We start from the raw sequence: 62,584 nt of genomic DNA, 5'->3' as shown, positions 1-62,584 counted from the left end.
CAACACGAGACACATCTACACCTTGGAGCAGGACAAAAATACTGAAAAGACTTGCTCGTTTGAATCCGGGCCTAGACACTAGTGGCTGAAGGGCAAGAGTAGTTGGTGACGACTCTGTCAGGTGGATCTTTGAGGTCGACTCTGGTTCAGCCGAGTTCATCAAGAAGTCCAACCTTGAATTGCTTGTTGGTGGCTTTGGCAAGTGTCTATGTAAGATCCTACTTGATCCCAACAAGCTAAAATCGCCTAGCACGGAAACTGCCCCATCCAAGGACTCCGATGTTTCATTGGAGCCCAAGGATAATGAGGAGTCAACTGAAACTACTGCCAGCGCTGTTGAACCCTTGCAGCGATAGAAGGGGAATACCATACGGATCCACTCCTCTGGTAAGTACTGATTGCAAACAGAACTTTTCTTACTCTCCTAAATCCACAAGTTGGATTTCGAACTTCTTGGAAAACGTTTCAGATGTGGATTTTGACGCCCGTATTCCAAGACCTAATGTGACACCATTCAAGAGAAATTTGCATATTTTGACTGATACTTAACGTCCGAATCCGGCTTCTTTCAAATTCCTGTATAAAGTTATAATTTAAAAAAAAAAAAACACGAAAACAGAAGGATGTTTTTGTAAAAAGTAAGAAAAGTTTTAGGGGAAGAAACTCCTTAAATTCTGTTTATATCTTTGAAGTAATGGATTTTACAAGTTACTTGTCGTAAAAACGCATTTTAGCCTGCCTACAGTGACATCAGAGAAAAGACGAAGGCGTAAAACGGAGGGGAGGGGGACTCCCCCGTAAAATTTTTGAAATTGGCGTAAGAAAAATAGTTTTATTTATATTGGTTGTGTTTGGTAGCAAGGACAAGAGTCGGGGATATTCAAGATATCAGGGAAAAACTTTCGAAATTGACGTCAAAATCCGCAATTTTATTAGCATTTTCGTGACTTTAAGGGAAAGTAATGTTAGGGTTTCTACAGAAATTCTTCCAAAATTAAAGTCAATTTGAAACTATTTTTTGTGAACTTAGCTTAGGAAGGATCGCGACTCTTCCCGAAATTTCTTCGAAACTGAAATTTTAACGATGCAATTTTGGGTTATCTTCGTTGACGTTACTGGGGGGAGGAAAATTTGGTCGTCTCCTACCGAAAGTTTTCGAAATTGAAGTCTCAAACACGAATTCAAACTGTCTTTGGCGGGTAGCTTTCCTCTGCAATTGCTCGGCACTGTAGCTTCAAAAACACATCATTTTTGGCTATTTGATAGCAATAGAAGAAATGTGAAAAAATTTATAACCGAAACATTTTTCGAATCTTAAGTCAATTTTAGGCTAATTTTAGGTAGGAAGCGCCCATTAGCGGATGCTTCTAAAAGCGTACTTTTATTCTATCCTTGGGGACGTTAAGGAAAATTTGAAGCTTCGGTGGATCTTTCTGGATATTTTTCGACATTAATTACTGAAAAGTACAATCAAAGAGTATCTCTGGTGACGTTAGGAGGAAGTCCTAGCGTCATGAAAAGTTACATAAGCATGGTTTTTTCTCTTCTGAAAATTTTTAGAAATTGAAGTTCCCAAATCGTACTTCAGACATTGTTTGATAACAACAAGACAAACAGCAGGTGGGTGTTCAGTGTCTGTGCGTTCACGAACTGTTTTTTTGAAACTGAAGTCAAATTCAGGTTAGTTTAAGGAAGGTAGGGTTTGGTGGCTCTGCGGAACCGTCTAGAAACGAAATTTTAAGATGTCCGTGATCATGTTTTGAGATTCGGGGGTCCTTCCTCGAAAGTTCTTCGATACTGATGTTTGAAAAACACAATTTCTGTTTTTGAAGACGCCAGGTGAGAGGGGGTGGGATTACTGGCATCTCTAAAGATTTTACATTCAGACTATCTTTGTCAGTAATGGGTTCGGGGCTCCCTAAAAATGTCTTCAAGCAATTTTTGATGACGTTAGGAAAACAGTCAGAGTTTGGGGGCTGTCCCCAGAAAACACATTTTAGATTTTGAAGCCACGGACTTCAGAAATAGGGGACAGTATATTGTTAGAATTTGACGTCCGAACGAAAAAAAAAAGGCTATGTTTGATCAAGTTGAGGAAGAAAGGGTGAATAAGAGACTAAAATCAGGTCCTGAAGACCAGAGGTTCAACCAGCCTTCAGAAATTTCCCGAAATTAGCGTCCTAAAAAGAGAATTTTAAGCCTTCTTCAGTACTGATTTTTTCTATTCCTGATTTTAATTATCTCCAGAAAAAAATGCTGTAAAGGGAGAATTTTGTCAAATTTTACTTCGTTTTTCTCATATATTTGACCCTCAGGGGAGTCGCAATTTCTACGTCACGCTAAAGGATGAGATCCCCTCACATGGAACTCATCCAAACAAAGAAGCTGTCCCTTAGCGGGTCCAAGCAGGCCCGCGGCTAGGCATAAGAGCCCCCCTCCCCATGCAAAAACTAATATGTTGCACCCTTCGCACAGGCGGCTGGCGCACAGAAGTGGGGGGGGGGGGGGCAATTTTTTGTAAGGTGAAGTCCTGAAAATGCAATTACAGCTATCGTTGACAATAGGGAAAGAATGGGATTCAAAACTATCGTCCTTTTCGTACTTTTAAGTTCTGAAAATGAAAGTCAAGACGATCTATCGTGATCACAGGGAAAGGAGAAGTTCAGAGACTTTCCCTCGGATTTTTCTTACAAGTTTAAGTCTTTCTTTAAAACGCAGTTGTTTATATTAATTTTGGAAACAATAAAAGAAAAGATTGGATTTAGGGACTCTCCTTCCTCCTCCCGTGAAGTTTTTTGATATTGAAGCTTTCAAAAATGCGACTCTTAACTTCCAGATATTAGAGGGAAGAGTAGTTATAGTGTTCAGGGAGAGAGTACTCCCGGAAATGTTTCGCAAATGAAGTCCTAAAAACGTAATTTTAGACTAACTTTGATGACATTGGTAAAATGTATTTGGTTGAAGACTTTTCCTTTTCCTTTTTTTTTTTAAATAGTTGACCTAGACGCATTTCTTGGTGGTGTAAAGATCTTAGGGGGTTGAGAAAGAATTTTTACTAAGGCCAGAAAAATGGCCGAATGGTCTTCATACCATAGTACAATAAAGGTAATCAGAAGCAGTTCGTAGCCTTTTGGACTGCCGGGCAACAGCAATATTTTATGTTTTATTCTTTCAATGATAGGTTAGGAATAATTTTAATAACTCAGTCTTTTCAGAGCTATATATTCATCGCTCTGTAATAGTCTATATGCATAATTATTACTGTAAATTAAACTAGCATTTTACAAAAATACCGTTCGTGTTTTTGTATTATTTTTCTTTTCAAAGCCAAAAAATGTGTTAGGCTTGTCAAGTTTTCCGGGGTTTTAATTTTGATCACATGATTCTAAATTGCTAAAAAAAACTGTAAAACTCACTAATTTTCAACTATAATTTAGAAAATTTCCCGGAGAAAGCCTTTGGTAGGTTGTAACTTTTAGCCTTTGGATAGCATTTTTCATGATTTTAACACACTTAAGTCAGCTCCTAGTTTTTTATGTGTTTTTTTTTTTGTGATTCTATACAGTAATTGTAATCGAATCCTTCTTTTCAATGCATAAATCAATGTTGTTTCCATTTAGGAACAAAGGTATTATTACATGTTTCTGTAGAAAGACACTGAGTAAATCCATCGACATTGACTTTACAAAATGGATCATCAGGTAATCTAAATAAATCTTTTTTTGCAAGGTTCTTCGCACATGATATCCGTTAGGCGGATTTTCCAGGTTCCAATGCTTCTGCATCTGCCATTTAGTCAAACAAATTAAGCCTAAATTTAAGCATCAGCTATGTATCTTTGGAGTGTTAGTAGTGAAGATGTGATACCCTGATACATACACATTTTTCTCTCTCAAAGTGCTAGGGCTGTTGCTTACAACAAGACAGGTATGCCAAGCACTTAATAATTACTGTAGCAGGTGGGAGGCAGTATGTTTTCCAACTTATGCAGAAGCACATATCACAACATATTTTTCTCCAGTAATCCACGATTGTTTCTTTTCCTAACTTTACAACCACAATTTTCCCAACACATTTTACGGTTCTCATTCCGTGGTGTTTATTTTTCGGGAAATTATCGAGTGATTTGTGGTCTATTCCAACAAAATATTACCAGCGAAAGAATGATATAGTATAGGGGGTCTCAGAGAATGAATCTGAGCTGATGTGATATGTGTGACACCTCATTCGATAATGTGTCGTGTAATGTACCATACAATGAGTCACCAAACTGGGTGACTGTTCTGTAAAAAGCAATAAGCCGTAGCAATATTGCTGTAATAAATATGAGACAAATATTAACAAAATATCAGCATTAATAAAGAGCATCTATTTACAAGAATATTATTTACAAGTCAACATTATGTCAGAAAAATTGAAGCTGCAAGTGATACGCTACATACAAGGTGCGTCTTTTACGACTTCAGTCACCAGTGGCCACTATTCAGAAGCCTGGAGCTTTACCACGAGAATGACCACAAAAATGACCAGTGGCTGAGTAAAATAACAGGTCATAAGTCATCTAAGATCATGCGTAACACATTTCAAGCATCAACTATGTATCTTTGAAGTGTTAGTAGTGAAGATGTGATACCCTGATACATATACATTTTTCTCTGTTGAGGTGCTAGGGCTGTTGCTTACAAAAAGACAGGGGTGTCAAGCTCTTAATAATTACTCTAGCAGGTGGGAGGCAGCATGTTTCCCAACACGACTCGGCACCATCCACAACAACTCAAGAATGGATGGGCGAGAGTTTTCACATTCATGTCATGTGTTGTTATATTTGTCCCATGTCAACTTTTTAGACGCACCTTGTATATACACATACAACCTATCGAGTAAATACTTTTTTTTCAAAATGGCGACCGAAAGTTCAAAAGTGGCTACCATATTCTGCAACTTTGGTCCATCAGTGGCTACCATTCAGAATTCCTAGTCAGGGGCTTTATCAGGAGGTGAACCACAAAACTGACCAGAGGCTACTATTCTTAATTCCTAGTCTGAAGATGCCCAGTGGCTGCATAAAACCATGGTAAGGTACTAAAAGTCATGCATACCACATTTCAAGCATCAGCTATGTATCTTTGGAGTGTTAATAGTAAAGACGTGATACTCTGATACATACACATTTTTCTCTCTTGGGGTGCTAGGGCTATTACAAAAAGACAGGGCTGTCAAGCTCTTAATAATTACTGTAGCAGGTGGGAGGCAGCATGTTTCCCAACAAGACTCAGTCTGGAGCTTTATCAGCAAGAGAGCCACAAAATTGACCAGAGGCTACTATTCATAATTCCTAGTCTGGAGATGACCAGTGGCTGCATAAAACCATGGTAAGGTACTTAAGGTCATGTGTACCACATTTCAAGCATCAGCTATGTATCTTTGGAGTGTTAGTAGTGAAGATGTGATACCCTGATACATACACATTTTTCTCTCTCAAAGTGCTAGGGCTGTTGCTTACAACAAGACAGGGGTGCCAAGCATTTAATAATTACTGTAGCAGGTGGGAGGCAGTATGTTTTCCAACAAGACTCACTACCATCCACAACAACTCAAGAATGGATGGGCGGGAGTTTTCACAATCATGTCATGTGTTACCATGCTGCGTGCCATGGTAAAGTACCTGAGGTCATGTGTACCAAATTTCAAGCATCAGTGATGGCTCTTTGAAGTATTAGTAGTGAAGGAGATATGATACCCTGATACATGGATATTTTTCTCTCTCAAGATACCACATATATTTGTTTCATGTCGACTTTTTAGACGCACCTTGTATATACACATACAACCTATAGAGTAAATACTTTTTTTCAACTTGGCGACCAAAAGTGGCTACCATTTTCTGCGACTTTGGTCATTAGTGGCTACTTTTCAGAATTCTTAGTCTGAAGCTTTTAGGAGGTGAACCACAAAAATAACCAGTGACTGCGTAAAACCACTGTAAGGTACCTGAGGTCATGTGTACCAAATTTCAAGCATCAGTAATGGTTCTTTGGTGTATTAGCAGTGAAGGAGATGTGATACCCTAATACATAGATATGTTTTCTCTCCCAAGGTACCGGAGCCGTTGCTTACACTGAGACAGAGGTGCCAAGCTCTTAATAATTACTGTAGCAGGTGGGTGGCAGTATGTTTCCCAACAAGATGGGGCATCATCCACAACAACTCAAAGAGTGGATGGGCGAGAATTTTCACGATCATTTGGTTTCAAACCTCTCCTGTCCTCAATCCGATGGACTATTATGTGGGGGAATGCGGTTAAGAGGGACATCAATCGTCATTCGCACAACACTGTTGCTGCTATAATGAACACAATGGCTAACATTCCCCAGACTCATCTCTCTACTGCCTGCAGTTGGTTTCGACAGTTATTGCTGCTGATGGAGGACTTATTGAATGATACCGCCCTAATGTATCCCCGATCATTATTTTGAAAATCCTAAATTTCCCTCATTTTTTTATAGTTGTCTCGTAAAAGAAAACTTTTTTGATGCTTTTTGTCCAATGGCTCTTACGCACCGCTAAATCTGGCTAGCAATGACAATGCATTCCGAAACGATTATCGCAATCTGATATATATATGATATATTGACAGAAGTGCCAAGCTCTTAATAATTACTGTAGCAGGTGGGAGGCACCATCCACAACAACTCAAGAGAATGGATGGGCAAGAATTTTCACATTCCTGTCATACGTAACATTTGGCTTCAAACCTCTCCTATCCTCAATCCGATGTACTATTATGTGGGGGAAACATTCCCGAGACTCATCTCCCTACTGCCTGCAGTTGGTTTCGACAGTTATTTGTTGCTGACGGTGGGTTCATTGAATGAAGCGGCCCTAATGTATCCCTGATCATCATTATGAAAATCCTAAATTTTCTTAATTTGATTTCTAGTAATGCATTCTAAAATGATTATCGTGATCTGATATATATTAACGTGATCTGATGCACTTCTTTCAAAACAGGCTGCTCAGCAAGACATTTGCAGTTTTTCATTTTCTTTTTTGAAGCATGCAACATGATCAATATAAGCGATGTCTGTCTTTTTTTTACTTAGGTGTCTCAAACTCAAGCTTCAGATAAATGAGATTGATATTCTCTTATTAAGTCATGTTTTCATTATTAACTTTCATATATTTATAGATAAAAATTGGAAATGGAGTTTGGTATAATAATATTTGCTTTAATTTTCATGTTTTAGGAATATTTGATGAAGTTAAGATTGCTTTTAAACAGATAAATTTCTGTACATCAAGTTTTTTGCTCCACAATTATCTGCATGGATACTGGGAGTCAAACTGTATGTATATATATTCAATACTCAAGCTGAAAAAGTGCACAGGGTGTGAAAAAAACAACCACCACCCTTACTTGATACTTGATTTGCTTCAACAAGATGCAAAGGAATTTTGACCTACCAGCGAATGCAGTTGTAAGGAACACTCTAAAGCGGACACTGAGGGGGCTCGGTAGGTAGCAAAGGGACGAAGCAAGTGGACGCTAACACACATCTAGCAAAGTGCTGAAGTTTTTAAGCACCAGATATCAACGTAATTTAGGAGAAGAGATGAACTGAACACTATAAGGCTTGTGGCTTACGTGCAGCAGAACTCTCTCAATGAAATAAAAATTTAAGCAAACTTAACTAAGCATGAAAACTTACATAAAAGATCTACTTTAGGTGAAGCACTGTTGCTTTTTGTTTAAAATGCATTAAAGTCCGGGAAACACTAAAGGGTTCGATGCACAGCCAGACCTAACAAGAGGCCATGTCAGCCTAGTCGGAAACTAGGGGCTTAGGCCTTGGAGGGGGGGGGAAGCGATAGTGAGCAAAAAAAAAGGAAAGAAAAAAAAAGAAAAGAAGCAAGATTACATAAAATTTACTCTTTTGCTTTTTACTGCTGTGGCACTTAAATTATTTGTTTTCAGTTTAGATTTTTTTCTCTCCCACCCCCTTTTTATCTTCCCCCCTTTTTCTTCTTTCTCCCTCCCCCCTTTTCTTTTTTAGGGGGGCGGGAGGGACCCGGCGACATAAAAGCCATGGCTCTCTGCGGCCCTGCACACAGCATAGTTTGATTTATTCCTAAACCACAAAAACAAGGATTGCTATCATCGGGATGAAACGTGTTGTGACAAAAACCAACTCATTTGCAACTCTCCTGTAATTAACGAGGAATGTTGACAGGAATTCCACAAGGACCTAAGTGTATATGATTGTGATGCAATTTTGTCCGTCTCCCGAGTTATATTTTAAAAGTTTTATCATACTAATGATTTTGGGGGAAAAGTTTTACATTTTCAAAAGCAAGAAAAGGTAGGGGTTTATACTGTAAAATTATGAAAGCCATAACTTGGCTCTGACTTTTTTTTTCTGCATTTCCAATTGAAACATGGCAATAAGATCCAGTATAGTGGATTATAATAAGATAGTACGACTGCTTTCTTAATCCCATTCATGGTACAAATTAAGTTGAAATACATTATGAGAACTTATAGCACTTGACCTTTAAGGTTTCAGAGATACACAAATAAAAGAGTGAAGCAAAAATAAGGAGTTATATTTATTAAATACAGCGAGATACTGTTAAAAGATGCAGAAGGGTAGAAAAATGCTTGAAAATTCTTTGTTATGTTAATCTGTTTTGATTTGTTGTGTACTTGATATGACACAAATTTCACGTAACACTTACAAATACTCAAAATTTTTAAAGCTAATTAGCTGAAAAATTGCACAGCATTTTTTTTTTTTTTTTTTTTTGTATTATAATTAATCTTTGCAAAAACTAACGTTTTTACATTCTGTGAAATTTTAACGCGTGTTGATAATATATATATATTATATATACATATATGTTGACCTATTTTTGTTCAATTAAACATAAACTTAAAAAGAAATTAAATAACGCACTCATAAATACACAAAGATTAACAAAATGGAAAATTGCACAATTCAAATTGCTATATTATTATTATTATGTTTTGCGACACAAAATTCTATACTACAAAAAAAAAACTTATGTTGATAAGAAAAATAACTTTTTTGGACTCAAAATGGTAATAAAATGAAAAAGAAATTCAGCTATAATCAACACAAATTATGCATTGCTACCGTTATATAGTAACATCATAACACACAAAAATTTGCTATTAATTACCAGTTAAATGTTCTTATAATGTTTTCAGAATAGTTAAGTGCAAACAATGAAAGCTCACTAGAGTGCGATAAATATTCTTATAATGTTTTCAGAATAGTTAAGTGCAAACAATGAAAGCTCACTAGAGTGCAAACAAAATGAGCTACTATAAACAGTACTTGTGAGTGTAAGCACAATGGTACAAGAGTCGAACACACAAATGAGATGAACTCAAGACATTTTTGGTTTTTTTGTTCATCATATGAGTGTTTACAATAACAATAGCAATTGAATGAAAGTACATACATTTTTTTTAACATACTACACAAATAAATATTTTATTTCTATGTATTTTATTATTTTTCCCCCCATTTTTTTTTCTTTTCATTTTTTTTCATTTAATTTTTTTTTTTTTTTTTGCTTTTTTTTTGCAATTTTTTTTCCCATTTTTCTGGGGGGGGGTCTCTTTTTTCTTCTTTTTTTATTAACTGTTTTACATATATTTCTTTTTTACTTTTTTTTCCTTTTTTCATACACAATTTTAACAATACAATAAACACCAAACAACTTTGACAATCACAATACGTCAAAGGTACTACAACAGAGACACTGAAGCACAAGTGAGTTTGAGGATAATCGAGGAGAACTGTAGAAGGAAGCTTGACTGATTCGGTCGATACAGACACCATATCCAACACAATCACGGCACTGGCTTTCAAATGTGGAAACGAGAAGCTGGACTTCTGGAGGCTTTTCAGCTCAGTCTTTACATTCAGACCAGGATCTGGCTCACTATACTCTATATTGAGAATAGTACTGGTGGATCTTTCATTACCAGTGATTGTACTGGTGGATCTTCTATTGTCAACCGCAGGTCCAGTGACCTACTGGTGGCTATTTGACCGTCAGGCAATGAACTTGCAACTCTCCAGCTACAGGTCCAATGAATGAATCATCGATCAACGCCACTGCCACCTGGTGATCCCAGCCGAAGACAAAGCACAGTTGTCAAGGAGCATACGAGGCTTCTCTCCGAAGTCTCTCCTCCAGCTCTAGTCCATAACAGGGGTGTTCCCATAGCGTATACTTCATGTACGACGTATACTCTCAAACATGTTTTAGACACATTATGTATACAATCACATACACATGTTGTGCATAGTGGATTGCTGAGAGTTTACCCCTAGAAAAATTGATTGGAACATCACTGGTCCCCAATACTGTAGTTAAGTCTCACTTCATTTTCACAACAGTGCTTCAGTGCTTTAAGCAGTCCATAAGACAGATTCACATTTACAAATATATTTTTACCGTGTAAAGGTATTATACTTCACTAACTGTATTTAATATACACATGCATATAATATATAAAATCCACTAAATGTTTTCGTGAGTGATACATTTTCCCACTCAGATTTTTAAATACCTTTTTAACATTCAATGGTTTTAAGTTGTAGTTTAGATGCTCAATACGTTTTTTTTTTTTTTCACACAACATTGCATGTTTTAAATTTCTGAAGTTCAGAAAAACATTTAAAGAATTGTCTTTGCTGTACATTTTAAATATGATATAGCAATTAGGATTACTATTAACGTACTAGTACTGTGTAGAGCTTACTCCACATTTATTTCTATTTCTGAAGAAAAAATCACTACTTGATTTAGTTTTCCTTTCGCTGGAATACAATTTAAAATACATTTCATATAAAAGGAAAGAAATTTACGGAAGAAAGAGAAAGAGTCAAGCAAGCTCATTGAAAAAGAATTTGATGCAAAATCCTCTTTCAACAGCATTATTAATTTATAGCAACATTTGCCTCTTAGTCAAAACCCTCAACAATTTAGAATACTCAGAAATCTTGAGACAGTTGTATTCCAGAGAAGGAAATTGAAATTTCAAAATGAGACTTGTTTCGCCAAAAAGGGAAACAAGCGAGTTACTAGTTAGAGCAAAATAAGAACTTTCCATCTCAAATAAAAATTGTTAAAATAATTAATAGCAAACTATTTCTTGGATTTTTATTTTTATTTTTTTTCTATTTTTTATTTGTATATATATTTTTTCTTTTTTCTTTTCATTCAGTTTTTAACAATACAATTTTTACATCTGCATACATTTTTTAGCAGAAATGCTTTTGGCTTCCATTTACTATACTTAACGTTTAAGATGGAAAGTTACAGTAATGAGCAATGCATAATTTTTAATGGATACTTCATAAGCATCTATCCATACACATAAACAAAAACATAAAATAAAAATTAATTTCTCAAAATTAAACAGATTTAAAACAATAAAAAACCCTCCATCCTGAAGGAGAAAATATTTACAAGTTAGCTTTTTTTTAAATGTGTGCATTTTCCAGTTATTAAAATAACAGTGTGATTAGTTTTCACAACAGAAGATAACAAAAATAAAATTAATTAAAAAAATAACCCTTCATCTGAAGGAGAAAATATTTACTTTTTTTTTTTTAATGTGTGCATTTTCCAGAAATTAAAATAACAGTGTGATTAGTTTTAACAACGGAAGATAAAAAAAAATAACAATTAAAAAAAAATAACCCTTCATCTGAAGGAGAAAATATTTATATATATTTTTTTAATGTGTGCATTTTTTCAGTAATTGAAATAACGCAAGATAACAACAAAATCATTATCGCCAGTTGATACCAAACCAGCATCATATGCATTTCTTTTTATGTTTCAATGAATTTTCAAGCATTTTGTATGAAAATAAATTCACTATTCAAGCGGAAAATAAAAACCAAAACCTCACAAGTTGCTAACAACTAATAAGGTCCTTAGGAAAAATAATTTTCAAGTTAAAAAAAAAAAAACTTTTAGAAGTGGCGTTAAAGTAAAGGAACTGCACTAATGGGGAAACTAGTAGTAGTAGGCCTTATATGCTCCATAACCATAAGTGGGATTTAAATAAGCAAATTTCGCACTACTGTTCTTTCTCAGTATGTTTTTTTCGTTTAGATCAGCTATATAAATAAAACCGAGATTACATGTGTGTATGTTCCCTACACAAATCCAGTTCACATCGGATCTCAACCAAATTTGGCAGGGAGGTACTTGAGAACCTGAGAAGGAACGTAGGGAGGTTTTCAAACACTAAAAAGGTAGCGAACCGTTTGAATTTGAATTTTAGGACCTGAAGATGGCATTAAAAGCCTCTTCGTACCCGAAATAATTATCCCATTTCCTTGATTTAGGTCCGAGCTCAATTTAAATTAGCATGGATAAAAATCACTTTTGATCTGTTACCATTTTTTTTCCCTCGACTATGAACAGTTGAATTCTTGCTTTTTACTTTGAAGTAAAACACTTTCCCTTTTGATTATTATTTGGCCATTTATATTCTTTTTCTTGGAATTCCTGTAGATGATAATCAAGGACTGTAGTTGTGTTATTAGAGAGTTGCGTTTAATTTACTTGGGAATTTCAGATTTGCCATTAACGAGATTTAAGAATCATTATTTTGACGGGAAATTTTAGGGTTTTTTTTTTTGTTATTTAAGCATAATTGTTGAACACAAATCACCTCACGTAACTTTTATTTTCGAAGTAGACTGTGCATAGCCAGGCAACGCAGCCATTATATATATATATATATATATATATATATATATATATATATATATATATGTTTAATATTTGAAATTCTGTTTGCTTAATTTTTTATTTACTTGGCTTTTTAGTTTTGCTGCATTGCGCATCTATGGGCTCTTGTGTGGTCTTTTCAATATTTTTCACTTTTATTATCTATATATATACATATATATATAAAGGCCTGCAAAGCACGTTTAAGGTACAGAAAACAGGAAAGATGATATACCGGGGAAAAACAAAATCTCAACAAATACATATATATATACATACAGTGGAAAACTCTTTCAAAATGTAAGCTACAAGACATTCTAATATCGAAACTTTTCATTCTTAGATGCTTCTTTCAACTGCTACGATATGGTTGGCAAGTGTTAGGGGCTTCCACTGTGAATACATTCTGTTTCTGCCTTGCTGCAGCAGTTTAGGATGCAACAGATCAGGTTATTTCCAGATATGTTTTTTTTTTGTTCAATAATATTCCAGATTTTAGACACAATGATTGATTTTGCCTCCCTTTTTCATAAAAATAATATTCCCAACAACTGCAGGCTTTCTAGTTTCTCATTGACCCCCCCCCCCCCGTAATAAAATTTGATGTTCCACTATCCACCAAACCACATTGGCACCTCCATCTCAGCAACTGGCTGAAGTACCAACCAGGCAAAGTACTAAACAGTGACTCAATGGCCAAAAACTTAGAGACACCCGATATTCAACCGCGATCTCATTCCTAAAGCCTTACTGCTTTCATAAACTTAGAGACACCCGATATTCAACCGCGATCTCATTCCTATAGTCTTACTGCTTTCCATAAACTTAGAGACACCCGATATTCAACCGCGATCTCATTCCTATAGCCTTACTGCTTTCCATAAACTTAGAGACACTCGATATTCAACCGAGATCTCATTCCTATAGTCTTACTGCTTTCCATAAACTTAGAGACACCCGATATTCAACCGCGATCTCATTCCTATAGCCTTACTGCTTTCCATAAACTTAGAGACACTCGATATTCAACCGCGATCTCATTCCTATAGCCTTACTGCTTTCCATAAACTTAGAGACACCCGATATTCAACCGCGATCTCATTTCTATAGTCTTACTGCTTTCCATAAACTTAGAGACACCCGATATTCAACCGCGATCTCATTCCTATAGCCTTACTGCTTTCCATAAACTTAGAGACACTCGATATTCAACCGAGATCTCATTCCTACAGTCTTACTGCTTTCCATAAACTTAGAGACACCCGATATTCAACCGCGATCTCATTCCTATAGCCTTACTGCTTTCTATAAACTTGGAGACACCCGATACTCAACCTCAATCTCATTCCCATAGCCTTACTGCTTTCTGTTTAAGCAATACAAGTTATCAGACAATGTGCTCCGTGCCTTGTGGAGTCCATGCCACTAAGAATGGGTGTCTAATTTTTTGGCCACTGAGTGTATCAATACGTTTCATTTGCAGCTTCAGATTTTTCTGACATAATGGGGCACCAATGAATGAACAATGTACACGATGAATAAATACAACAATTAAATAAGGCGCAAAGAGAAAGCAGTCCTTCAATCGACTCGGAATTCTTTTCCCATTTGTTTTGGAAACGCGAGCACAAGTGTGTGACGAAAAAGTTTTTTACCCCAAATTTTGAACAGTGCCGAAAAGTTGCCTCGTATAGCTTTCAAGCATGAATACCCATTTCTGATTTAAAAGAACTATAAATTAAGAAACCGAAAAAATTAAAGAAATATTGTTATATGAATGGCACTAGAGGCAACTGAAGGTAAAGAATTTTTAGAAAACATACTAACAATAACCTATGGATACTTTTCCACGCTGCTGGAACTAAGGATTCCACTTTGTTATTTTGAAAAGTACATATTGAACAAATGGTGAAATGAACAAATTTCGTGCAATGAACAGCCCCAAAAGCAACTGAAGATGTCAACTACGATCAGCAAAATTTTGCATGCATAGGGTAAGATGACCCCTTTTGGACCACTGCCTCAATGGGACTGTTGAAATTGAGCGATGTCTTGCCAACTCTAGTCGCCTCTTGGCGGACTTTCGCTGCTTGACGGCCGTCAATGATCGTTTTTTTCGGTACGCTGCACTATCGTTGCATAACACCCCATGTTGCATGTTGCATCAATGGTAAGGCAACCATTTAGGCATTCAGGCTATGCATATTCAATCATAACCTGAAGTTCTTTAATCTAGTTGAAAAGTACCAAGATCAGTTGGCCGATGTGTTATCAAAGTACTATAAATGGTATTTATAAGGCACCACAGCAATGTATTTACATATGAGCTGAAGATTCATGGTGACTAGGTAGTAAAACCTGTAAAGTTGACCACCTTTGTATGTTGACCACCTCTCTAAGTTGACCGCTATTTTCAGGCACAGAATTAGATCTATACCATGTAATTCAACCTCTAAGTTGACCACTAAAATAGTGCACCGCAAGTGGTCAACTTACACAGGTTTCACTGTATAAATTCTTCTTCGCCTGTAGCTGGCCAAGACTGTCTCTCCAAGGCTTCCACACTACCCCTACCCTGTGCATGTTGACCGCCTCTCTAAGTTGGCCACTATTTTCAGGCCCAGAATTAGATCTATACCATGTAAAGCAACCTCTAAGTTGACCACTCAAGTAGTGCACCGCATGTGGTCAACTTATACAGGTTTCACTGTATAAATTCTTCTTCGCCTGTAGCTGGCCAAGATTGTCTCTACAAGGCCTCCACGCCTACCCCTACCCTGTGCAATGGCCCTCCATGGTTGGTTAACTTTTAGTCCACTTCTACCCCTTCAAGCCATCTGACTGGGGTACTCCTTCGAGATTTCCTTCAATGTTGGACAATCTTTTTGTTACAATCTTCTTGTAAGCAACACATCTTCACATCGAAATATGTGGCCAAACCACCTAATGCAAGACACCTCGCTAGGTATGAATAGCTGAACAACAAATGACATGTTTTCCTTCATTAGACCGATGTTTTTTCCTAATTAGACGGACCAATTTAAGAATATGATAATAAAGTAAGTTTCTAAGTTTTTTTGCCTCAGAAGATGATATTGACACAACTTAAATGAACCACATCAAGAATTTTTATCAAGCAGATTTCCTTAAACCTGGTTTTGCTTTCAAACTCTTTCTTTTTTTGGGGGGGGGAGAGGGGGAGTTATAGCTTGGTCAAATAAAATTTCTTAATTTTTTAACTTGACAAAACCTAGTTTCTTTCAAACTTGACTTGTCGACCGATCATTTCGTTACTTACGGTTGTGCTCATTTCGATGTTTCTTAATTTTAGAAGATCTCAAAAGGGGAAAAATAATGTCGCTGAATGGATGAAATGATGGAAAGAGCCTTTTTGCTTGCAGGAACAGTGATGCTGCGATCATTTGGTAGTGCCAATGATGTAATACCTAAACCTTACCCAGTAACTCCACGATGTCAACATGAATGCTCTAGAAAATGAACAGCCAGTTGAAAAACACTTCTTTCTTTACGTAACAAAAATTATTTCGTCAATCATTTGGACACAGGGGTGTTCCAATCAGGACATGCATGGTTTTACTTTCCCGGCTGTCCGAGCAAATAACCTATCGCACAGATCCGATTTCCAGTTTGAAAGTGGAAATGCGAGAAAGTCATGAAATTCAATTTTTTCCCGTAAGCAGAGGCAGTTGAAAACAAATGCAACCAGAATACTTAATGTAGCCAAAGTGGACATTTACATTGCCCAAAATCTCTAAAAGATATTAGTATTTAAGGATTTAATTGAACATCTTGTACTTTCATGCAACAGTACACCAATGAAATCTACCATCAGGGTTGGTACAAAAACCGCTTTTTTTTTTGAGAAAAAACTAAAGTCTTTTTGGTTTAAACCTGGGTTTATTTGGTTTAAACACTATTAGTAAAAAAAAAAACAATTTTATTTTAGGAAAATCATGAGGATTTTTTAAATTAATTGTCAAAGAATGTTTAATATTTATATTTGTATCTAATTTCTTCGAAATTAATTAAATAATTAAGATTAAAGCTTACAATATCATTCCTCAAACTTAAGAGATTGCTATCGGAAAAATTATTGTTTGAAAATCTTTAACTATTATAAAAAATACAATACGTAAGTGGGTCTTGGTACAAATAATCAAAGAAATAATTTACTGTGATAGTTCAGACATTATTAATAACAAATAGCCAAGAATAAATTTTTGAAAATTAATTTCCTCATAATCATAGCTATCTACTGTAAATAAAAAAATAAAAGTAAAATTAAATTCGCGCATTCTTAGGCATGGAAAGTATTTTGCAGTATCTACAAATGAATCACGAGTCTGATGTAAATTATACAACTTTAAAAATCAAAAGAACAATGCATATTTTGTTCAAGGATTTAAAAAAAAGTTACAAATAGTATAATTTATTTAACTAATGTATCAGTGACAACAATTATAGAACATTGATGACATTATGTCTCCTGGTTTAATACATTTAGAAATATAATTTTTTTATCAAAGGGAAAAAAATCATTTTAATTAACAGCCTCAGTACTAACTTAAATGAAACTCATGAAAAATTAATGTTCATTGATTCTTGTACCATTCACACATGAGACTTCTTTTGTTATATTGGGATCAAAAAATTTCTTTGAAAGGTTAAAATTTGGCTACATGGATATTTTCAGTTTTTGTAATTTTATTTAATTTCTTTTCTTGCTCTGACTGCATGTCTATCAGGGATGCAAAAAGTGTGCAGGTATCAGAGCAATTTTACGCCTACTCTACTTGCATTACCTTAAAAATTATAAGTCTCTAAATTTATTAAATCTGTAATTTATCTATAAAGCTTTGCTAGTTACTTTGCACTAATTTGATTTCAGTCTTTGCAATCATATGTAAAATTTATGAAAACATTTGGTCAAAAATGACGAAATTTTTCAAAAAAAAAAACATATGTTTGTTTTCAAAAACCACTTGGTTTAAAGCAACATTGTTTAAGGCACATTTAATGGATTAGCGGCAATTGTAGATAAAGTTGTGTCAAGGATTTATCAAGGACGGAAAGTCTGACTAGTGGGCGGACTGACTGACTGAGACTGACTGACTGACTGAGACTGACTGACTGAATGACTGACAGACTCAGACTGACTGACAGACTCAGACTGACTGACTGAGACGGACTAACTGAATGACTGAGAGACTGACTGACTAAAACTGACTGACTGACTGAGACTGAGTGACTGACTGACTGAGACTGAGTGACTGACTGACTTACTGACTGACTGTGACTGACTGACTGTGACTGACTGACTGACTGACTGAGACTGACTGACTGACTGACTGAGACTGACTGACTGACTGAGACTGATTGACTGACTGAGACTGACTGACTGACTGAGACTGACTGACTGACTGACTGAGACTGATTGACAGACTGAGACGGACTGACCTTCACTGCAATGGACATAGAACTAAAAAGTTGCATCAAGGGGGGAAACCAAATTAGACGGGTCAAAAAACCCATTTTTTTTTTAATGTCATGGAATGTTAATAGAAATATTCAAGAACATGTTGCCAAAATTTCAATTCAGATTTCCGTTTACTTCCAATGCTATGAGCACTTAAAAAACTGAAGATGCGAAAATGTTCAAAGCAGTTTTTTTTTACAATCGCGTATTTCTCGAAAGTAAGAGACACTGACAATTCTGATGATACCCAGTAACAGATCGGATGAGGAAAGGATGAGTCACATGGGCTGATTTCTCCTTTTCTCTTCCAAATGTGCAAAAGTTCTTTAACTTTAGAACTAAAGCCATATTTAATCCAAATGAACAGGAAGCACCAGCTGACCTGTCTGTTCCTAACCTTCCAAAACTGCCTTATAAATATCAGCTGGCTCATGAAATCTACTCTGGTAAACACAGGGCTGCATCTTATTCATGGGAGACAGCAACATCAGTTTTACCCACCTAAAATTCTCGTTATTTAAACCCAGATTTTTTACTTTCTGTTACTGGACCCCTTGTCTGTTACTGGGGCCGTTACACAACATATCAAAATATCGGATATTTTCAAACCCTGTTCATTCACGAATCTGTGACGTTATAGGCTCCTTTTTGTTCCCATGTCCGCCACGGGAAAGTCGGGGACCTAACTTTCTGTCCTTGATAAAACCTTGATAAATCCTTGACACAACCTTATCCATGACTGCCGCAAATTCCATTAAATGTGCCTAACAAATCTTCTATTTGATATTGAATGGCAGATCTCAATCGTGTATGCTCACACGAAAGTACAAGATGCTCAATTAAATCCTTAAACACTAATTTCTTTTGCAGCTTTTGCACAGTGTAAAAGTCTACTTTGGCTACATGAAGTGTTCTGGTTGCATTTGTTTTCAACTGCCATTGCTTACGAGGAAAAATTGAAGTCCATCACTTTCTCGCATTTCCACGTTCGACTGGAAACCAGATCTGTGCGATAGGTTATTTGCTCGGGCAGCTGGGAAAGTAAAACCATGCATGTCCCGATTGGAACACCCCCGTGTCCAAATGATTGACGAAATAATTTTTGTTACGTGAAGAAAGAAGAAGTGTTTTTCAACTGGCTGTTCATTTTCTAGAGCATTCATGTAGACATCAGGGAGTTATTGGGTAAGGTTTAGGTATATCATTGGTACTACCAAATGATCGCAGCATCACTGTTCCTGCAAGCAAAAGGCTCTTACCATCATTTCATCCATCCAGTAACATCATTTTCCACCTTTTGGAATCTTTTAAAACTAAGAAACATCGAATTGAGCACAACCGTAAGTGACGAAATGATCGGTCGACAAGTAAAGTTTGAAAGAAACTAGGCTTTGTCAAGTTAAAAAATTAAGAAATTTTATTTGACCAAGCTATAACTACCCCTCCCCCCCCCCCCCAAAAAAAAAGAAAGAGTTTGAAAGCAAAACCAGGTTTAAGGAAATCTGCTTGATAAAATTCTCGATGTGGTTCATTTAAGTAACGTCATTATCGTATTCTAAGACAAAAACTTGGGAATTTATTTTATCATATCCTAATTGGACCATCCAAGTAGGATAAAACAATGGTCCATTAAAGAAAAACACACCATTTTTTTATGATGCTATCTATACCTAGTTACTACTGAGGCAACTCCTTTAACGTGCATGGGTCGTGATAGGCATCAACTAAACTCCAATCCTGGTGCAGTATTTGGGTGGGTTAGATTTTTAATTTAAACTTTCACAAAAAGTGAAAGAACCATTTAATAAAAAAGAAAAAAAAATCATTAAAAATACATTTTTGCATCATGCAGAATCAATCCTTTTTCGATGTAAACATTGCATCACGTTGGGACATCATTCGTGCGATCGGTCGAGATAACTCAGTCAAATGAATGAACTTTTGGGTGAACCGAGTCACCAGTTCATTGTATCTTATAACCGCGAGAGTTTTTTTTTAGATTGAGTTACTTTTTGATTGGCAACACATCTTTAACTTTCTTGCATTGGCAACACATCTTGTGTTTTGCATATTCTTAATTCAAAAGCCATGTGAAGACTTTAAATACTTTGGGCGATCTTTTTCGCTCTCTCTCTCACCTCTCGTAGCCGTTATGTGTTGCATGTTGTAATTTGTCGTTGTTTGTGATGTCTGCCAGTGCTCTTTACTCCTGACAGGTCGCGATAGTCTTCAACGTGATGTTAATTTAAACGTTCTAAAATGCCTTTAGGCTTATTTTGTATGTACGAAGATGCCTTATATTCCATGGAACCAGCATGCTCGTCAATTGAACTTTGTTTCGTTGTATCCTAGCGGCTAAAATATTAATTTTTCAAAATGTTTTTTAAATATTAATAAGGATGGTGTTCTACAACTTCAGCTATCTCTAAAGATTTTCCTTAAGGAAAACAGCTCCTCGTGTTTTTTTTATTTTCTTCAACTTCAGGCTGAGGACATGTTTTGCAGGTTCACTTCTACTAGCGGTGTAGTCATTCTAATCCCACTACACTTAATGCTCACAGAGTGTCTGCCAGACTTGGGGTTAATAGACTCGGTTTAGATGCTGCTGTCCCAATAGTGTCAGTGGTCCGATAGCGGTCGTCTTCCCCCACGCACGCGAAAATTTTGTCGACCTCGGTCGACGTCTTCGGTCGCCCCCGAGGCGGTCCATTACGTGAAATTCGTTCACTTGACCATTTTTCCAATACGTATTTTTCAAAATAACAAATTAGGAATCCTTAGTTCCAGCAGCGTAGAAAAGTATCCACATGTTGCTGATGGTACGTGTGCGAAAAGTTATATTGGTCCAGGTCGATCCAAAAGACCCACCCCCCTTTATCTGGACCAAATGCCCCCCAACCGGACTTAACGTTCCAGCGTCCGGACCAAATGCCCCCCTTCCCCCGTCCGGACCAAATGCTAAAAGAGAGTCCGTGTCGATTGAAGGAATCCCCCGCGGAGCAGGTAGGGAAGCATCACTTACTTACCTGCTCCGGACAAGGCGGGGGCCCCGGGCGGCGGCCCGCTGCCGCGGACGCCTGCTGGGGGGCGGCAGTCGAGGGCGGTGCGGCACCGAGCCGGCGGGCGCCTGGTACCGCTCGACCGGCCGCCTCACTCGCCGGTCGGAGACCGGCGCGAACTGCGGCACTGGCGGCGGTATCAGGCGCTGACGCCGGCGCGGAGCCACCGCGCCCCCGTCTCCAACGCCCACGCCAGCAGGACGCCGGGCGACAGGCAGGGCGAAATTGTCCGAGTACCCGGCCATGTCCGGGTCGACGTCCTCCTCGGGTGGCGGCGATGGGGACGTCAGCCGCTGCACGCGGCGGCGCTTCCGGCAGGGGATGCTGGAGGAGGAGGAGCGGGAGGAGGAGGAGCGGGAGGAGGAGGAGCTGGTGTCCCTGTTCCAGGTGCGCAGCGCCAGGAGGGGATCCACTGATGATGAGGACGATGAGGCCTCATCCCCGTCGACATCTGCGGAAGAGAAAGAAAATCATCAAAATCCAGTTTCCACGGCAACGGAGATGTTATCTCTTCATATTAAAGCAAGTAACTAAAATTTAAAATTTTAAACACTCCGACTGTTCCGCAACAGCAGAATTGAGAGCGAAAATTGAAAATTCTTTTAAAAGTCTATACTATTAAAAATCAATGACAAGTATTATATTTGTTAACAAATAGAAACTGGCAACATAAAAATTTTTAAATCATTGCTTTTAATATCTTTATCGGCAAAAGCAATGAATTCGGTTACTCATCGCTGATAAAGGCAAAGGCTTTTTTTTTTCTGAAAGAGCATGCTTAAAAACATAGGATCTGACCATTTTTTAAATAATTTATTAAGGTTTAATATTTTTAAAAAATGACTTAAATCGGTGCGCTTTCATTGTTTACACTTCTGCCGATGACATCACAAATGATGAAATGCCATTCAGTGTTGCCAGAGCAAAATATCTAATTCGCATCTTCACTCACCTGTATTGGCACCAATATGGTTGATAGTAAGCATAGAGCGCAATTTTTATTCGCTGCTTGATTATCATAACGTGGAAACGTAGCAGAAAGCTAAGCCAAAATGGATCATTTGTGACGTCATAAAGGCCACGCCTTGTTTGAAGAATCGGACATTTGAAAAAAGTAATTTAAAAAAAAAACTGTTGGGAAAATGAAAGTATTTTCTGGGTTCATGTCATTTTTTTTTTTGCTCATTCTATCCATTTCAATGACTGAAAGTAGTACTTTTGACTGAAGGAAACCACCCCGTTGTTATAAAATGCCTATCCCAAGGAAGAAAATTGGTTCCTGTCCATATTCCTATGCACTATATGGAGTTCTACACTCCGCTGGCATGGGGGGGATGACTAGAAATGGGTGCCAACATTTGAGGAAAAAGTGAAACTTTTTAATGATTGATTGAAAAAACTAAAAACAGGAGAAAATGGTAGAAAACGGGAAATCTAGTGATGGATGCAAAAACAGGAGTCTCCTGTTAAAAACAGCAGAGTTAGCAAGTATGGTATTGAGAGAGTTCAACAGTATATACATAAAATCAACCCGAGAATATTCAGATGTTACTGAAAATGAAGAGTTGCCTCAACTTACCAGGAAGGGGGACTTGCCTCAACCTCTCCCTTTCATCCAGGCGTGCCCTCAGGTCGGCATTCTCCTGCTCGATCCGGGCAAGTTCTGTCGAGAAAAGAAAATTATCAGACCCCCGAGATCGTATAGAACACTTGCAAACACACCCAGCGTTGCCTGGGTCAGTAATAACATTGAGAAAAATTTCATTATTTACTTTATTTTTAGCCGTTCACCCGCAATAATAAGACACCGAAGCATTAAAAAACTATTTTAAGTAGGGGAGCGTGGGGTAAAGTGAAATAGTGAAGCTCTACCCATCTGATAGTACTTTAACTATGTAGTACCACATGTAGTCTACTCCAGTCAGGAAAAAAATACCGCCGAAGATGAAAGTCGATGAAAGTCGTTGGTAATACAGACAATATTAAAAAATTGTTACTCATATTGTAATATTTTGTTGCAAGTCAAAAATTATTTTTGTTACTATAAAATGATAACGTTCTTGTTATTAGCATTTTAAATATCAATTGAGACCTCCTCATATTCAATGCAGTATTAGTTTAGTTAATATTAAGCTTATTTGTATTTTAAATGAATTTTACAATTAGTCCAGTACATGCGGGGAGAAGTGGATGGGGCACAGGGAAATAGTTTGTTTCATTTACTCATTCAATCCTTTAACATGAATCACTTATGTTTTTAATAATTAATTAATTCATTTGCGATCCTTCATTTATTAATTCACTAATTTATTTATTCATTCACTTATTTTCTTGTTCATTCCTTCTTTTCCTCGCTGATTTATTTTTCTTCATATACTACTTGATTTACTCAATTAATTGTTCGTTTATTGTATCATTATCTTATCATTTATTCATACAACATTTTATTTACTGATTCTTTTGATAAAAAATATGTGTTATAATCAAATACAAAATATTTTATGAGAAAAATATTTTATTTTTCACTTTGCCATATGAAAAAAAAAAGAGAAATTTTTCTTTTTTTTTAACGCTCAAATTTACTGCCAAAAATAAAAAATACTATTTCAACAAAAGTTTTATTATAAAATATAATGTTCATTCTTTGTGTACTGTAATTTTCAAAACAAATTTCGGGTTTGTTTATTTTGAAAAAACTCAGTCATCTTAGTCATTCCCTGCCCCACATTCCTCTACATTAGGCTGTTATTTTGGTAACCTCAAATTAAAATCAGTGACTCAACTGAACGCACTTTCAAATTATAAATTATTAAATTAACAGAATGGAAATATTTGAATTATGAAAAGTTAAAGTTAAATTATGCAATTTTTAATCACATAGTAATGGGTGAAAGTAAAATATGACCGTTTTCCCTGACATTCGTAAACCAGTTTCAAAGCACGTTCAGCTTTTCTATATTTTCCAGCATGGTTTTGCTTGGTGTTTAAATTTTAGTTTAACTTTGCTTTGTTTTCAATCTTGACACAATTCTTTAATAGTTTACAAAGCAATGGCAACAATGGAGGTCCTACATCAATGCCATGTTAAGCGACTGAATTTGTTTAGGTGCAAAAGAAAGTTTTCTTACGGGGAGTCTGTGGTCACTGGGGGGCGAACTTTCTGTAGCTTCATTCCTAGAAAAATTTTTAACAGCTATTGAAAAGCACAAAATGCTATACAGTAAGTTAGTCTCGTCAGGGTTTGCCTATGTATTTATGTTAATTGAGGAACAATAACGGGGAAAAAATTGAAAGTTTATAAAAAAAAGTGATAACAATCAACGAAGATGCTGATTACAATATCCGACTTTTTTAACGTGAGTTAACATACAAGTGTTCAAGGACTTCGTGATTCTGATAACATTGACCTTGATCACATTAAGCGGCGCCTACTGTATATGATATATCTATAGTAAAAAAACATACACACTTATATATTTTTTTTTTAATTCAATAAAAATAATGGAAAACCTTTGATTTAAAAAATCACTAGTTTTTAAATGAGTCGGGTAATAAAAGCCGAAAATCTTCCCACCCACAGCCGGGTTTGAACCCAAGACCCTAGGGTTGCTGGCTGAGAGCTTTGAGGACTGAGCTATTTGGTAAACAAAAGTTTGAGCTAATGATGCAACAAAAAATACCTCATGTTTATTATTGATTTAATTTCAATTTATTGCTGTTCACTTCTATCATTCATAGCATGATGTTATATATCCTGTAGCCTTCCTCAATGAAAGGACTATTCAACAGAAAAAGAATTTTTCTATTCGAACCAGTATTTCCAGAGATTAGCAAGTTCAAACAAACTCTTCCGCTTTACATTATTAGTATAGATTTTTCACTTGTTCAGGTCAAGTTATATCAGTTAATGGACAGGGAGCATGCTTGTATGTATTGCAAATTTTTTTTCTGCTGTACAGCCCATTCCAGTTTAGCCTTTAACACCTTTACTTTTGCTAATTTTCGTCCTGGATGCAAAAATGCTCAATATAAGGTGCAGAGCTAAGATATTAAAAGTTTGAAGCAAGAGAGAGAAAAAAATAGTAGTTCCCTCCAGAACTAAACAAGCCTACTTTCCTGTAAACCAATATCAACTTTCTAGTATCTGATCAATATTCTCAAAATTAGTTAAAATCGAAAATTATTTCAAACGTAACTTTTGAACATTTTAATCTGATTTCTAGAAATAAAATATACCTTGCTCACTGAAGAAAAAGATGCATAAAAAATTTTAAGAAACTAACAAATCAAGAAGTAGCACCTTTTAAACAAAGCAGCTAATACATTTTTTTTCATTAAAAAAATCTTTAATTGCTTGCAAAAAGAAAAAAAATGAATGAAAAATAATAAGCTCATTAAAAGAAATAAATTATGTCAAAAAAAATTGTTTTTCCCCTGTTTCCAAAATTAACTTTAATAATGAAAAAACGGATTTTCAAACTAAATAAAAAACTACAAAATATCAACTTAAAAGACATAATTTTCATTCCCCCCCCCCACCCCCCTGCCAAAAAATCGTCTGCTCAATCGTTATTTTTGTATTGCTACTTGTCTTTTGTTTGTCTATTCTTCGTTCAGTTATATTAATACTTTAGTTTCGTTAATATTTTTACAGTATTAAACTGTTTATTAATACTAATAAGATAGGTATAGAACTTATATTACATTTTAAGCTGAACATATATTTTTTACAGTATTAATATTATTTTCCCCTTAACCTCGACTTTTCCGGCATGCCGGAATGGACCGGGCAAGTGTTATTGAAAATCTAGTGACCCCCGAATTTCGTGGCACGTCGAATAATGCGGTAATCTGAGCGGGAAGGAAGATGAAACATTTGAGTGTGAGATCCACTTACGCTGGTCCCTGGCAGCCAGCTGCTCCTGGAGGTCCTTGATCAGGGTCTCATAAGACTCCAGTCGACTTTTACGGACCTTGAGAATGGGGTCGGATGGCCCTGAAAGTCAAAAGGAAAGGGTTCAAAACAGAACAGACAACCACCAAACATGGACATAGAGCAGGGTTCTAAAAGATCATGATATTTCTGAAAATATTCGATATTTTAATACCTAGCGGATATTTTTAATCAGCACAAACTAAATTAATAGTAAATGCACATCCTCAAATCACTCTTTACTTTACTAAATTGTTATTACAATATATAAACATAAAAGTGAGATTTCGTTCATTATTTATATCAAACATTTTCATCAATTTTATAATGGAGTTCATTTAGCATTAGCTGTTTTAGTTATTGTTCTTCTGTTAGCTACTTTTGCAGTTATATGATTTAGAAATGTATGCATTAGTCGGTGCGCAGTCATAAGATATTTTCTTTTTTCTGTCCAACGATTAATATTTAATCAGGCACTTTTAATCTAAATTAAAAATCTTAATTAAATACAAATCAAACTATCCAACATACCAAAATATCGGATATTTTCGAAAATATGATGTTTCTGAACCCTGGGTGGTACTGATGACAGTCATTTATTGTTGGATTATGTGCTGTCATGCGGTGAGGGAGGGGGAATAAGATAATGTCTCCAATTAACCGAGAACTCGGAATTCGTTCAACAGGTTGAAGATTCCTATCGCCTCCACTTCTAGAGATGCTCTTGTTCCGAACCAAGTTGAATGGGGGGAGAGAATGTTGCGGAAAATTAAAAATAGTCAATTTGCAATAACTCGAATCTAAAGGGACCGACGAAAAACTTCAGACTTATCGGAAGTTCGACTTACCACTCGTTTTGGTTTTCGACATTTTAATGTTAAAAATCATCGAATTATTTTTAATTAATATGTACATACAACAGACAAAATTATAGAACTTAAAAGTTTTTAAGCTCACTATGGCACAGTTTAATCAAAAATATCGAGAGAATAAACTCAAAAGCATGGTTTTGATTTTGATATTGCTGGAACCACTTGAATAGGGCTGATTCTACTTCAGGAAAGTCGCACATCTTCATTCATTTCGGATTCATGGATTCTACAGCTTTAGAAGTTTCTTTTTTTTTTTTTTTTTAATATCATTGACAGAGTTCTTGCCTAGACTCTTTAATAGTAAAGAAAACACACTCTGTCTCTCAGGAACTTATCAGCAAATGATCGAACTAAGGAAGGAAGGGGAATGTAGGTCTATAGCGCAGGAACTGCAAACGAAGATGAATTAATTTTTCTTACATAGTTTTTTGTTTGTTTGTTAGTTTTTTTTTTTTTCTTTTTCGTTCTTTCGAAATAAATTTGGAGCCATCTTTGAAAAAGCTTCAAGTTGAAGGAATTCATTTTGAGTTACCGTATTTTTCTGCATATTACCATTTGAGCAACTAAACTAAAAACGTGAAAAGGTAATTACTCTGAAGGCACAATCAAAATTAATCTGAAATATAATCTAAAATATAACGATTTCTTCTTGAAAACTGACCACCGATTACATGGAAAGGCTATTATCCGGTTTATAGCCGGAAACGGACATATCTATTAGTTTATAGGGATGTTGGTTGGTTTGTTTCAGACGTACACTTTTGCCTCTCTATTATTTAGCCTTAGTTTTTTAAAAATGAAAATTTGCTCTCAGCACCATTTTTTTGATGGCAAAAATTAATCTCGATCCGTGAATCCTGCTGTAAATATTGAGGTTCAATGCGTTGGTGATAAGGAAAAAAACACACAAACACAGATAATCCGTGGCAGCATATAATCCACACCTCATAAACTTTGCTTTTTTAGCAGATAATCTACGGATTATACGCAAGAAAATACGGTATTGAGAATAATTAGCGTGGAGTTAAAGACAAAGGGGTCGGAACTTGATAAAAACTTCGAGTTATAGTAATATTCGAGTTATCGCGAATTCACTGTATTTAGCCATAACATTCCTGTTTATTATTTTTGGAAAATTCTGTTTATTTAAGTGCAAAAGCAGAGAAAAGCAGGGGTGCTCATCCCCCTCCCCAAGTTCATATTGCGCAAAATTCCTCTCTCTCCCTCCATTTTTCCACAACCCTCTTTCCCTTATTTTTTAGCTCATTTTATTTATTTTTTTAATATTTTTTTTATTTATTTTTAATTATTATTATCATTATTGTTATTTTATTAGAAAAGTTCTGTTCTATGCTAATGACACACACACACAAACTAAATAAATAAATGAAATAAGTGCAAACAGAATAAAATAAAACAAAGTAATAAAATAAATATTATTAGTTAAGAAAATCAGTGAATTCAAATAATATATTTAGAAAAATAAATACCCCCCCCCCCCCCAAATTTTGATGGCGCAACTTGCAGCATAATCCCCCCCCCCCTGTGGGCATCTCTGGAGAAAAGGGACAGTGATCTATCAGGAAGAGGGAGGTCCAAACCCCTTTGAACACCCCCCCCCCATTAAAAAAATTTAGCCATTTACATACCTGCCCCATCCTCGTCCACTTCCCCTACCAAGTCTTCCACCGGATCGACTCGGCTCCTCTTGGGGGCTGGAGCTGAAAAAAGATAAAACAAAATAAGAATTACAAGTCAAAACAGGTAAAGTTGTTCAGAAATTAACGAACCTGTACTGGAGAGTGACCGAAAATACTAGCATATAAGTCAACCCCCTTACTTTTAAGAGAAAAATCGGGGGAAAAGTCGAAAACCCGCCTATAAGTCGAGTCTTCACTTTTGAAGAAAACGGGATCATTTTGCCGCAAATTTAGAATTTTTGAATTTAAACGCTAAAAAAGGAGGGAAAATGTAATGACCATCGTTATGTTAAAAAACGTCCGATTTTTGCTCTTTTGCATCAAAAGGACGTCGACTTTCGTGATCACGATTCTTGCAAAGGGTTCAATTTTGCTGTTACGATGGTTTTTACTGATTGCTCTTATTATAATTTCATATCAATAAAATTTTATGCTGTAGCCATATTATTTTTTTTTAAATGAGCAAAAATTCGTGAATTCGGCAATTCCTGCACTTTTTGCGTAGTCAGCCGTTTACTGTAATTATTTGTTCTTTATTTCATACTTAGACCATGTAAAATCATAGCGTATTTACTTCTTTATCGTCTGCCTTAAAGGAATGGACTAAAATCGGGAAAATGTTGACGTTTTCGAATGTTTTTCTAAGAAAAAATTGGCGAACATTTTCGGAAATTCTCTAACTTTAAACATCATTTTTGTAATAAATTTCTCGACTTATACGCAAGTATATACAGTGGAATAAATTGTTAATGAATGTTTAATAACACATTTGAACCTAATTCCTTTATGATTAATTAAATAACTAAAAGTAAAATCTCGTAATTTCCTTCCCTCATAAGTAAAGCTTTCTATAGGCGAAATATTGCTTGAAAATCTTTAACAACGAAAAAATTTAATAAATAGATTTTGTCACAAATGAATAATCAAAGAAACAATTCACTGTGAGAGTTAAGACATAATTATACAAAACCAAGAATAAAATCTTGTGTAACAATTTCCTCATAGTTATAGCTTTCCACAAAAAATATATAAATAAAAGTGAAATTAAAATCCAGTATTCTGAGCATAGAAAGCGCTTCGCAATATCTACAAATGAATCACAAGTCTGATGTACATTTCACAATTTTAATGACCAATGCATATTTTGTTGAATGATTTTAAAAAAAGTTACAGATCATCTAATAATTTACGTAATGTATCATAGCGAAGAATGATACGAACAGGACAAATGGGCTCTAAGGAAAAAAAAATTGTGTTTCATTGTAGACATTATTTCTCCTGTTTCTCACTAAAACTGTGCATGTATACATACAGAGGACAGAATTATATTCATCACTTCAATTAGAGAAAATTTTCAGTTTAAGTTTTAGCACATTTCATTTAATGTGTGTATGTACACATATGTGTTGACAATGTACAGAGGTGGCCAAAATTATAAGGACAGAAGAAAAAACCCCAAAACCTTGACTGCATTTGGTCAGAAAGTTCTGCTAGTTTTATGGCTCGAAACTAATGATAAAAGAAAGATTTTTAATTACTTTTATTGGAATTACATAGGAATCTCCTATTCATAGAATGAAGTTTGAATTTAAACATGCTTGTAATATGGACAAAATTATAAGGACAATTAGATTCGTGTGTACCAAAAATTAAAATTTGCTTGTTTTTTGTTTTGCATATTGCACTACATAAGGATATAAATGTTTAGTAAGCGACTGGGGAAGTCTCATTCTATCTTTAGTCATGTCGCTATGTACTAAATTTTGAGAATTTGAGAAAAGGAAAATGATTACAAGTCAGAAAGTCTGTTTCAGAAGGCAAAAACATCAGAAACTTTGTCATTCCATCCCTAAACTTCGAGGCCACCGATTACGCAGAGATTATTGCTTGGAGCTCGACAGAGTTATCTCCTCCACTTTTTCTTCGAAAAGTTACTAACAAAGACAATAACTTTCTCATTAAAACTGTAACTACATCAGACTTGTCTGTAAAATTGTTCCCCTGCCATTACGCATTCTGACGAAAGATGAGTGAAGATAGTGGCGGAGACTTCGCTTAAAAGTTTGCAAATTAAAATGAAGCGATGGCTACATAAGAGCAACATTGAAATCCAGAGATCAATTTATGCCAGAGTTTCCAAAAAAATGTGGATATAAATTAGGTTCAACAAGTATCACTTAAAACAATAAGACTTGTGCACTGGTTGGTAGAAATTTTGCATTGGTAGAAACATTTTATAATCTTCTATTACAGTCGAACTCACTTATAACAAGCGCAAAGGGGACCTTGATTATTGCTCAAAGTTGACCTTGATTATTGCTCAATGTTGACCTTGATTATTGCTCAAAGTTGACCTTGATTATTGCTAACAGTTGACCTTGATTAATGCTCCTCGTAAAAAGCGAGTGAGCTCCTGAAAAATACCATAAAAATTCCTCATGGTGGTTTTTTTTCTTCTTTCTTTTTAATCACTGTGTAGTACCTTTACCTAGCAGTACATGATGCATCGCTAACTTTGGTTGGCTTTATAATGGTAAAGAAAAGTGCAAAAAGGATAATCTGAGCTTGAAGTTAATATAAATTTTACGAATCACAAAAATATTGCTGGCGTTAAGCAGGGTTTGCTCGTTAAAAGCGAGTTTTGCTCCCATAGACTTAACATTGCCTCAGCCAAGTATTTCTGATTTCTTTGCTCGTTAAATCAGGGTTCGCTATAAGCGAGTTTGACTGTATCTGAAAATGGCTCATTACTATTAACAATGGGACTTCTTCAGGGTTAGATAGACGCTACCTTAAAAATAATGCCATTAATTAACACCATTACACTAACCCCCCAATGTACCATTACGCTAACTACCCAATGTATTGCACAAAGTATAAGAAAATTAGACACGTTATGAGCATCATTGTACAGTAAATTATTGCCCCCTCCCCCCACACCTAGTGGGGTTTTGGGGTACTCAAATGCATTTATTTCAAATTAAAAATTAATGTTTTATACATTTTTTTTTATCTTTATGACTGGGAGATTATTTAAGAGACTAGCCTAATCCCTCTGGTCTATGGGAAGGTATGCCACTTGCTAGCATAAACAATTTTAGGATAAATTGTATTTGTTTTGCAAAGCTGCCAACTTGGTAAGTCAACAACAAGAAATAGGTCAACAAACAAACAGGTCATTGGGTATGATAAGCATTTTTCTATTAAAACATGAAATAAGCATGATTGTAACAAAATCCAGGAAAAACGGTTCCCCGATATTCCCTGATTTAACTCCGAAAAAATCCCTGCTTTTACAATTGAGGCAGGGAGAAGCAAAGGGATGTGAGTGGATATTATAAAGCCAAACATAAATGAAGAGCTGTTTAATCTTACAACAAAATTAGCTGATTTACATACCCGCAGAAGCCTCCCGGATCCTCTTTCTCTTGTTCTTCTCAGCAAGAACTGAAAGCAGAAAAAAAAAAATTATAAGAATTACAACCTACAGTGAAACCTGTCTATAACTATTCTGTCTATAACAATAAACCTGTCTATAATACTACTTTATTGGTCCCAGCAAAATGGCAGCATAATTAATCAAACTGTCCATAACGATAACCTGTCTATAACAATATTTTTTTATGTCCCAACAGTAGGGTTGTGGTTATGGCCGGACAAAACCCATTTTGGTCATGCCACTGGCAAAAACCGGTTAAAAGCGGCCAAAACTGGATTCAACCAACATAGAGCTGACCAAAACTGTATTGTATAAAAGCACCCTAATATGCATTGTGTACACATACAGTTTGTATGCATAATATTGCAGATTTTATCAGGGTGGCGACAGGAACTATGAAAAAAGGTTCTCTGACTTTTCCCTGATTAAGTTCACCAAATTTCCCTGATTTACATTACCAATGATAATGGTTTTCTTTCTTTGCCCTACTTGAAATCCATTGTAGGTTTGTATAAAATGCAGTATTTTAAACGTTTTAAGTTGTGTAAAGTTGTTGAACTAAAGATATATTTTTAAAAAGATGCTACTTTTATAATAAAATGGTCGGGAAAAAACATATCAAATCAATTTTTTTGGAGAAAAAAAAACCTACAAAACAGTATAGTATTAATTTTTTCTACAATGGAAAGATTATAGAAAATTTAAAAAAAAAAAAAAAATACTGTACTATCAGAAACCACTTAGCATAAGAATTTTAAGAAACTATTAATATTTCTTAAAAACATATGGGTATTTATGATAGAACTAAAAAGTAATTGAAATTATTTTGAACTAAGTTTTCAAACAGTATAATAATTGTTGCAAGAATAACAAAAGTGAAAGATTAGAAGTAATGTAGTTATTCTTATACAACTTACTTGACATATTTATGTAAAACAGATGAAACCATCAAATCAAGAACATAGGATTTAATGAATGAATACAGCATATTAACAATAAAAAAATAAAGATGTCAGACCCCGAAGTGGTTTTTTGAGGGGAAAAAGTAGGAAATTAAGGAATCAAAAATTTAAAAAGTAGGAAAAGTAGGAAAAAAATCACTTAAAAAAGTGGGAAAAAATAGGAAGATTTAAGACTACACACACGTCAAGACGACTGACAATCATTAGTATGAAAAATAAACTGGTGGAAACAAAGATATTAATTACAAAAATATGAAAGTAAAATCCAAACAAAGAAACACCTTTCAACAATACAGTAATAAAAATTTTGAGTGTAAAAGAATAAAATGCAATATAGCGATTGCAAAAAAAAAATAATAATAATAATAAAACTACTATTTTGGAGCAATAAAACCATTTTTTAAAAGATTTGTTTTGTCAAAAACGAAATTCCTTTGAGCATCCATTTATCATTTCAAAATACTAGCACTTTCAGCTCCTGTTGTCGTAAACTATGATACAGAAGCAAAGCAAATATTAAATTAGTTTTAGTTAAAAATAATCAGCAGTTTGAATTCGAAAAAAAAGGAAAAGGACTGAAAATGCAGAATTAAAATAAATTTGTTTTTAAATATGGGACACAAAATTTGTAATAAAATAATTAAACTAAATAAATAACGAAATAAGTAAACTAAAGGGTTTGTACTATGTTATGTATTTTTAGCATTCAAAATACATTTTTGTTTCAGGCACGTCATTTATGGGGGTCAGTGGGGTCAATTCCCCCCCCCCCCTGGATTGGAAAATTAATGCTAAACTATACAAGTTTGTACGGTTTTTGTTGTTTTCAGATAAAATTTCCATTCAGTACACATCCTTCGCTAGCCACCTCCGGGGGGGGGGGAGTTATCAAAATGACGGGCCAGTTTTAATTTTAATCAAGCAATTAAAACGAATATTGTTTGAATGTATAGTAAGTTACCGCCCTATAGCCAGGGCTAAGGCAGAAATACATGAAATACACCGCCAGCTCAGTCAATTCATGCCGAGGACTGCAATTTTGTGCTTATTATCACTGATCAGCCCGGTATGGGAGTGACTGAGATGGAGGTGGAAAACCTCTTAAGGAATTGACTCCTCGGCTGGAAGTGACTGAACTAGCGGTGTATTTCATGTATTGTAGGTTCGATGATATTTACCTCCTTCTAGTTCCAAAATTTTGTCACGAAAAAAAAGGAAACATCCATGCACATGGTAAACATAACATTTTTATCAAAGACAAAGATCAGTTAATAATGTTTCTCTGTGCATATAAGGGAAGGCATGTAGTTTCTCTCAATCCTCACCATACAAAAATATTCATTTGGAAATTGTTCGCGAATTTGAGAGAGAGGGGGGAGCACCTGGCATCAAATGCCTGCTCTTTATCCCCCCTACCTTTGAACAGGCGTACTAAGTACAATAACTTACAGTAGATACGCCGCATCGGTATAATTGCGCACTCCGAAAAGAATAAGAGTCAGTCAAAAAAATTTTAAATGTTCAGAAATGCCACATTGCCATAAACACAGCACATGAAAATGATGAGCAACTCCTCGATATAGATGATATATCAGAGTAGAAAATACCCATTAAAAAGAAAAAAAATACATATTAGTTAGTAGCTCTACCTCCCCCCCCCCCCCCCCCCAAACTTTTAAAAATATGAAGAAATAAAAACAAAATATTGCGTTCAAATTGATTTCCGATTTTTCTCCAAAAATCGGGAACGTTTTGCCCATCCAGGTTTTGCTATGTTTTTTTTTTTTTTTTTTTGCAAATACACTCTTTGCAAGGAACGAAAATGAAATTTTATAAATTTTATAATCATGGAACAATAATCATACTTATGTACGAAAAAAGTTTCCGCGATTATTTTTGAAGTAGTCAGTTTTTGCGAATTTCTGTTATCTGTCGCTTTTATGTTGTATAAAATATGTATAGTATACAAGTTTTTCATTTTTTTCCTTCCTTATGTTCCTTTTAAGGTTTTACATTGCCTTTTTGTTTAAATTGAGATCCATTTCACTTGTAATCATACAAAAAATTGGCGAATAGGAAATTCGGTTTTTCCCGCATTTTTTTTGAACAGTCGGCCATTTACTTTACTTAAAGCTTCTAATTGATGGGTAAATAATAAATGATTGCATCAGAATGTGCCAGTATCTATTTTTTTTAGTTTCGTTAATACAGTAGGACTGAAGTCAGAGCGATAAAAAAAAAAGTCGATCATAAACGCCACAACGGCAAAAAACATCACGAAAATTTAATTTTTAAACACACAAACGCCGCGGCGTTCCTTCCAGAAATTACTGTAGTCATTCAATGAAAAGCTAAGGATCCGTGTGTTCCTTTTACTTTTCAAAATTAAAACATGCAGAAAATTATCGGTGCGGCATTGTAAAAATAAGAATCAATGCAAAATTAGAAGTGCTATACTAAAGAAAGAAAAAGTAGGAAAAAAAAGGAAAAAGTAGGAAAATAAGGAGAGAGCTCTAAAAAGTAGAAAAAAGTAGGAAAAATAGGAACTCTTCGGTGTCTGAGATGTTTACTTAAGTACACAAGTTAACTCCATTTCAAATGATTTCAAAATGCAACGAAAAAATCTTAGATTGCTTTTGTAACAAACAACTTTGAAATGCAACATTCATATACACAACTACCCACACACTTATGCCAGCACACAGACACAAACACATACCCCCTACACACAAACACACACGCCTACATACAGACACTTGGATTGCGAAAAACATAATTTGAATTCAAGATGTCAAAATTCAAATTAATTTTCCTTTCTTTTTATTTTTTACTAGCAGTACCCGCACAGCGATGCTCATGCTAAAATTTAATGGAAGTCCGTTGAATAAAAAAAACTGAAGCCCTCTCCCCCTCTGATGTGAAATGATCGTTTTTCTCTGTATAAAACGCGTACATACCTTTTCAAAAAAAAAAAAAAAAAAACTATTTAAATTTCTTATTAATTTAAAACTTTTCGTCAAATCATTAAATTAAATTTACAGTTGCTTTAAAACTCTGTTTAGCGAGTGAAGCGGTTTTTTACTGCAATTTAAAATATTTCGCCAAATAAACAAAAAAAAAAACGACATCAAATAATATCTTTCAAATGAGTACATTTACATTTCACTCCGATAAGAAACAAATCAAAAGTTTCTTTTCTTTCAAAACAAATCGCCAAAACAATGAATTGCATTAACTGTTGCCTTAAAACAATAATCCTAGACTGAACTGCTCAGCACCTAACGTGCCAAGCGACCACGCTACAGGAACCCAGTCCTTTTGCGAGTGGAGCGGATGTTTTTTCTTTGGCAATAATGAATGTTTCGCCCAACAAACAAAAAGGTGTAAAATCACATTAACAGTAGCCTTCAAATCTTTACATATTATGAACTGCATTGTCCGGTCTACCTTGAGAACAAAAACTGTGTCAAGTGACATATATTCAACAATTAATTAAAAGAATAACTTAATAATTTAAAGAATAACTTTAATAAAAGAAACAAAACACCATGCAAAATTACCCTTCCAAACAATGACGGCAGATATCAAAATATTAAGAAATTAAAATGCGAAAGATGGATTCAAAAAGCGTAACCATGGGAACACGAAAATAAAATAATTGACAACCTGAATCAAAATGACATATTTCGAAATTGATTTAAAAACGCTTGTAACTTTTTTTCCTTTGAAGATAGAAGCTAATTTTTTCGACCATAGGTCGAGAGAGATCTGGAGTAAAAAATTTTGCTTTTTCCGATGCTGTCAAAAAGAAAACTGTGGGACAATTCTTTCGCTTTTTATTGATAGATTTAATGAAGAAAGTATTGCCTATATTTCAGCTAGGCCTAAAAAAGTTCGAGCTAAAAACGCAAATTACTCCCGCCGTAATTAAGTTAGAGCATTGAAATAAATTATTTAGAACGCAGAAAATTCTGCCCTTTTTAACGATATATAATATTAATGTGTGCAAGTAATTTTTCACCCCTTTAATAGACAACAATAGGAAACTTACGTGAAATTTGGGCCTAAATTTGAATAAAAAAAGAACTATTTATCGGATTTTTTCGAACCATAGCCTATGTTACTCAGTAAGAAAGCACCTTTCATGTAGTGAAAGAATTTTTCAAATAGGTGCAGGGGTTCCGGAGATTACCTCGAACATATAAACACACAAAAATCCGCCCTCTCTCTGTATAATATTAGTAAAGATTTCACAGTCAGACCATGTAAAATCATAGCCGAATGTTTAAGTATTTACTTCTTTAGCTTCTTTGTTTACATAACGGCAGACCTTGTGGTAGCTGTTCATAACGTTCCACCGCTGCCCTGTAAATACCAACAACTCATAAAATTCACTCTGATAACACTGGATGGGTGCACCGTATTCATGAGCCACAGCAACATCCGTTTTATCCACCTAAAATTCTTATTTAAATCAAACTTAAGACTGTCCGTTATTGGACCCTTATCTGTTACTGGTACTGTTATCCTACTTGAAATCTTGTTTAAGAGAAGATTTTGCAATTCCCCTCCCCCTCGATCAAAAAAGAGGTTGTGTGCTAGGCTTCTCAATCCAATTAAAAGGGTGCATTTTGTGTTTGCAAAGATGTTTTTTCTTCTCTTTTCCCTTCCTTTTACAAAAAAGGAAGTACTGTATTCGCAAAAAAGTTTTCACTCAAAAATCAACCTTAATTTCCATTTTGCTCACCCCTGAATGAATGCTGAGTTTTTTTTTTTTTTTGACTCGACCACACCTGAATAAGTGCCCAAGAATGTATAGACACGCGAACTATCCATTTTGACGATTCCCGAGTTAATTACAACGAAGTTCCTCGTGACATCTGTATGTATGTGCATATGTATGTCGCATAACTCAAAAAAGTTATGTCCTAGAAAGTTGAAATTTGGTATATAGACTCCTAGTGGGGTCTAGTTGTGCACCTCCCCTTTTCGTTGCATTCGGGTGTTTCTAAACGGGTCTTTTGTCCCTTTTTGGGAGGAAAACATTGTTAATTTTGATGTAAACTCAAGTGATGTTACAATTCGGAGGACACTTGGTGATATATCGCCAGTCTTTTGGTTGCCAAGTTTTGTCGCCACTTGGCGACAAATTTAACGGTTTTTTTTTTTAATCTGGTTTTAATTTGGCCACTGTTGGTGATATTTAGAGAGTAAACTATTGAATCCCATTAAAACTGCCAATAATGGGAAAATGACATTAAATTGGAGTAAAAGGAAGTCATGTGATGCACACATCAGCTCATTTTCTTATACTCCAGGTGTACTAAAGTCATTATTTTTCTTAAAGTTTTAAATGTTGTTAAAAAATCTTTGAAAACATTTTAAGTCAAAGCAAATTATCCCTAAGTCAATCTTTGAGTAAGTGCTACTAACACTTTTCCCATCCAAGTTGGGGCTACTTTCAGAAAAGTAATATAAAAAAAAAACGGAACTTCTAAAAATGAGAAATTTGTACACACAAATAAGGCATTCAACTCTTTTAAGTAATGTACATTTTAAAGTATTCTGAGCAATGAAAACGAAAATGTTCTCACCTATGTTCTCCAAATCCTGCATGCTAATCACCTCAACATCTGGATTTGGGAGGTCGTACTAGATAAAGAAAAAGTTTTTAAGCAACAAAAAAAATCCAACACAGACACTTTCACACAATAAGACACAAAAAAAAAGTATTTTATGTAACAAACAAAGGTATTGGGGTGGGGGAGGGGTACCTCAGTTAGCACACTTCTGAGATGATACCCGAAATGAATTTTCAAGTTATAAAGAGTAGTACAAATCATGGTTGTTTGGTTTAAACCAAATGTTTTTTTTTCCATAAACCATGAGTTTTTTTTTCTTTTTTTTTTTTTTTTGAAAATTTTTTTTGCTTTTCCCTAAATTTTTTCATAAATTTTACATATTATTGCAAAGAATAAAATCTAATTAATGCAAAGTAACTAGCAAAGCTTTATAAATAAATTACAGGTGAAATAAATTTCGGTAGAAGGCAAAGATGTTGCCATTTTTGTTTCTTGAATATGAACAAATAAAATTTAAGCTTTTGTTTTAAAGGCTTTTCCTGTAATCGGGGAATTTAAAATGTTTTCTTTTAGGTTATTTTTCCGCAATCTGCCGCAAAATTTTGCTGTTTTTTTTTTCAAACCCGATTGTTGAACACACCTCACTAGACATAACTATTATTTTCGAGGTGCACGACACAGCTAGCAGCTAGTATACGTTAATTTCTAGAGCATCTAGTTATCAAGCTTAAAATAAAGACATCTTACCTTGCCATAAAATGCATCATAACGGGATTTTTTTCTTCCCTCGTTGAAGAAATCCTGAAAGAAAAAGGCATGAATAATCAGAATGAGTGAACGAGAGCAATGTTGAGTTTTTAACCCGATGAATTTTTACAAAAAAAAAGTGCCATTTGAAAACCCCATTGTTTTACCCGCTCTTGTTTTCTCAAATTCTTAGGAACTTTTGATTAAAATAAACTGAATTAAATACTTTCACAATTTAAACTCATTTACTCATCCGCTAAGGTCGCTAGATTAGCTGCCTTGAAGACTGAAAAATTATAAATCTATCGATACCTGGTTTCGTGGTTAGTTCACTGGTGTTTGGGAGAAGTAAGAATGATATACAGTGAAACCTGTGTAAGTTGACCACTTGGGGTGCAGTACTTCGGCGGTCAACTTAGACAGGTGGTCAACTTATAAAGGGGTTAATGTTTTTTTTTGTCATTTCTTGCAACATGTTTTCATTTTTTGACTAGTTGACACTTACTCTTTCTGTTCAACTCACTTTCAATGTTTAACATTACTTTGAAACAAAAATGTAAAATGTTATTCAAATACTTTTAGAGATAATTTTCCCAGAATGATGCATAATGTGTCATGCAATTTTAAAATTTCATTTAATTGATCAAAAAAAAAATGTTACATCTTATTGTCTATGAAAAGTTACTTGTTTGATATTAATAGTTCCTAAAAATTCATAGCTATTCAAAAATAACAAATTTTTCGCCTTTTTTTTATCATATACATTTATAACCATGATGATCTATTGTTCAACAAAATAATTCCTTATTGAAGTTTGGCGCATTTATTAAACACTAGTTTTAGTAATTTCCATATGTGTCAGCTAATTTTCTTTGGATTTCTCCCATTTCAATTAATTTTAATATTTCATACTTTTTATAAATCTCAAGTTCAACTAACTTTCTTTTTGAAAGGCATTTTAAGTAAAACTATAACACAAAGAACAACAAGATGGACTTTCATAGTTCAAAAAGGCAGTTGAAAATGAAAATGTCCTATCTCTTAATTCCTTGCACCAGAAATACTGCAATGCAAGTAACTTTACTCTTTAGCACAATTCCAGTGTTGCCACAAAATATTGAAACTGGAAAAAATTACTTTGTACTTTTCTACTGACACATGTTTTCATTGAGCAGAGTACAAAAGGCAATCTCGAATAGAAGAAAAGAAAAACAAGTTTGGAGAAGAAAAGGGTTCTTAATAGTTTTCCTACGTTGTTAAATTCACAAGGAGGTTTAGTTATGCTGTTGTTTTATTTAGTTGGTAAAATGCTGGTCTGGCATCGAAAATATTCTTGGAAAGTTATAAAATAAATAATAATATGAAATAAAAAAAATTGCTACATTAAGTTTTAAAAAATAAACCAATTGGTCAACTTACAAAGGGTTTTTTACAATACTCCAAACCAAATTTGGTGTACATCAGTGGTCAAGATAGACAGGTGGTCAAGATAGAGAGGTGGTCAAGTTACAGAGGTTTTCCCTCATTATATAAGATAGGATAATTCCGTTCCTGACAAAAGCGGTCAACATAGACAGGTGGTCAACTTACAAAGGTGGTCAACTTTACAGGTTTTACTGTACTTACATACATACTCTCAATTCTTAATACAGTGAAATTCCGTTACAACGAATACCGATGCAACGAAATTTCCGTTTCAACGAAATAAATTTTCTGTCCCGATTTAATATCCAATACATTGTTCGAATTCTGTCACAACGAACAAAATTTGCGGTCTCTTAAAGTTCATTGTAACGAAATTTCACTGTATTATATAGGGAAGTTGGGGTTTTTTTGGTTATAATTTATATTTTATTAAACAATTTGAAAACTAATCATTTGATATTTCTACAAAGATTCGCAGCTATAAACATCATCCTTGCCTATGATTATATGCTGAACCTATGATCATTTGCCAACATTATAATTGAAATTCATAAAAAATAAGTTCAGCTTTCTAGAGATAACCAGCTTCTTCTAAATAGTGCTGCTAATTAGCCTGTAGTTCTATGATTTCCAAATTTAAGCTTGTAGACATAACATATGTTTACTTTAATTTGTCATTGAATTGAAACATTTATTATACTCTGAGCCTCACTACCCAAGGCAAGTGATTAAAATGAGTTGGTAGGTAGTTTAAATGCTCTGCAACAAAAAAATACTTATACTTATAAAAATGAGTATTTATGCTATCCCATTATTTCTATTATACCTACATTCAACCTAAGTTTGAAAACACAGAGTAAGATTGTTATTAAAACCATGCTTGCTCTAACCATATATTACTATACCCCAATTCCCTCATCCATGGGATAATTTGGGCACAGTAAACTTATGCTAATTTGAAGAAAACTATTACAGTAAGTCCCAATGCTAAGCTGAAACAAGGAAAAGAAATAAAGAAAAGTAAATTTATTACAAGACTAGAAAGCTCTTATAGGTCATTTTTTTATAACTTAAGAACCGGGACAGTCCCGGTTTTCAGACACAAAATCCCGGCAGGGTTGTAGTTTTGGCCGGACAAAACTGATTTTATCCAGGCCACTGGCTAAAACCGGTTAAAACCGGCCAAAACTGGATTTCACCACCGATGGCCAAAATTAAATTACATGAAAATACACTTCTAATTTGTATGCATGTGAGAGCTGTGTGTTTTGCAACTAATAAATCTGTTAGTTGGAAGTTTTTTTAATCAAGCACAGCAATTTTAGTTTTTAGTTAATTAAATATAATATTAGTGAAGTAATTTACATTACTATAACAATAGTAGTGAACACATTTCAACTTTCTTCAAATTAATAACTGAAATTGCTCACAACTAAAACAAAAGACATAAGGAATACAAAATAGCCTGTAAAATAAATATAGTATCTTTTCAGTGGTGTTGCATTTTAATTTTCAAAAGTGTTTCCCTCCCTGTACCTTTAGTTTTGTTTGAAAAAAAAAAATCCCTATAAATGTTACTAAAAGAAGTTTTTTTTTTTCTCTCATTTATTCTTCGAAATTACTTGAAATACTTTGTACATTTGTGTGTGTTCAATGTTTCACTCTAGTATTTTTTTTTATCCTGTGGCTTATTTTTCATGTAGACCTTATCTTCTAAGGATGCCGTAATTGCTACAAACTGTAAAACATAATATTTGGATAAATAATGAAAGATGATTGATTATGGTTTGTTTTGCATTTCATTTTAATAAATTATTATTTGGTTTTCATATAAAGTTTGATAATTATCTAAGTGGTTAAAACTGGATAAAACTGATCTTATCCCGGCCAGTTTTAAACCGGTTTTTTCATGGTTGAAATCACCACTGGCCGAAACTCTTACAACCCTGAATCCCAGTGTCCTGGTTGGTTAACTTAACGCCCCAGTAAAAGACAAATTTGATAACAGATTTCATGTGAAGGATTATTTAAAATAATAAGTTCGTCCTTCCTGTACCTCAAAGCCAGACTGACGAAAGTCTGAAAATTGAGGTTAACTGTTCATACTGCATTGCATTTAGAATCCTATAGTACATACACATTGAGTCATGCAAAGGTAATTCTAAAAACGAAATTAATAATAATCCGCTGTGATTGAACAGTTCATTTCAAAAACCAGTCTAGCAATAAAATTTTGAAAAAGCATTTTATTTTAACCTATGTATTAAAATTTTTCTCTGAGGATTACAATGTTTTTAACTAAAAGAGATACGTATTTAGCTACATTTCTTTCAATAAACTATGTTGTAATCATCACTGAATAACTTAATATGTTGATATAGATGTTTCCCTAAAATTAGCAATTTTGTCGCTTGAATCTTGACTGGTTTTTGAAACCAACGATTCAATCATTTACCAGTGTTAAAAGAGCGTGCGTCCTATTTTTGGCAAAGTGCCAGACTAAAGTTTTTCCCATCTCCTGCGAAGTTGCGATTTACATTAGTCTGGCTGTGAGGCGCCATCGCGCAAATGTCTTTTGAGTGCCTTTATGCTCTGGCGTTCGAGGAAAATATAGTTACCACCCAGAGTGAGGTTTTGTGGACAAATATGAAATGAAAAAAAAAAAAAATATGGTTGGCATTTAATTTATAAAAAATATTGTGTGAATATTTAATTTTGCAATATAGTGTACATTTTTACTTCATATCTTAAAATAATTCAGGATTCAGCAGCTCCTCTGATACGCTAATAATGTGTTTTGGAAGAAGAAATTATTTTAATATCTCAGTTAAAACCACTTTGAATATTTATTTAATCTCTAAGTGATGAACAATTAATAAAACTTTCATGCCTGTCAAAACATGACATCAGGAGCAGTGGCCCAACTAGAAAATAGTTTTGGGGCTCACAAATTGAAAAAAAATATGTCTTTTCATAAGAAGGGTCCGGGGATTCTCAACGAAAAATTTTAAAACTTGTGGTTCGAAAAACGCATTTTTAGACCATCTTGGGTACCCCCCCCCCCCCCATCTGGTTGCGCCACGGAACAGGAGGGTACTGATTATATTTCTAAATTGAAGGATAATATTGTAGAGGATATTCCAATTTAAAATTTGAGACGGCCGCGCCAGATTCCCAATTGTCGAAATATCACCGTATAAAGTAGTATTCTGGACTTTTAAAGTACGATAACCCTCACAAAAATGAGACTGAGAATCATTCGGAAACATTATCACTTGGATGATAGCACATACCTTGCATGGGAATAAACAATGCAAAAAAAGATTAAAATTTACTCTTTTTTTTTTCCTCCAGGTATTGTACCAACAGCTGCATTGTAATATTTTATTTTTGAATGTTATGTGAAACTTTTTAAATTAAAATGGACAGAAATCAATCTAAGAGTATAGGTCCCACCGAGTTGCATTAAACATTGCACTATCTACCAATCCAAAATTCAGCACCTTTCTCAGTAACCGGTAGCTCACTAGGCACAAGCAACGATAAAATTGAAAATTTTAAAAAACCCCGACTAAGTCGCAACTGTAGAATCGAGAGGGAAAATTGAAAATCCTTTTAAAAGCCTTATATTATTAAAAATCAATGTCAAGTATTTCATTTGGTATTCAATAGAAACTGGCAACAGATAAAAATTTTAAATCATTGCGTTTTATTTCCTTGTCAGCCAACAATGAATTCGGTTATCAATTGCGTGAATAAAGGCTTAGCCGTTATTAAAATCTGCTTTAACAAAGTTATAATTCGAATTCTATGAAAAATGGAAGTTCCCAACACATTCTATCACCCGCCGAAGAAAATTCTCTTTATTTTGGTGTTAAATTTTTAAATTTTTAACTATGTTTTCACTGCAAAAATCGCGAAAAACCTTTTAGAGGTTTTTAATTAACATCTTCGTTAATTAATGTCATCCAAAGATGCAACCTAAGCTAAGAACACTCTCGATCAGCTCTCCTTTCCAACAAATTTTTTTTTTTTTTTCAAAATCGGTCCATCCGTTTAGGCGCTAGAGTGCCGCAGACAGACACATAGATACACAGACGCAGACAGACACATAGACACACAGAGGTCTATAGGATGAAATGTCATCAGCCGGTTTATTGGGTTTTTTGACAGGGATGATAATAGAAGTTTTTTCCAGCCATCCGGGATATTATTGTTGTTCCAAATTTCATTGAGTTAAGGAGATTGTAAATTTATGTAAAAAATTGTTTAATATTTTTCTAAAGAATCGCATTTTACAATTTCACATTCATTAATTTTTTTGAACAATATTACGGCCAAAGTAAAATTCTCATCGAGTCCTTCGATTTTCGTATAAACAGACATGACTGTATAAATGCTAAATAATAAATTTTAAATAAAATGTACATTTATAGTTTTATATGATCAGCCGTGAATTTCCCCACAGTGCTGCTTATGAATAACCAGGCAGCTAAACTGATGCTACCTGGCACACTTGAAGAATATGATAGTAGGAATTCAAGTGGATACAGGCGATTTTCAGGCAGTACAACAACAGGCATTCTTCTGTAATTATACAGAATCAATGCCATAGTAAGAAACACTAATGAATAAAGAATTGCAGAGGAAATCAAATTTGTTTTCATTGCACATGATGATCTCATATCAGCTTGGTGGGAAAGTTCATCTGTAACTTTATTTAATTTCCTCTTTATTTTGGCATATTTGGCAAACTCATCAACCATACTAATCCCTCCAAGTTCAGCTTCTAAATCACACCGATATTTGGAGAGCAATATATAGCGGTATTAAAATTCTGATATCACACAGTCCTAGTGAGAATGACAATTTTATCACTCCACTGCCCAAATCGTCTCAAAGTCAGCCAAATTGCCAAATCTTCAGCAGTAAAGATGGAATTTCTATCAGGGATCTTTCGAAAAATCTTCTCGTCCTGAGTTACATGATAGATCCTGATGCGTCTTCTTGGATGCATCAGTAGCTATTCAAGTGTGGTTGCGCCAATATGTGCCCTTGTAACACTGAAACATACTTTTTACCACTTGAGGCGTCATATTCTTTCCTTGAAAGGGTAAATCCTTACGATGAATTTTCAAACCATCAGAACTTAGTGCCACAGGAAGATAATAAGGAATGAATTGACTGGGAAAAATATTGGGATCATTTAGCAAGATTTTGCAAGACACGCAAGAGGTCATTTCCCAGAGATCGCTGGCAGTTACAGCCCCGGATAAAGGCAGGGCCCCCAACAGGCCAACCTACGCCCTGGCCTAGAGGCGCAAGCCGAAAAACACGGAGGGGGGGGGGAATGAACAGCTCCTTAGAGGGGGGGGGAACAAAGAGGAAAGCGGAGTCCTAGTATTTGGAGAAGAAAAATTTGCAACCTGAGAGGGCGCAATGCTTCAGTCAAGGTACTGTTTCTGATCAAAATAGATAATTTTCCATTGGGGCCTACTCCGAGGATGCTGTGATGCACCAGCCCCCCCCCCCAAAAAAAAAAATGTGGAAGTGCCGGGCACCCCCACCGGCACAAGCAGAAAAAAAAGAGGCCATACAAAAAGGGACGAATTTTTTAATATTTAGTTAAGCTTAACAAAAAGAGCAAGTTATAACTGTTGTGTTTTGTTCTTACACTACTTGTGTTTTGATTCTCACTAATATTTTCTCTGCTTTATTTTATTTTATTTTATTTCATTTTATTTATTTCTTCATTTTTTCACGTGGAATTATTTCGTAGTAAAAAACCGAAGTAAAAGTTGATATGAGTTGACTGCGGCTTTCAAAACCCGGCGCTACTGTAAATTTTCAATATCTTTGATTTGAACAATGATTTCTTGATAATGCAGCTTTGCCAAAGAGTAAAAAAAAAAAAAACGTATTAGAGGTAAGTCACATACAGTGAAATTCGTAAAAACTATGATATAGAAATTGTTCAGTGTAATAAAACTTGTTTATGAAACAATTTTTCTCTTGGTGTCTTTAAATCAGGTCAGTAAGTATTTGTTTCACAGTTAATACTTTATTAATTCATGTTTAGTTTTCGGAGATCAGTCAGCAAAAATAAGCAAACTGTTTTTTTGCTTTTGTTAACTGAGCGCAGTCAACAAATATATGCAAACTGTTTCACGGAAGACACATCTGAGCGACTGACTGCTGTGGCGGGGGTGCCTTCCCTCCCCCCCCCCCCATCAAAAAATCTCATCCCTCTTTTATTTTATATTTTCAGCTCTCTTTTTTATTTTTATTTATTTTTCAAAACTATGTTTTTACTTTTAATTATTATTTAGTACTATTATTTCACTAGAAAAGTTCTAACTTAAATGACATACATACATACACACACGCACGGAAACTAAATAAATGAAATGAAACGTTAACAGAATAAAATAAATAATTTAAATTAAAAACGAATCAATGAGCAGTTTCCAATAAATTAATTTTAAAAAAACTAAAAATCTCTCCCCCCCCCCCAAATTTGGATGAGTCCAACTTGCACCATAATGCCCCCCCCCCCCTTCCGTGGGCACCCCTGTGATTTGGTGTCCAACTCTTGTAAACACAGAAGATGTGTGCTTCAGCTTGAATCATCATCTCATACTCAATGAATCCATTTTGCGTGGATTAAGTTTTCTTTCTGTATTTTAATTCCTTTTCATTTTTCGCCGCGAAAAAAATAACCGGGCACTTTTGTAAGAATCTAATCTCGATCAAAATTTGCCCCATATTAAGGCAAGGTTAATTACACTTGATAAAAATGAACTGGCCGTTGGGTGGGCAGGGGTAGAAGTGATCGACTTGTCACGTATAGGACATTTTCCACAAAAAATATAGGACAAATATAGGACACATTATATGAATAGTTTTGCTGTGAAAAAAGAAATAATACATGCATATTACTTATTTATTCTTATCAATGATTTTGTTTTAAAAAAAACCTTCAAACAAAATTATAACTTACACCTGAAATGACTTTCCTGTAGTTGAAAGAATAATTTTTGAAAAAAGTGTACTTTGTAGACAAAAAAAAGAAAGAACAAAGTGAAATTTATTGATAATTAACACAGCAACTCACAATTTTTGCGGGGATAGAAGTGTCACAAACATAGCTTATATAAATAAATAAAAACCGTCTTTGTGTTGAGAACTAACAGGAAATAACCAATGCTTTGTAGCACAAACATACAGATATTTTGTTCTATAAAATTCCACAAACAGAAAAGTTGCAAAAAGACTATTATAACATTCCGATCAGAAAATGCACTGAACACAAAAATATACCCGCGAAAACAAAAACAAAAAAAAAAAAACCACGAAAACAAAACCAAAAAAATCCACGCTGGAAAACAAAACAAACTGCTGTTGCCAAACGCAAAATTCTAAAACCAACTTCGGAATTCGTTCTCGAAACTCCACCCACTACAGTGGCGTCATATTGCTGTGGCCAATGAGAGTAGATGCCTGTTGCAGGATTTAGTGAGTTGTGTTTTTTAATTTGCAAATTCGTTTGTACACGTACTTTCGACGAAAAATCCGAAGTCAGATAGTTTGTTTACTGTTGTTTTAAAGAAATAAATTGGATAAAAAACAGGAATATAGGAAATATAGGACATTTTCCAAAAATATAGGAAATATAGGACGATTTTCATACTTTTTTTGAAATTATAGGAAATATAGGATATATAGGACCACTTCGACCCCTGGGTGGGGCTTGCCGGACGTCCCAATTTGATAGGGACAGTCCCGGTTTACTTCACGTCCTGGTAAAATACAGGGTAACAAGAAATAGCTTAGACACATAAAATACATTATAACTCTAATAATAATAATATTACGACCAAACTTCAAAATAAATATTAATACATTATTTCGTCTAATATGTTTACAAACTCTCGCAAAGTTTTACTTTTTTGGGGAGGGGGCACCGTTGGGGATACCAAAGTTTTATGAGGTTTTTCTTGAAATCGTGATTACAGTACGCTAATTACTTCGAGACAATGGAATAAAGGCGAAGGAGCTAAGGCATTAATGAAGGCTTCCTCTTTGCCTGTATGTTTGTTTATTTTACGTAGCATTGAAAGCGTGAAAGGAAATTTCAAGCTAGGTAAAATAAACAACCTAACAGACACAGAAGCAATCTTAGGAAGTTCATCCTGTGGTTAATAAGTAAGATTCAATACTTTGACGTTGAGAAAAAAAGATGCACAAATATGCGGCAGTGTATAATCGGCAGTGTATAATCGCACCTCATTAATTTTACTTTTTTTTTTTTTGAACAAATAATTGGCCGAAAATGCGTAGAGAATTAGAGTACTTAATTTTGTAAAGCAAAAAAAAAAATTTTTTCTTCATAAAATCAATTTTCCCTGATTTTTTATTATTTTTTCAAAATTCTCTGATATTTCCCTGATTAATGAAGTTCCCTGACTTTTCCCTGATCTGTCGCCACCCTGAAACGGTTTACCACTCACAGTGATACAACAGTGAAAGTCCATTCTCGAAAACTAATATTATACCCAATAATGATGTTACTTAACCCCCTCCCACTTAAAAAATCTTTCATCTTCCCAACGCTTCATTTTATGTTATTTTTGTTAAATGTTTGATTTTGAAAATGAGGAGTGGTCTAAATGACGTATCAAATGATGTACTTTGGCCATCTCCACTGGCGCCCTGAATGCATACTGTCTGCCGCGTTTACAGGTTATGATAATTCAGAAACGAATTAAATATTTCTTTCTACGCTTGCTGTCAACCATATCGTTGCCACTACATATGAGTAAAGAAGCGAATTAAATATTGCGCTCTGCGCTAATGGCATCAAAGCGCACCGATTAAAATAGTTGTTAAAATATACTAAACTTTGTCAAATTTTTTCGAAATGGTCAGATCCTATGTTTTTAAGCATGCTCTTTCAGAAAAAAGAAATTTTTAAACATTTCGGAGACGACCCCAGCATACATTAATAATTATTTTCAACGTGGTGTCAGAAAAAGATGCACTTACCCTCACTACTGTTTCCATTTCTTTAACCAATTTGGATTTCCTCTTCGGCTGAGTTTTCTTTTTGGGGGCCATAATCTGTTTGAATGAATAAAATTATCAACACACTTCATACAAGCAACGATAAAATTAAAAATTTTAAAAACCATCCACTGAGTCGCAACTGCAGAATCAAGAGGGAAAATTGAAAATCCTTTTAAAAGCCTTATACCATAGACTAATAATAAGAGTAGACCGAGCTTTCTCATTCTTGCTGATGAAGAAAATTGGTTCATAAATGTATCATGTGACTAGTGGAAGGGCTTGGCGAAGACTTTGGCAGCATGGTTGCTAGATGGCAGCATTATCTATAGTTTGGCACTCGACATGTATTTTAAGACAATGTGTTTTCATTAAAAAAAACTTCCAGGTGCAGAGATTGAACTGTTTTTCTTTTAGTTATGCATTATTTTGACATTAGTAATAGTTTTTGATCAGTTTTCAGTAACTTTTATTTCATTTGGAGCTGTCAGCGTTGGCGTGAACGAAATGGCGTAAACGTTTTGCGTTAACGCAAAAATGTACTAATCGGTATCTTAAATTGAAACTGTAGGTAAAAATCTTACCGTTTGCCGATTCTTCTTGGTCGCTTGCATCTTTGATTGCTTAGAGAGTTATTGAAATTGACTAAAGAAAATGCACAATACTATCTAAACGAAAAACTCACTATATTAACAAAATATTTACAACTTAGAATAACAAATTTACAAATCGGACTCCATAAAAGATCATTCTTCCGTGTTCCATCAATTCTATTTATTTTATTTCTCGTTGGCGTTGATCGTCTGCTACGATTAACTCCCGCTGTTGCTAGGATATCCACCAGTCACATGGTTTGGTTTATGAGCAGCAAAAGGGTTGCCATAGCTCGGTCTACTCTTATTATTAGTCTATGCCTTATACTATTAAAAATCAATGACTTGTATTTTATTTGTTAACAAAGAGAAATTGGCAACAGATAAAATTTTAAATCATTGCTTTTCATTTCCTTGTCGGCCAACAATGAATTCGGTTAATAATCGCTGAATAAAGGCTTAGCCGAACACAAAGTCTTCTTTAAAAAGCGTAATAATTTCGACTTCTATGAATCATGGAAGTTTCAAACACATTCTATCAGACGCTGGAAAAAAACTCTTTATTTTTGTTTTAAATTTTACAATTTTGAACTATGTTTTCACTCCAAAAATCGCGAAAATCCTTTCAGAGGTTTTTAATTAATATCTTCGTTAATGAATGTCATCCAAAGCTGCAACCTGGCTAATAACACTCTCGATCAACTCTCCTTTCGAACACATTTTTTTTTTTTTTTCAAAATCGGTCCATCGGCGCTAGAGTGCGACAGACTTCATTCGGATGTGCGCCCGCCGTCATTAGGAGTAGAGGGGGTAACCTCTTTTACCTGGCCTCAGATAGGAAATTCAAATTTACTTTTATAATATTAAACTATACAACCCAATCCTTAAAAGTCTTCAAATCACAGGTTAGGCCCGTGTAAAAGAAAAAGCCACCAGGAGAAGAAAAGTCATAAGAAAATGAAAAGATATTCGACGAAGTGCACAAAACATCAGTAACAATAAGTATAATTAACAAATTAGAAACTTAAAAGGGAAAAGCGCTCATTGGAGCAATCGGCAGAAGGGAAAATGCTCTCATAGTTCAAGGAGGTTGACTAATGATTGACAATCGATTTAAATCATGATTTTAATCATAATTGAAGTCAAGCTGATTTAAATCAACGAACCCTGCTTAATATTAAGTAAAATTGTCAAGCAGTTTACAATAATTATTAAAGAAATTGAAAGCGTGGATACGGTTTTAAATTATGTACACTTAGAGTATTATATGAATGATAACAATAAAGGATTTCCAAAAAAAAAGGTACTCATGTTTTATTATTTTGCTGCAAATCAACCCTCGACAAAAAAAGGGGGGGGGAATTGAAAAAGGGTGCTTTTACTTTTTACCAGTAGTGTATCCAGCCGATTGTTTTGGGAGGGCCATCCGAAATTTTAGAACAAACTCCCCAGGAACGAATTTAGCTCCATGCCGCCCCTAAGCAAATTTGAAATCTGTCGTCCCCTCCCCCCCCCCAAACAAAGCAAAATATCCTTGACTCAAAAAAACGTAAAAAAGTGTTCCCCAGGTTCAAACTGTCACAGTTATGAAGAAATGATGGCGTTTCACATTCTGAGACGCCCCGATGAAATGATCACAGTGATCACCAGAAAAATTTTTTATTCGGCAAATTTTGCTGACGATTCAGCAAACACCATGATTGAAAAACATTTGACTTTCAGAAGATGTGTGAAAGTAATCATTATTAAATTACAAGAAAAACTTGTCTCTTTTGTGGAAAATGAAAGAATGCTAATATTTCACTTTCAAGAATAACAATTTAATTCAAAAAATGTGCATTATAATAGCAAATTTGCCGTCGCTAAAAAGTTTGCCGCCCTAGGCAGCTGCCTACTCTGCCTATTGGGAGATTGGGCCCTGATAACTCCCCGGAAATTTTATTAAAATGAAGGTTTAAAAACTCAATTTTCGGGATATCGAGACATTCGGTGAGGGGGGGGGGGATTTAGGAATCTCCCTCGAAAATGTTTCAAAATTTAAGTTTCCGAGTAATTTTTGAAAATTAGGAAACTAAAAACACATTTTGTCTATTTTTGATGATGTATGGAGAAAGGTCAGGTTTCGGACGCTGGCCCCAAAATACTTTTTGAAAATAAAGCTTAGAAACCAAAATATTCTATCATTATACATTGAGAAGTTAGAAGAGGAGGGGTGCTCTTCTAACTCTTCAGCCGTCCAGCCTAAAAATGCACCTTTAGGTAATGTTTGCTTACATTAAAGGAAGTGTGAAGGTGCTTCGAATCCTTCCTTCCTATAAATATTTTGCCTTTGAGGCTCTAAAAATTCGATTTTCAACTATATTTATATATATTTTAGAAAGGGATGGAAGATTCCTAAGCTCCTCCAATAAACCTCCTTTTAAAGCTATCATCACGATATAAACTAGGGAGGGAGGGGATCCTATCAAAACTCGTTTGTAATTGAAGTCCCAAAAAAATTCATTTAAGTTGCTTTTAAGCAAGTTAAGTGATGAGGGCTGGATAAGCTAGTTTCCGCTGACATTTCTTTCCACATAAAAACTTAAATGCAATTTTATGCTACATATCAAGGCATTTGTGAAAGGGCATGGGAAAAGGGGGTTCTCCTCCTATTTCGAAATTAAAGTCGTAAAAAAACGAAAATTTAGGCGCTCTTTGGTCTCGTGAACAATAGGTATACTTTGAGAACGGCAGTATTTACAGATCGTTCAAGTGTCTGTAGTTGGAATCAAGAAATGATGTAAAAGATGGAGAAAAATTTTGGAAATATAAGTTTTGTTTTGAGGATAAGAATATAAGTTATCTCCCAATTTAGGTCTCTAGTTCTTTTTCAGTAAAATACATGTGTTAAATTTTGTTACCTTCTCATATTATTTTTTTTCTTTTTTTTTTTTCCTTAAAAAAATTTCTACAATCACAAGGCTTTGGGAGGGGCCATGGCCCCCATGGTCCCCTCTAGATCTGCACCTGCTTTTTACTCTATCATATGCACGTAGAGAGAGAGGGGGGGAGGCAAAATAACCTTTTGCTGAATTATTAGTCAATAAACAATGTCAATCTCTCAATTCCTTTTATACAATCTTCAAATAGTGTTCCGAACTAAAATGAAAAAATTCCTTTTTTTTTCTTCTCCTTTTATTGAAGATTTGTGAGAAACGAATTTGTCTGCTCCTCAAGACCCGTTATTGGGACAATAAGGTGGGGGGGGGGGGATCCACTCCCGTACATTTTAGAAACAATTTTTAAATAGTTTAGAATTTACTTAATGTTAAGTAATCATCTCTAATCTTTATCATTATCACAATTGAGCTATTTTCAAATAGAATTTCAACATAGAAAATGTGTTTCACATTTGAGCGTCTTCCTGCATACTAAAATGTTTGAGTGCTTTTGTCGGTAATTAATGATTAATGTAAAACTGAAATTCATATTTTTACTATTGTGTTCATTAATTAATTTGTTGAAAACAAACTTGAAAATAAAAAATAAAAATAAATATAAAAAAAAATAATTTGAATTTTGACGTCTTGAATTCAAATTATGTTTTTCGCAATCACGAGTGTGTGTATGAATGTGTGTGGGGGGGGGGAGCGGGGTATGTGTATGTGTGTGTAGGCATATGTTTTTGTGTCTGTGTGCTGGCATAAGTGTGTGGGTAGTTGTGTGTATGCATGTGTGGGGGGGGGGGGGGGCGGGGTATTTGTATGTGTGTGTAGGCATACGTGTTTGTGTCTGTGTGCAGGCATGAATGTGTGGGTAGTTGTGTGTATGTGTATGTTTTTGTGTGTGTATGTCTGTATGTATGCGTGTGTGCATGTGTATGTGTTTGTGTATGCGTTTGTGTAGTTGTGTATGTATGCGTGTGTGTGTAGGACATGGACGCAACCTTGAGACGGCTTTCGCTATAGGAGCAGCATCGTGAGGAGCCCGTCGAAGGTAATGCTGCGGAAAACTCAAAGAAACGTAAAAAACAGTCAAATGAGAACAATAAGCAATCGTGGTTGCTCAAAAAAAAAAAACATTTTTTTGATCACTTTTAATCATTTTTCAGCATTCTTTTCATTTTGTAAAGATATGATTGTCAACAAACTAGTTTAATAACTTTTATTCTGTTGTATTTAGTTATTCTTCACCTGGCACTAATTCATATGAATGCTAATTGTAAAAAGTAAATAAAAAGGAAGAAAATAATTCTTTTAATGCTTTATTTATTCATTTCTAATGTATTTTTAGCGAAGTTGAATGAATACTTTAATCAGTGGCGGTTACTTTAACTTATATGTTCAGAGGATTACTTTTACATTTTTCAAATGTAATAAAGATCAGAAGTACCCAAATGCAAAAACGTTTAATAATGCAAACTCATTCTTGTCTCTTTCAATAATTTTATTTTTCCAACAGAAAAAATTTGCATTTTATCATATTTATATATCACTGAATTTGAAAGTTTATTTACTCATCCATTTATACTAAATCTGATCAAAAATAATACATTCTTCTTCTCTTTCCTTTATAAGATTGCGCTATCAAATGTGAATAATCAATCATGTAACTGAAAAAGTCTATTTTTTTTCACAGTGCACAATGATTTTAATCTATTTATTTTTTGTAACTTTGAAAAAAAATTGCAAATTATAAAGAATAAATGAATACGGAAAAAAAAGAGAACCTTCGTCAAGAGGTTCATGCAACCTTTTTTTTATATTCATCATTGACTAATACTGTTACAACCATCCACTAGATGGCAGCATCAGGGCTCATAGCAAGTGGGAAAACTACGTAAGAGTTCAAAAGGAAAAATAAGGAGTTTGGATGGAAAATCAGTGGAGTTCCGACTTACTCGAGGGATGCGTTCCAAGACTCCTCGCGTAAGTCGAAATTTCGCCTTGTGGAAAAATGTATGCATAAACATTTTTTAGAAACATACCAAATTTTTCCGACATTCGTATGCACCCCTCAAACTGCTTTAAAGCATTCCTCAACTACACATTATAGTTTCTTACATAAAGAACTCAACTTTTACTGTATTTAAAAAATAAAAAGCTGTTTTATTCAACATAAAACAGTTAAAATGCACAAAAAGAATGACTGATAAAATAAAACAACACTACAGTATGTAGTAATAATAAAATGCTGCACTATAATAGTACTGTACATTAGATACAGTAATATTATTTATGAGTTAAAAAATGAAGATGATGAAGATTTGTGCTGCATAATCAAATCGTTATTTTTTATTAAATACATTTTAAAATATTGTTGCTTCACCTTTTCTTTTATAACGTTTCCATTTATGGCAACAAGCCTCTCTTCCCCATCTCTTTAACCCACAATGCAAGAGCAGCTTCCATTTTCATATACTTTACTCAGACTCTGCAAGCTTTAACATTGAAGCTAAGTTCTGAACCTATACGGATAACATTTTGTTTTGACTTTTAACTGTACGTATGGAAGATTCACTCATACTTATTGTCGCGCTATACCGTCGATGTTTTGTTTCAAGCATATCGAGAATCTTTGCTTTTTTTCAAATCACAAACCTTCTTTCACTTCCCATCTTCACAAACTTAAAATGCATTAACAAGAGGCCATTACATTTCATCAAATTTAATATTTAGAATGAAAAAAATAAATGGCTGGAGCTGAGAGAGAGTAGTTATTTGATGCACTAACAACGCGATGCGTAGACTAGTTTGGTGTGGGAACTTTCGCTGTCAATGGTGCTTAAAGGGATGTAATAACATTCACAAAATCAATAACAAAGCCGATACTTCCTTCCAAAAAAAAAAACTCGTGGACGAAAAGTTCGCGTTAGCTCAAAAATTCGTTACTCCTGAAAAATTTGCGTTAGTCATTTCGCGTAAGTTGAATCGCGTCGACTGTATATTAAAGCATGTATTATTCCCCAACAGCACTATTTTTTTGAAGGCTTTGGTTAGCGGGAAAAAAAGAGCTTCACACGGGAAATTTTATCGAGAAATTTTTCCCTTCGTTGTTTTTATAGAAAAGGTTTATCTGTAATTTCCCAGTTGAAGCACGGATTAAAAAAAAAAAAAAAAAGTCTAAAGCAGCTGAAATTGGGAGTTAGAATAAATGATTCACAGTAGAAACACATCTGTCACAACATGTGAAATCAACTTTTATGAACGAGGCTGTTGAAACAGCTTATATTAATAAGTCAAGCTTTATTAATAAGTCAAAACAAATGAGTTTCAGAAATCAAGACCCATCCTAACGCACAGTCAGCAACTTTCCAACAAGCAGTGTTGAGAATGGAGGGGCTGGAAAGAAAATGGCTCCATTAGTGTTGACGAAGAATTAGCAAAAACGACAGCTGCTGAGTTCTGTAAAATTCGTGAATGTCACTCATACTTATTGCGTTGCTACTATAGACATTCGAACCGGTTCCCATGTCTATGGTTGCTACCGTCAACGTTTGGTAGTTGTCCAAGCATATCGAGAATCTCAATCTTCTTTTTATAGTCAGAAACTTTATTTTTTCCCCCAGATGGGTGATACTAGGGAGGACCCTCCCCCTGCCCCCTTTGCGGCGCTACTGGAATCTGAATAGTAATTTAATACACATATGAAACTTAAGCTTTTTTTTTGAGCAATCACGATTGGTTATTGTTCTCATTTGACTGTTTTTGAGGTCCTTTGATTTTTCCCACCGCCACCCTCCGCACCGTCACCATCGACGGGCTCCTCACGATGCTGCTCCTATAGCGAAAGCCGTCTCCAAGTTGCATCATGTCCTACACACACGTGCATACATACACAACTACACGCACACACACACACACCTAACACATACACACAGATACACACAAAAACATACACACACACATAACTACCCACACATTCATGCCTGCACACAGACACAAACACATATGCCTATACACACATACACATACCCCCTACACACAAACACATACCCCCCACACACAAACACACACGCCTACATACACACACTCGTGATTGCGAAAAACATAATTTGAATTCAAGATGTCAAAATTCAAATTATTTTTTTTCTTTCTAAGTTTGCTTGTTTTTGTTTTATCTATTTTTTTCCACAACAGAATTTGTTTTTTACAAAAACAAGACGAGAGAAAGATTAAAACACAAGATGCGTTCTCTTAAGATAATGAATTCATGTATACGGACTTCACCAATTTTTTTAGTCACTTTGTTATATCATTTTTTATTAAATCAGTTTGAAAAATATCTACTTTACACCACTTTGATTTACATCAAAGTTGGTTGTTGATTTACATCAAAGTGGTTGATGAATGATTTTGATTGTCATGTAAAATCAAAATCATTTGATTTTGATTTTACATGACCACACTGATTTACATCACTTTAAACTAGACTTTCAGATTATTATTGATTGCAGAAAGGGCACAAGTCCAAATTAAAATAAAATAATTTCATTCACGAAATGAAAAGTAATTTAAGGCGCGGGAATTATCTTACATATGGTTAGACTGGTTAAATTCTTTTGTACAATTTAGTTCATTGAAGAATGAAATGAGCACTTTTTATTGAATCCCGAAAAGTTTCATAGGCGGGACTTACGCACGTTCTGAAATAACTAACTGCGTCGTCCGGCCCCCAATCATTTTTTTTCTCACACTACAAATTTTAATAAAAGCACTAACTGCGTCACCCGGATTTGCACGGTCCTCGTCGAAAATGAAAGTTGTATCAATTGACGCGTGTTCAACAATTATCCTTGAACAGAAAAAAGAAAAAACTATCAAATTTTGCGGCAGATTCCGGAAAAATATCCAAAAAGTAAACATTTTAAAAATCCCCCGATTACAGAAAAAGCCTCAAAACAAAAGCCAGAACATTATTTGTTCATATTCGAGGGAAAAAGGCAACAGAACTTTCTTTTCGATGGTTTTTTTTTTTGCACGCTACTAATTTTAATAAAAGCATTGTTGTGGAAAGTTGAGATGAAGCACTGAATAACAATTCGAATGGAGGAAAACCTTCGAAAAATAGAGATTTTATGTCGAATTCTAAGTATCATATAATTAATGTTTTAAATGGTATCTCCACCAATTATAATCGGAGAATTATGTTAAAAAGTCAAACATAAAGACGGGAAAATTATGAATCTATCGATATCTGGTTCGATGGTCAGTTCACTTGCGTTTAGGAGAAGTAACTCGGACATAGATGGATACATAGATAGATAGGTAAATACGCTCAGTTTTTAATAATGTAAGATGAAAACATGAAATTCATGCAACAGGGTGGCAACAGGAACTGTGAAAAAAAGTTCCCTGACTTTTCCCTGATTAAGTTCACCTAATTTCCCTGATTTAAAGTTACAATGATAAAGGTTTCCTTCCTTTGCTCTACTTGAAATCCATTGCATGTTTGTATAAAATGCAGTATTTTAAACGTTTTAAGTTGTGTAAAGTTGTTGAACTAAAGATATATTTTTAAAAAATGTTACTTTTTTATAAAATGGTTTAAAAAAGACATATCAATTATTTTTTTTTGGGTGGGGGGGGGGGAATCTTCAAAACAGTATATTTAATTTTTCTACATGGAAAGATTATAGAAAATTAAAAAAAAAAATAATTTACTTCCAGAAACCACTTAGCATAAGAATTTTAAGAAACTATTAAAATCATTCTTAAAAACATATGTGTATTTATGATAGAACTAAAAAGTAATTGAAATTATTTTGAACTAAGTTTTTAAACCGTATAATAATTGTTGCAAGAATAACAAGCAATAGTGAACGAATAGAAGTAATGCAGTTGTTCTCATATAACTAATTGACACATTTATGCAAAATAGATGAAACCATTTGACATCCATTCATAGGGAGCTTTTCTCTTATCATGAACATAGGTTTTAATGAATGAATACAGCATTTTAACAAGAAAAAATAAAGATATTTACTTAAGTACACAAGTTAACTCTATTTCAAATGATTTCAGTATGTAACGAAAAAAAATATAGATTGCTTTTGTAACAAACAACTTTGAAATGCAAGAAAAAAAAGAAAAAAAAAGCAATTAGTTAATTTTAAAATATAAAAGTAGAATACAACTTGGTTATAAAATAAAAGAATCACTTAATTCTGAAGAAAAGAAAGCCTTTATATTTTGCGGTGACAACAAATAGTATAACGGCAAAAAACAAAGATTTTTTTTTAATTGAAAGTTCAATTTTAGCAATTAAATTAAAAACGCAAAGAAGTAATAACTTTTAAGCTTTTATAGTATTAATTCAAAAACCAAAGATTTCTTCTTAAAATCGTGATTACAGTACGGTAATTACTTCGAGACAATGGAATAAAGGCAAAGGAGCTAAGGCATTAATGAAGGCTTCCTCTTTGCCTGTATGGTTGTTTATTTTACGTAGCATTGAAAGCATAAAAGGAAATTTCAAGCTAGGTAAAATAAACAACCTTACAAACACAGATACAATTTTAGGAAGTTCATCCTGCGGTTAATAAGTAAGATGATATACTTTGACCTTGAGGAAAAAAGTCGCACAAATATGCGGCAGTGTATAATCGCACCTCATTAATTTTACTTTTTTTTTGAACAGATAATTGGCGGAAAATACGTAGGGAATTAGAGTACTTAATTTTGCAAAGCAAAAAAATTTTTTTTTCTTCATAAAAACAATTTTCCATGATTTTTTGTTATTTTTTCAAAATTCCCTGATATTTCCCTGACTTTTCTATGATTAATAAAATTCCCTGACTTTTCCCTGATCTCCCTGATTTCCCTGATCTGTCGCCACCCTGTGCAATTTGCAGAAACAACTACATTTGTGAATGAAATTAGTGGGCTAATGTACAAAAGACAAATAAAAGTGGGGGTCAGGGGGTTAGCCTCTGGAAAATCTTCCTATTTGTGGCCTTAAAAGTGCATTTTAGCTTCATATTTTTCGAAAACTTACATTTCCACTTTGGGTGACCCCCCCCCCCAAGCCAGTATCACAGTGTATCTGAAAGCCTGAGGGGCGCAAGTCCAAAAAATGCGATTTTCTGTTAATGTATGTCGAAGTCTATCCCGCATCGAGCCATGGGAACGTCATTTAAAAATATATATATATATATATACTTTTCAATTTAAAAGTTAAAAGAGTGCGCCTATATCTTTTGCATGCGCCAGAAAAAAGTTTTCCCTTTCTACTGTAAAATGATCACAATACGTTCATTTGTCTCTGAAGTACAGATTTTATTTCTATTACATTAATTACTCTAAAAAACCATTCATTTTTAAATGACATTCAAAGAGCGTAAATTTTTACGTAACATGTATTTTATGAACACAAATAATTAACGGAACATTCATTTTAAAGTTGATGCACTTTTATTATAATATAAGAAAACAAACAACAGGGCGATTCTCAAAAAAGTGTCCCGCGCGAAACGCCAAGTTTTTTATTTTTTCCAGCTAACCAAAGCCGTCAAAAAATAATGCTGTTGGGGAATAATACACGCTTTAATATACTATCAAAGCATAACAGTTAATCCCATATTTAATTAATAGTTACTTGAATAAAATTAAGAACTTAGCGTTATGCACGGGACATTTTTCTTCGAGAATCGCCCAACAGTGATTTGAGGACGCAGTTACTATTAAAATGATTCAGTTTGAAATGATTGAAAATATCGGATACATATAAAACTATCCGATATTCATAAAAACATCGGATATTTTCAAAAACATGATAATTTCAAACAACTGCTACCCATTTATACATTCCCAGTATCCGGAGGCTTACCAGACGTCTAGGTTTCCACACAAAATCCCGATATCCCGTCGGTTTACTTTACGTGCGGTAAAAGATAAATTTGATTATAGATATCAAATAAAAGGGTAAAAATAAAATTATTTTTAACCTTTTATATAAAACTAGTGATACCCGCACGGCTTTGCCCGAAGTTTAAAATTAAAAGGTCATTTGGTTCGCTTGTAAATTTACAAATAATGGACGACGAATTTCTCGCCAATTTGCTCTGTTCATTTGCTCGCCAATGTTACGGTTCCACGTTATGATAATTTCGTAATTTACTCTTCCACGTTGTTATAATTGCTCGGTAAAATTTTCTCAATGCTGGAATAGTAAAAGAACAAAATAGAATTTTCGAAAAAACGCTTCGAGGTGCACACCCTCATGCTACAAACTAACTTTGTGGCAAATTTCATGAAAATCGGCCAAACGGTCTAGGCGCTATGTGAGTCACACACACCCAGACAGACTTTCAGTTTTATTATTAGTAAAGATCTACAGTTAATTTTAACAGATGGATTATTTTAGGACAATTATTTGTCCTTTATTGACATGCCATCTTAATGTCGAATTAGCTTGTGAAGATTTTTACAAGATAAAAACCAAAAAGGGTCTTCTAAAAAAAGTCCTAATCTAAGAAAAATACACCTTAATATTATTTTAAAAAATTTCTTATTCAAAGCGTGTTCCTTAGTAACCATTAGTGATGTGTCGAATCGTCAAAAAGTAGATCCGCGGATGCGGATACGGATCATTAGTGTCAAGATCCGCGGATACGGATCTTTTTTTTTTTTTTAACCCAATTCAACTATTCAAGTGTTTAATTTGTTACGAAAGGTTTTCCCATCAGATTAATAACACTGCTTATTCAAAAAAATGTCATCTACGGCGAAAATATAATCAAGACTATGATTCACTCTCTCTTTAAAGAAATCTCCAAATCCTCCCTCAATCAAATAAAATTGAGGGAGAGTTGGAAGGAACGGGTCAACGCTGCATTAATGCTTAGATAGAATGTGCAAAATTATTTCTAGCTTGCTCGGTAGATGTATAATAAAAGAGCGAGAGTGTAAAACTGCTACTGGACAGGCTAGAAATAATTGTTTACATT

The 62,584-nt window shown here is 34.5% G+C and overlaps 1 protein-coding gene across 1 annotated transcript; it reads right to left on the bottom strand.

Moving 5' to 3' along the window:
* Positions 1-20,764: 20,764 nt before the first annotated feature.
* Positions 20,765-50,119, bottom strand: LOC129233503 (histone-lysine N-methyltransferase SETD1A-like). The gene is made up of 9 exons (XM_054867520.1): positions 50,048-50,119; positions 39,578-39,631; positions 38,843-38,900; positions 32,247-32,294; positions 28,797-28,868; positions 26,240-26,338; positions 22,922-23,005; positions 21,310-21,793; positions 20,765-20,825 (listed from the first exon to the last, which is right to left on the bottom strand). The coding sequence occupies exons 1-9, from the start codon at positions 50,117-50,119 to the stop codon at positions 20,765-20,767; spliced, it is 1,032 nt and encodes a 343-aa protein (XP_054723495.1).
* Positions 50,120-62,584: the final 12,465 nt, after the last annotated feature.

The sequence above is a fragment of the Uloborus diversus genome, unplaced genomic scaffold (assembly GCF_026930045.1).
Source record: "Uloborus diversus isolate 005 unplaced genomic scaffold, Udiv.v.3.1 scaffold_471, whole genome shotgun sequence".
Taxonomy (NCBI): domain Eukaryota; kingdom Metazoa; phylum Arthropoda; class Arachnida; order Araneae; family Uloboridae; genus Uloborus; species Uloborus diversus.
The sequence above is the reverse complement of the archived record's forward strand: the minus strand, read 5'-3'. Positions and strand labels throughout refer to the sequence as shown.

What these genes read in the sequence shown, in the direction of transcription:
- LOC129233503 (XM_054867520.1), bottom strand. Translation starts at nt 50,119, where the DNA reads ATGGCCCCCAAAAAGAAAACTCAGCCGAAGAGGAAATCCAAATTGGTT. An exon ending in AGTGGACGAGGATGGGGCAG is followed by an intron (nt 26,339 to 28,796) that starts GTATGTAAATGG and finishes TTTGACTTTCAG; the next exon opens with GGCCATCCGACCCCATTCTC. An exon ending in GAGGCAAGTCCCCCTTCCTG is followed by an intron (nt 21,794 to 22,921) that starts GTAAGTTGAGGC and finishes TCTCTTCCGCAG; the next exon opens with ATGTCGACGGGGATGAGGCC.